This window comes from Strigops habroptila, chromosome 10 (genome assembly GCF_004027225.2).
Source record: "Strigops habroptila isolate Jane chromosome 10, bStrHab1.2.pri, whole genome shotgun sequence".
NCBI classification, from domain to species: Eukaryota; Metazoa; Chordata; class Aves; order Psittaciformes; family Psittacidae; genus Strigops; species Strigops habroptila.
In genome coordinates, this window is record NC_046359.1 from 13,202,551 (window position 1) to 13,254,558 (window position 52,008).

The 52,008-nt window shown below is 43.2% G+C and overlaps 1 protein-coding gene across 4 annotated transcripts; it reads right to left on the bottom strand.

The window, feature by feature from the left end:
* Positions 1 to 1,077: 1,077 nt before the first annotated feature.
* On the bottom strand, positions 1,078 to 40,663 carry TRIM67 (tripartite motif containing 67). 4 transcript variants are annotated; one of them, XM_030499718.1, is made up of 10 exons: positions 39,399 to 40,663; positions 33,147 to 33,242; positions 29,186 to 29,308; positions 27,821 to 27,931; positions 25,759 to 25,912; positions 19,274 to 19,419; positions 16,007 to 16,145; positions 14,645 to 14,948; positions 8,115 to 8,277; positions 1,078 to 6,628 (listed from the first exon to the last, which is right to left on the bottom strand). In XM_030499718.1, the coding sequence occupies exons 1-10, from the start codon at positions 40,311 to 40,313 to the stop codon at positions 6,563 to 6,565; spliced, it is 2,217 nt and encodes a 738-aa protein (XP_030355578.1). In that variant the 5' UTR covers positions 40,314 to 40,663; the 3' UTR covers positions 1,078 to 6,562. The 4 variants fall into 4 exon arrangements, with proteins under 4 accessions (XP_030355578.1, XP_030355576.1, XP_030355577.1 ...); XM_030499716.1 differs by having other exon boundaries at positions 19,274 to 19,431; positions 39,399 to 40,645; XM_030499717.1 differs by having other exon boundaries at positions 25,753 to 25,912; positions 39,399 to 40,645.
* Between the last annotated feature and the right edge of the window lie 11,345 nt (positions 40,664 to 52,008).

Sequence of the window (52,008 nt, forward strand, 5' to 3'; positions counted from 1 at the left end):
TTTGGACTGGTGTGTGTTATTAATTAACAGAGTATGTAAGTGCATGTTAAGACAGCAAGCTGTGTTGCTTTTGGAGCATGTACCCATAGATTAAAGCCAGTGTTGACTGAGTAACTGATTATGGGCAAGGGAGAACAGGGACCATCTTATTTTGCCCTCTCTCTGCAGTTGAATAGAGGAATGTGTATTCCTCTATTCAAGGAAGAATATCTGCTGTCTTTTGCATGCCTTTTCCTGTGACAGTTTTATTCCTGTTTCCCCATATACTAAAATCATTCTCTTTCCTCCCTTTGCCATGAAGGAGTTGACACCAAGTTGCTGTCTCTTGGAGGAAGATAAAAAAAAAAGGCCATGATTGATGGTGTCTCCACATTCTTGTCTATACTTAACTCCTGATTGTTTTGGCCAGGTTTCCATTTCTTACCCTGGTGCTGCTGTTAGTGTGTTGGCATGCTTTATTCTGCCTTATTAACAGACATTTATGAAGGTGTTGTAGCTTTGATGAGTGCCTTTCGCAGGGGTGAGTGTGCTGCCTGTAGCATTGCTCAGTACCTTACAAGGCATCTGCTTGATAGAGGTGTGCAGCTCCAAGATGATATGTCATGTTAAATTATCTCACAAAGTTTGCTCTTTCCTGCCCTGACAAGCTTTCTGCCCAGTCTGACTTTTACATTCACCTGAAGGCCTTTCCAATCAGTCACAGTTATTTCCAGCCTCTGCTTACGCCAGTGTCAGAAATTGCTGGAGACTGGGAAATCACCTAAGGTGTCTAAGATGGGTTGGAGCTAAATAACACATCCCCAAGTACTCTATAACCAATGTGAGCCAGAGCTAACAGAGTGGTCCTGAGGGAGTGAGGTGTTCATGCCACTGAATCCAGAGTTATGACTGAAGCTGAGGTACAAATGGCTGCTCTGAGGGAGGACTCTTGGCTTTCTTCAGCTACCAGATTATTTTTGACTGTGGTAACAAACGAGGTATCAATAGTTATGTGTGCATCCTGCACGAGTGCCTCATCTACATTATGACATTCTTTTACAGTAATTTTGTAATAATAAAGAGGGTACTGATGCTGAATTTGTTGGCAATGTTTTAAGAATTTATTTAGAAACTGTAAAACAGCATAAACTCATATGTCAGGTTTTCCAAAAGGGTAATAATATACACAAAGTTTTAGTTGGACCAAAAGACAAAAAGCAGTTTGTTTCTAATTCAAAAAATACAAACGTTTGCTACAGGTACAAAATTATAAAAAGTTTGTATTTTCCTCTTGATCTGGTGACAGACACATACAGCAGAGATGTATATTTCACCAGCTCCAAATTCATATAAGCAATGGGAAATGATGATAAAGAAAAAAATGTCATGGTTAAGAAGAAAACACAGAAACAACTTCTCATCTTTCGTTTAACCAGAAGTAAACACCATTATCTTATTCCTTTGCACTTTTTTGGTTGCCAACATTTAAATTAGTGTTATTCATGCTTCATATAACAATCAGAAATAACAGCAGGTTTACCTCATGCATTTATTTTTAATATTCATCACATAATTCTTCTCACCATGCTACCTAGAAAAGTTAGTGTTTTTATTGACAACATTTAAGGGAGTTGAAGGATGAAGGAATGCAATCAGGATCCAGGAATATGTCTGTCTACCGCTCCATAGGAAAATGTCAGAAATCTCCAATTAGCATTAAAAATAATTTTGTAATGAATTCTGCTTGGATCTGTATGCAATAACAAATGTAACAAATAGGTCGCTTAACAGAAGGGGAAAATGCTGCTGAGTACCTCTGTCAGTAAAACACACACCTATCCCCTCTTTTGTGCAAAGATGCAGAAGCCCCACACATCTTCTATGTGGCTTGCATATGGGCTTCTGCATGTAAGAAGACCAAGTGCATCTTAGTTATGATGGATTTGTGCTTCAGGCTGTCACTCCAGCCAGTTGTGTGTGCGTGCAGTGTTCAGTAGTGCTGGGCAGAGGAATCACCACAAATGTTGTCAGTAAAAACTAGAAGCAGCTCACTTTTTCATTAAAAACAACAACAACAAAAAAAGACTCTCCATCTTTGCTTGGTAATTCTCCATGACAAGTGACCTTTACATCTGCAATGTGCTTGACTTGTTACCATAACTTGATGGACTTGAAACTGTAATCTCCCCTCCAAAGCTGATCTAGCCAAGATGCTTTGGGTTTTCATCTTATCTTGCCTGGTTCAAAGTTGAATTCCTGACTTTGCTATTTAAGCAGAATGCTGCAAAGCTGGTAAGGCCTGAGATTAGGTCTAATGACTCTTTCCTCATCTTTCTGTTTGTGAGCAAAGGATGTAACTAGATGGCACCAGAAAGCTACCAGGTTGTTGGTACTTTGCATCCCTTCTCACAGGAGTGGGTAATCTGAATTGTGGTCCAGAAACGCATCACCTCTTCTTGGCAGTTGCAATCACAGTGTTTTTCATACCATGGTAGTGGCAGCTTAGCCTTGATGTCATCTCTCTCTTACCTCAAGAAATATTATGTAAGACAGAAACAAAAAGCTGCACCTCGCATTTCTCCTTGCTCTAGAACAACTCAGAAGCCAGAGTACTGGGTGCTCTCTGGCATCTTTACTAACTACACTTTGAGGAAAAAAGAAAAAATATATAAAACACAGCACTATGACAAAAGCCTATCACCAGCCAAGAACAAACTACAGCAATACACTATCATAGCATTATTTACAACATGATGGAACATTATGCATATAATAAATTACATTTAATACTTTTGCTCTTAAACTGATCTAAATAAGCTTATGTTTTTGTTTTGGGGTGGGTTTTTTTTTTTAGTCCAGTATATTTTCCTTTACATATCTTAACTGAATAGGAAAGTATAAGAGGTGACAATGCTATTTGCCTACCTTTTCTATGTTTTTTAGAAGCCAAATTGCTTTCCAAATTCATGATACATCACAGTGTGCTACTGTCCTCACTGACATCTATTTTATAGCGTATACTTTTCCACAGCAGAAGTAGTAAGGGACTGTCAACTAGGCTTCTGCTCATATTTACATCAAGTCTTACTAAGAGATCATCTTGTGAGCTCTTTTTGAGTTGACGAGGGAAAAGGGAGTGGAAGTAGCGTAGGATTGCACACCTTGGGAAATCTGACAGTGTTCCTGATGGCACACATCTTCTGATTGTTCCCACTAAAATTAGCAGGGAAATTTGCAGCAGAAAGAGCCAGGAAGAAGGTTCACAAAGGCTAAGACTGGGGAACATGGGGGTGGATAAAAACTGAGAGTCCTTTGTTGCTTTGCCGGACAGAAAGTTTCCCTGCTGTATTTATTTAGCAGTTCTGCAGGGGTTCCAGACTGGTGTATGCAGAAGTTTTATGTTTATTAGAAAAGGGCTCTTTTGTTTATGGTTTGGGTTGGATTTTTTTTTTTAAACATTAAGTCAATTTACAGCTACCTTGTGTGGGCTTTGTACCATAGCTGATGGGAATCATCGCAGTGCAAAAGGCTCTGCTCTTCGGCTTCTCAGGAGGAGCCTGGCCTTTAGGAGCAAAAGTCCCATAAAAGGCAGCTCTGTGCAGGTCCAGGCGACAGAGGAGCTTGGAGCCCCGAAGAACTGCACAAATATCCCAAGGAATCAAAAGCAAGCAAGAGCATCCAAAGTGTTCCCCCTGAGGATCTATGCCACTCTGCAGGCCCCTGGGTTCTTCCTGGACAGTCAGCAACACCGTTCCTGCAAGGACCATAGTGCTAAAGGCTGAGTCCCTCCTAAAGAAGGGATTTGGAGGAAACAAAAACTGGCATACGAGATGCTGTAGATGAAGAGCACGCAAACTGCTGGATTTATAAGGAGAGAGACCTCTGGGAAGTTACCTGCAGAGAAGCAAACTACCTCCAGCCTGAGCAGAGAGCTGGAAGTGCCCCACTTCTTCCACTAGATGCTGTTCCGCAAAGGGAGAATTCTGCTCTGCCTATGTTCAGATGGCCAACGCCATCTGGATGCTCTGCATAAATATTCATGTATGGAGTCATTAGTTTCCTAGCGTAATTCTAACTACTGAAACATTATTTCCGTTAATCAAACTGTCAAAATGTATCCAGCTGAAGTCATGAGACTACACTCTATTGGGGTAATCAGTTTATTGCTATAAGCCATGTCAAACCCAAGTCCTTGAATGTGTACCCAACTAACACATACAACCACTTCATTTAGTTTTTGACTTGGGCTGAATTATTCTTACTAATGCAGGTTACCTACTTCTAACTGTATTCCTTTTATTTTATTTGCATTTCTGCTAGGTTAAAAGAAGACTAATGGTAGCTAGTCTGCACCCTACTTTTATGAATGCTAGAATGTGTAGAGGATAACAAACAAGCTTCTCCACAGCTCTGAAGCATGTCCCTACCTACTGTCCATACTTCCACTAGAAATTAGTAACCTGTATCACCCACTGTGTTCTCCCCAAGGTGTAACACACCAGGAACCTATCCCAAAGCAACTATGAAAACCAAAACTGAGTACTGCAAACACTTCTAAAACCCATTCAGAATTAATTTTAAACATCTGGCAACAGTTGAGGATTGGAAAGATTCATTTGAGTTTCCTTCACAGAAGTTGGGAGTAAAGACACAGGTTCAGTCCCAAACCAAACAGTGCCTTTTTGTTCTTAATACCAGTGAAAGTGGAGTGCCTTTTGCATTAAAATTATCATGGGATGTTTCCCAATATAAAAATCTATGTGCAAGTTATGTACAGTATTCCCACACGCTGCTCTGACTGACAATACTCAAAGCCAATGCTATGATTACAACTTTTATGTTAATAGAAGAGCACACTCAAGAGGAAATTCGGGGTCTGGTAGCGTTCTAGCTGAGGTAGGTTAAAATAGACCCACTAATTAGAAAATCCTGCACCAGTTCATACGGTACTAAACAAAACTGAACATCATAACACAGTTGAGCTATTCTTCAAGAAACCAAGATGAGCACAGCACAATTATTCCAATGTCTACAAGTTTACTAATACAATCTGTTCTAGACTTTGAAGAAAGTACCGATACTTTCCCACTTAAAAGCTTATATTATTTTTTCCCATCATTGGTTATATTTCCTATTTCAGTCTTGACATTACTGAAGGTACACTGCTTTCTGCAGGAGAGGTGGGCTACAGGATGCTTGGTTAGTTACATGCAGCATGATGACAGACTGCTTTTTGCCTGTGCAATAAGCTGGGACTGTTTTGTTCTGGGCTGCCTCCCTCTTCCTCTGCTTGCATATGTTAACCAGGAAAAGCAGAACACACACAAATGAGTGTGTTATCTGACAACAGCACGCAGGTGACAGTGCCATGGCTGGGGGAAATGTTCCTGTCAATCAGACTCCAGTTTTCATGGGCAGCACCTGAAACGGCTGCTTGTTTTCACGGGAGATCCAGACATAGGCAAGTCTTGCAAAAGATTTATGACCCAGTGCAGAAAAATTCTTAGGGACGCATTTCACAGTAATGCTATGAACCTGTCTCACTCAAGTGCTTCATTAAGCAAGATATTAATTAGCTCACGCTCATCTAATAGAAAATTAAGGCTTGTGATCTCAAAGCTACATTGGAAATACAGTTGCCCAGGGCTTATCAAGGCTGGAAAGTAGCATTTCTCTACATGGGACACTTTGCACACGCCATATTTAAGTAAATATCTTATCGATTCAATTGAAAGGCTCTGCAATGTTTTTCAAGAGTTGTGCTTATAACCACAATCAGATCTTCTGTATGTGATAGTCTCCACTATCACACCTAAATAACAAACACTAAAATGTATCAAGGATATTTTTCTCTCTACTTTTCATATCCGAACTCTGAATGTACCATGGTGTTAGCTAAAATGAGCGCAACTATTACATGGCAGTGTTCGGAAAGCAATCTTATTCTTTTTGAAGATAATGAGATAAGTTCTGCCACTGAATTGTAGGGAGATGTTATCCCATAGCTTACTGCAATGTAGAGCCAGAAGGACTAATTAACGGTCATTTGAGCCCCCGAATGTAATGCACAACCAGGAATTCTTGAGCACACAGCCTCCACTGCAGCTGTCAAGACAAATTCTTTCTTGATTGAAGGACTTCAGGTGACGAGGTAATCCAGTTTACCTACTGGCAAATTGCTCCAACAGCCACTGACCCTCAGTTTAGACTTACACATTTTTTCCAGCATCTCTAATATCTTTTAACACAAATCCAGCCATAGGAGAGAAAATACACTTGTTTAACGTTTTGCTTTATAATGTACGTGTGTGTAAGCACATGTGTGTACATATGTATGCAATCCAGTGTAGATATGTTCAGGTACCCATTTGCAATCGAGTGCCAGTTCAGTGGGTATGCTTGCTATGGCTGTTAAATTAAAAATGGAGTGGGCTAGCTGTAACCAGAGGGTTATTCAGTGAACAACATGCTGTACAATATTTTAAGTCATGGAAGAGAATGCTTTTTTACTGACTTACTGAAAAGTGCCAAATCACACTGAGAAAGCTTCCAGAATCCAGGTCAAGGTCAGGCAGGGATTTCATTAGTTGTTGGGCAACTTGGGCTGTTTTACACACTGTGGTACCTCCAGTCCCGTGTGCAGGGTCACCTGAACAAAGAAGAAACAACATGTACATTCAAAACTGGGACATGCTCAGCACAAAGCATTTGTGAAGGCCAAGAGCAAGTAAATGACAGGGGAAGAAGGGCTGTGGGATTTCAGGTCCAGGTTTAAGTCATCAATAATATTAATGGAGATAATATTGAGCTCCTGAAACAAATAAGACTCCTTCCCCTTTCCCTTCTGAACACCTTGGAGGCTAGAAGCTAGATGTCCATATCTTTTCCCAAATCCTGACACCAGTTGTAGGTCTCCAGAAGTGCTGCTTGCAGGGCACAAGATGGATGGAGTCTTTGTGTGAAGGATCCCGAGTACTTCAGGACAGGCATTACACTGTGGAACCCATGTACTAAATATAAGGAAATCCTTTTGTCTCTGCTGTCTTGGTAGGACAGAGCCCAGGACATTTGAGCACTCCTTCTATATCCTGACATCTCTACAAGATCAGAGATCCCAGACATACCAGAGCACCATTCAAAGGCAAACACAAGCTTAGTTTCAGAGTTCCCCCTGCCCCTTTGTTGGCCACGCTCTGCCTTAACTCTGTTGTGGTAAGAAATGAAAGCCAGATACTTAAAGGATGTAGGTAGCTAAAACTGAAGGTAGGTTCTGAGTAAATATCTGTGTTGAATACACCAGTGAGGTGCTCCAAGAAGTGCCCACATCTTCCACATTGGTGCATCGAATACAATAAAGCTATGAAAACTTCTTGAAAGATGTGGATGCCACCAGTAATGAATACTAAACGTTCATGTATTAATAAGGCAACGTGAGGTTTCTGGTTTCAGTTTGGGTGTTTAAAATGATGAGTGTTCCATCCTGGTCGCATTGGTCCCCCCTGACCTAAGCTGACCTCCCTCAGTCCTCAGGGTTCAGGGTGTTTCCATAGGTTCTCCCTTACACTACATCCTATTTCTAGCCATATGCAGTGGTCTTTAAGTAAAAATGCATTACATTTAAAGAGGACTCCTCCAAGAGGAGATCCTCTTGAGAACAGAAACCAATCTCCAAAATTCAGAATGAGCAGGAATAATGAGCTGACTGGGTCTTCTCTGTTGCACTAATTCTCTGACCTGTCTTGTCTTTGCTCTCCTCACATTTCTGTCTCTTGACAATGTTAATAATCTCCAAATATAAGATTTAAGAGGAATGACTGTACTCATGGTTTTTATCCAAACTAGCAGAGGAAGCCGTAGTTCAAGCAGAGCACTGCAGCCAAGTGTAGGAACTAAGGTGTGCAGGTACTTTGACTTGTTTTTACAGCATTACTCCTCACATCTGCGAGGCAAAGGCAGAAGGTCAAATGCAGTTTTCCAAAAAGCATTAGTGCCTGGGTGTCAGTCTCAGAAGGGAAGAGCCCCCACCCATACTGACTACCTGCAGAGGACGTGATCAGCCCCAGCAGCAACGGCTGGTAGCATACATTCTCCTTTAGTTGAGAAGGGTAAGTGGGACTGAACTGCAGAAGACTTACCTGGACATTTCGATTGAGGCTTAGCGCAGGCATGAAGACACCCTCAATGTTTTCAAATGCTGGAGGCCCTTGCTGCTGCCCATTTATGTAAAAGGTCAGGTTGTGCTTGTTCAGATCCAGGAGAACACCAACGGTGGCACCTTTAGAAACTCCTCCTTCGGTCCTAAGGTAAAAAGGGACCACACTGTTGGTGAGGGCAGAGCGCTACACTGCTGCTGCTCTCTCTAGGACGAGGCAGTCTTACTAAGGAAAGGGAGAGCAGAGCACTGTGGTGAAATGGTTATCCCCCAGGATTTGGCAATGACTGATCCACACCTCATCTGAAACATATGTGCCACATTCATGATAGGTTAATAGGAGGATCCTAAAGAGAAATTAGGTCCACCTCTCCTCCAGCTGCAATCTATAAGCTGAAAATGGGGTCTAGAGCTAACAGGTTCCCTCAGGTGATAAGAGATGGGGAGGTGAGCAGGTCAGTTCTAAGCATGTGGGACAGGAGTCCTAGAGACATGGCTCCTCAGAGCATCCCTACTATAGTGAGTGGTGCACAGCAGAGTATGCATGCACACAAAGCTGGTTTCCTAGGTATTAATTTCTAATCATTATTCCTGATAACAGCTCCAGTTCAAGTGCCCACCTTGCCATTCCCTAAGAGGACCCAGCTTCGCAGACACCAGCGAGCCAGCACAGGAACAACATATAGTGGTTTTGGGGAGAAAAGCAATGTGGAGCTGGTTAAGGATAAGCATAGCTCTCTGAGAAGTTGCTTCAAGTGTGCAGGCACGGTTATTAATACCAGTGATAATTGGTTGTGTCAGGAGCAATTGCTGAGAGCTACTGTGGTATTAGGGCTTGCCAGGACAGACTCAGCCAGCCACTACACGCTTGAGCGACTTGACGTTAATGCACTTTGATTTGAGGGTTAGTCAAACCCTGTATTACTTTAGAGAGCGCTGAGCAAAAAAATCTAGTAGATACGCAGATTGGCCATGGGCACTGCTGCTCTGCTAATACCATGGGGGCTCTGCGATGGACTTACAGCCTGACACAATTTGTTCAGGGTAAATCAGATCTCAAATAATTTGCAGCAGGAAAGGAAGCAGCTGTCTTTTGTCCCATGTGGTCCCCTCAGGCACACAACTTTCACAAGATTAATGCAATTTTAACATAAAATTTATCATAATAGGTAGGCAAAACATAAAAAAACCCCCAACCCCCTAAACCTAAACAAACAAAACCCCCAAACAAAACAAACAAAAAACCCCCCAACAAAAACAACCCAAACAAAATGAAAAAACGAGGTGGGGGGGAGGACCAAAATAGGATTAGGAAGAATACGGTGCAAGGTAAGAAATTCTCATGTTGTCCACTAGGTGTCACAAACTGGTTTCCTTTGGACTAAATGTGGCACATGGCATTTCCTCTGAAGGTAAAGGGAGTTTTATCTGTGGCATAACAGTATAGTATGCTATCCTGACTTCTCCATTTAAAGCTCTTTAAACAATAATAGTATAGCTGAGAATCACGAGGTGTCTCCAACGTGTTAGATTTCAAGCTTTACTGTTCTTAGGTTCCTTTTATCTGCTTTCTGATCCTATAATATTAATTGGTTCCTCTTCCAGCTCTTCTCCAAAACCATAATGTAAATTATTTTCCAACAAAAGTTAAGATGCTTACCTACCCTCAGTATCTCAGTATCTAGACTGTTTTTATTAAGAGCACTTCATCATAAAACTCATGGTGAGTTTGTGGGAAGCAACAGTACTATGATCTAGAGCTATTTACACAGAGATTTATTTTTCTCTGTTTAGGAACAGCTTTGATTGTAGGGCACCATGTGTTATATCCTGCAGTGGTTTAAAATAGATTTTATGACATCCTTTTAAGCGACATCATTGATTCTCTTAGGGAAACAGGAACAGCAACTTTGCCTTTTTGAGATTATTATGCTCTTTCCTATGTGATAAGCTAATTTCCTTCTTGTGGGCTAATTAGCTGTGTGCTGCACAGTGACATTGAATGACTCCTCTGCAGCCTCCGGGGACAGCCCACTGCAGAGGAGATAGATGCTGCCTGCAGAGCCCAGGCGGGGCAAGGGCAGGATCCAGCTGCAGGGGCCACAGGGGCATGGGGGCAGAGCAGAGGAATGGGGACCCTCTCTTTTCCTTGCTGTCACAAGTCTTGCAGGACTTCAGCAGGTAGATTGCCCATTCCTTGGCCACCAACTCCCACACTAAGCAACACGCTCTGTCAGGATGAAGCCAGGGCAAAGACAACCAGGGGCATTTTGCCATGCTGCTGGAGTTTTTCTGAGGCTGAACAGCTGCACTTCCTGAGCATCCCATGGTTTCCTTGGGAACGGTACTTTGAAGACTTCAGTGCTTTTTGGACTACTGTCATGGTCACTTCTTTAGGAGGAGAGGTGGGAGAGTATAAGTTTCTCATGCCTCTTTTCTCACCGTCCTGCACTTTTATTTCTGTGTGCAACTTAAAGTTCTGAGTGTGGAAGTGCTGTGCAGAGCCTGGAAGGTTGGCTGCCACGAAAAATACTATTGCCTGTGGCAGTGGAGGCTGTTATTCTAAGGTGCTTGCAGCATCTTGGACAATATGCAAAATAGGATGGCATGGATTGGCTTGAGGAATTAAGAATAGTAGTAAGTTCCACTATTATTGAAAAATAAACACGTGTTTATGAACATTTTAATAAACTGAACAATTACTTTAACTCTCTGTTGACAGTAGTTTAATCATAAGCTTTACAGTAACTTAACAACTTTACCATGTCTGTTGTCAAGAACAGTATTTTTTAGTCAATTATAATGTTTTCGTGTGATGAAAACCTGGTCTTGGTATCTCTGAAGTCACTGAAGAGAGTTTCCTGATCGCAGGGTGCTTTAAGACTACACTCCAAGTTCTCCAGATTTTTACTTCCCACTGTCTTTCAGTATAAAACATTTCAGTGCAAGTGGAAATTTCATTTCCATCTCTTTCTTTAAATAACCATGTAGTGGCTGGAGTATCGCCTACAGCATCAGGTACTCCTGCTCCCGGCAGCTTTGCCAAGGAAGGGAACTATTGCAATGAATGCCAGTGCCTCTTAGCAACAGGCATACAACATCTCTGGTGTGAACTGATTATTTCATAGAATCATAGAATCGTTTGGGCTGAAGGGACCTTTTACGGTCATCTAGTCCAACTCCCCTGCAGGGAGCAGGGACATCTTCAACTAGACCAGGTTGCTCAGAGCCTCACCCAGCCTGGCCTTGAATATTTCTGGGGATGGGGCATCCACCACCTCTCTGGGCCACCTGTGCCAGTGTTTTCCCACCCTCACTGTAAAAAATGTCTTCCTTATATCTAGTCTAAATGTACTTGTTTCAGTTTAAAACCATTATCCCTTGTCCTATCGCAACAGGATAAGACAGGCCCTGCTAAAAAGTTTGTTGCCAGCTTTCTTATAAGCCCCTTTGAGTACTGTAAGGCTGCAATAAGGTCTCCTCAGAGCTTCTGTTCTCCAGACTGAACAACCCCAAGCCTCTCAGCCTTTCTTCACAGGACAGATGTTCCATCCCTCTGATCATTTTCATGGTCCTCCTCTGGATTTGCTCCAACAGGTCTATGTCTTTCTTATGTTGGAAGCCCCAGAGCTGAATGCAGTACTCCAGGTGAGGTCTCACCAGAGCAGAGTAGAGGGGCAGAATCACATCACCTCCCTTGACCTGCTGGTCATGCTTCTTTTGATGCAGCCCAGGATACAGTTGGCCTTCCAGGCTGCAAGCGCACACTGCCAGCTCATGTCCAGCTCTTCATCCACCAGTACTCCCAAATCCCTCTTGGCAGGGCTGTTTCCAATCCTTTCATCCCCCAGCCTGTATTGATATCAGGGTTGCCCTGACCCAGGTGCAGGACCCTGCACTTGGCCTTGTTGAACTTCAAGAGGTTCACACAGGCCCACTTTTTTAGCTTGTCCAGGTCCCTCTGGATGGCATCCCATCCCTCAGGCATGTCAACTACACCACTCAGCTTGGTGTCATCAGCAAACTTGCTGAGAGTGCACTCAACTGCAGTGTCTATGTCATTGATGAAGATGTTACTGATCTCCATCTGGACATTGAGCTGTTGACTGCTACCCTCTGGATGTGACCATCCAGCCAATTCCTCATCCATCGAACAGTCCATCCATCAAATCCATATCTCTCCAATTGAGAGAGAAGGATGTTGTAGGGGACCATGTCAAAGGCCTTACAGAAGTCCAGATAGGCAACATGCGTAGCTCTTCCCTTGTCCACTAATACAGTCACTCCAATGTAGAAGGCCACTAGGTAGGTCAGGCAAGACTTGCCTTTGGTAAAGCCATGCTGGCTGTCTCAAATCACCTCCCTGTCCTCCATGTGCCTTAGCATAACTTCTAGGAGGGTCTGTTCCATGATCTTCCCAGGCACAGATTTCCAGGAACAATGAGGCTGAAAGGTACCTCACAAAATATCCCTGCCCTAAAGTGTTTTCTTAAACACTTTGCTCAACCTGTTCTCAAAGGTTTTTAATAGCATTAGAGTCTTCTGTTCCTGCATCTTCTTCTAGTATTACAGAAGTCGTGCTAGTTTTTAAGGATGTAGACAGGTCCAATTTTGCACGCTGTGAGTGAAAGGAAAAGTACTCTAAACATGACAGGTCCCATGAATAGGTCTTTCAAGCTCTACCTCATCTTACCCTTGAAGCTGGTCATTTATTTATTCCCCTAATTTATTCTTATGAAGATCAGGAAGCATGAGATGATGACTAAGATGTAACATCTATCACAATAACATCTGAGAGGTTAAAATCTGACAATAGATTTCCTTTGGACTGTGGTACTGTGCTGTCATGCGCTTGTCTCCAGTGGGGAAATACAACTAGGCAGCAATAACTGTTTCACAAGACTATTACATCTAATGAGTTAAAAACCTGACCTAGTTGACTGTCACGGTTAAAAATATAATGCCTAGACCTAATTTATTTGAAGTGCATGTGATTTCATAAGACTACATGTCCTTTACGAGTGTACTTCACTTGAACAGCTATTCCATGGGTCTACCCATGCCCTGAATGTGCATGCAAAGCCTTTGTGTTTTATCTAGTAAAAACTGGGAAACTATCATCAACAGAAAGCATTTTGTTCTCTTGTTTAAGGAGGATGATTGGAAATCCAAAGTGTTTCCATTATTTGTGCTTCCCAGAAAAACAGCTTTTGCTTAGCTTGTGTGTTGCTTGCTGGTAGGAGCATGCTGACGACCAAATCCATAAAATAGGTTTCTGGGACAGTAGTACACAGAATGGTTGCCAGTTTTTTTCCAGAAAACATAAGCTGTTTCACAGAGCATTAAAATTAATACAGCTTAACATTACTTCTGCCCTAAATCAAATCAAGATATTAAAGGTACAGAGAACCTTTTGATATATTTATTATGCTGATGTTATTTTATTCTGTATTGTCTTAGGACATGATCTAAGGTCTTTGGAGCCATGGAAAACATTCCAATTGACTGCAGAGAGCTTTTGATCCTGCTACAAGGTTCTTCCACCTGTCTCTAATGAACTACAAAATCAAACTATGCTTCAAACAAAAAATTCCCAGCAATTGCAGTATAGTTATTTAAAATGCAAGTACCCTTCACAGTATAAATGACCATTCAACAGGAGACATTACAACCAGCTTTAGGATACAGTGCACATGGGCATAAACTTACCTCTTTAAGGAGATAATACCTGCATTTGAGCATTTGAAAAATCACTACAAGCCTTTCTTTTAATTATTTAGTATAACAACCAACACCTGAGCTACTGAGTGTGGAATATTTGCTGGGACAGGCAGTAGGAAACTAAATCAAAATTGATTCCCTCTCTACCACAGACCTGCTGTGTATCCTTGGTCAGTCACTTTATTCATACATCAATCTCCCATCATTGCCCTTAATCAGCTCTCAGGACTGGCAACAAACGCCTGCATTTCTGGAGCACTGGAGATCACCAGTGCTTTGCCTAATTATTCTGAAACTCTGCAGCCAAGATTCCTCCTAAGGAAGAGAATCACAGACTCACAGAATCATAGAATGGTTTGGGTTAGAAAGGACTTTAGAGATCACCTAGTTCCAACCCCCCTGCCATGGTCAGGGATACCTCCCACTAGACCGTTGCTCCAACACCTTTCCTGGAATCCAGCACCTTTCTCCCTGCACTCCTCCAGCAATGAGAGAGAAGTCCTGTATCCCAGCATGCTGTGCCTCATCTGCTGATGCTGTGGGTGGGATTTGCAATAATGGGCTTAAATCACAGCAGGGGGGATTTAAGCTAGATATTGAGAAAAAACCTGCTAACAGTGAGGATAACAAACACCAGCACAGATTGCTAAGGTGCAATTGCTGTCACTAGTGATTTTAAAGAAGGAATAAACCAACTACATTTAGCATGGAGATGACTTACTGAGACCCCTTCGTCTGATGCAAAGCAGAAAAAACGATCAGTAATGAGAAAAGCATGCAAGTGGCACTTACCTATTGGTGTGAGAATTGCAATGCATGAACCAGCTGCGGTTGTTGTCAACATACATGGCCCATGCCTTGTCGTCCTTGCCTAGCATCATGTCCTTGACAACGTTAATCCTGGCAATACCAAAGGCTGGATCCGGATGGTTGTCATATCGATCCACGTGCAGTTCCCAGTAATGCACACCCTTGGAGAAGGCTGCTGTGCCAAGAACAACCCGGTCATCGTAGCTGTTGCAGGTGGCAGTCTGGTTGTCGTTCGACAGCACTATGTCTCTGTGAGCTGAGGAGGGGTCGAAGGTGAACCATGCCACTATGGAATAGGAAAACAAAAGGCTGGATTATGGCAGAATAGGCTGTGTTCAAGTGTTGTCCGCTTCACCTCAATTACAAGGATGAGATTCTGCCTTCCTAAAGACCCCCCTGCACTTTCACGTAATGAAGACAATCTTTCCTCGTTACTGTAGGCAGCTACACAAGATTGCTTTGAGCCTGTACCCTCCTGGTTTTTAGCTCAGAATTGCCTTATGTTATCTGTGCTTGTTCCTCTGAATGAAAGCTGCTAAGGGCAGTGCCTTTCTGTTCTGCCACGGTAACAAGAAAGTCGTTGAGGAGACAAAGGCTTCTTCATGATATGGAAACTGCTCACATAGATGAATTGGTTCAGGATTGCTTTTAATGGAAATGGAATTCCACTGTGTCCATGCTGGTTAGGACTGACTTCACTAGTTTAGCAAAGGGGAAAAAAAAATCCCCAACAAAACAAAACAAACAGATAAAAAAACCAAACCCAACAGAAAATGCTCTTAAAGTATAAATATTTTATACTGGCCTATTTTGGCAACATAGCATAAAAGTGAAAGTGATAATAGCATGCACTTCTTGATTCATTACGGTATCATTAATAAAGATGAACTTCTTGTAATGCCCATATGGATGTCAAGTATAATTACAGAGCAACAAGCATGAATTCCCATCTCTGTGTTATCAAACCCTGCTGTGAAATTGAAGGAGTACTGAAGAAAAAGGCTAATTCCAAAGATGCATGAAGAAGTGGAGATAGAGTGGCACAAAAATATCCCATGTGTTCTGTAACTGTATGCTAAAGCAAATAAGAATCTTAGTTAAATCCCAGACTTCTACAGCCAAATAAATTGCATGATTTGAAATATAAAGTGTTACTGATAATGGAAAATACCCAAAATTGCCAGGAGGAGAGCTCAGTCCCTTTGCACACTCAGTTCCTGGCTTCTCTGCTCAGATAATCCAAAATCTCCATGGCACTAAGTGCCAGTATTACTGGGTTTAAAGGGATGCAAGTGTCCTGTCACTGACACCTTTTCACTTAGAAACTGGCAAAACCCAACTCACCATCTGATGTCTGTAAAATAACCATCTTGCTGTAAGGACCAACTCCTGATGAGTTGAAAGCTTTGACTCTTGCATTATAGGTGCTGTTGAAATGAAGGCCATCGATGGTGCAGAGAGTCTCCTTGCCAACATATACTTCCTAAACATTCCAAAAAAAAAAAAAAAAAAAAATTGGACAGAGAGAAAGAGAGACATAGTTTAACTGCTTCTCTTTAACTGCTTCTCTGTGCCTTGTGATCATATGCTAAGACTTCTAAATATAAGTCATAAGTGAACAGCTTCTCATTGCTTCCCAGGATATAGAAGTTATGCTGTCACAACATGGACAGCCACAGGAGTGGAGACATCAAGGATCATTAGCAGTGGAGACACTAAAGTGAGGATGAAGCTGGAAGGGTACAGCAATAAAAGGAAATGAGGAGGGCCACGAAGATGATCAGAGGGCTGGAGCACCTCTCCTATGAGGACAGGCTGAGAGAGTTGGGCTTGTTCAGGCTAGAGAATAGAAGACTCAGGGGAGACCTTAGAGCAGCCTTCCAGCACCTAAAGGGGGCCTACAAGAAATCTGGAGAGGCACTTTTTACAAGGACATATAGTGATAGGACAAGGAAGAATGGCTTTAAACTGTCAGAGGGGAGATTTAGATTAGACATTAGGAAGAATTTCTTCCCTGTGAGGGTGGTGAGACACTGGCACAGTTTGCCCAAAGAACCTGTGGCTGCCCCATCTCTGGCAGTGTTCAAGGCCAGGGTGGATGGGGCTTTGAGCAACCTGGTCTAGTGGAAGGTGTCCCTGCCCGTGGCGGGGGGTTTGGAACTGGATGAGCTTTAAGGTCCATTCCAATCTGAACCATAATATGAGTCTATGAAACACAAAAAGATCTTAATTTTTATTCTCTTTTCCTAAACATCTACTGCAAAACACTGGTTTGGATACCTGTCCCAGTGTCTGACTCACTGTGGCCATTCTTGTATTTATGTAGCACCCAAAAAGGGGGGCATGGAAGAATAACAAGGACAAGTAAGCACAATTTTATTCTGTTGGAAAGGTTGTCTCATGCCTGTGTTAAAATATAAATTTGAAACCTGCAAACATAGATCAAGAAGAAACTGATCTCCTAAAGATTAGGATCACATGCATCACATGATGAAATAGCAACCAGACAACAGAGACATCATCAAGGTCTGCAAAGATTTATTAAACAGCAAGCACTTGTGTAATATTAAATATTTCAGGAAGAGGAACATTTAAGCAGACTAATGAAGAGGATCAGTCAGATTATATAGTCTATGAGGAAGGGAGAGAGCCCAGAAACCTCATGTTTGTTGGAAGACTGAACAGAAAATGACAGAAAAGGAAAAAAATCCTGTCTTGGCAGCAGGTTGAAGGATACAATTCCTTTCCATCTTCGATTTCTCCGATTCTGTGAAATTCATAGATTTGTGGTAGCAAAGGCCCTAAAGAGTTTACGGCTGTGACTATGCAGACTGCACAGGCTGCAGTTCAGTTAAGACTCTTAAGTATATGCCTAAGAGTAGTCCTTCTGATTCAGACTCTTTAATATGAACCTAAAGTGAATTAAATATGTGATGAATAAGAAAGGGATCACTTAGTTTACAGCAGGCCATGTATTTGTCCACTTTGCTATCATGGCGGCTGCTACAAATAACAGAAACTCTTGGGTCCTGAGTTAGCAGATAATCTTTCATCAAGAAAAGAAGAGTTTTAATAGAATAGCTTAATTTATCTCTTGATGTTATAACATATGCTGTCTGTGCAAAAAGTTGTATTTGTAGGAGAACTCTCACATTTTCTAATCCATTTTGTATTTTTACCACTGTTCACTGCTTTTGTTTATTCAGATCGATGCTGTCTGCTACGATGGAAGATAAAAACCATTCTTTAAATCCACCCATCAAATACTGATAAAGTGCAGCCAGTGTAATTGCTTTCAGATATATAATCCTTCATGAAAAGGGTCAGCAAACTCTTATTGAAATGGCATTGCTGAGAAGCCTGCAGTTTATCTTTCAGCGAGTAAAACTGAGGGTCTTTCTACCACTGCAAGCAAAGCCTTCCCCTGAGAAGCTGTCACCCTAGATTCGCAAAGGTACCTTTTCACACTTAAAGTAGTGAAGACCAGCCTAATAACCTAATACCTAATAACCTAATACCTAATAACCCATGTGAAATGATATTTGGACCAGAGAACTGAGGAGACCTTCCAGAAACACAGTGCACTCTTCAAAATGCCCTGCTAATATCGCTGTCTCTTCTTATTAGGTACCTTTGCTGGCTATGGGTGTAGCGGTTTGGCAGAGGGAGGCAGTTCCTTAGGGGAACCCATGCCAGGCAATTTTCAGCTTGAGAAACCTTTAGGTTTCCAGTTTTCAGCTCCCAAAGAAATGCCATCACATGTTTTTGGCACAATTTCCCATTTGTGAAGAGAGCAGCTGTACTCCACAATAATCTCCAGATGCTTTCAAAGCACTAGCCCCTAGGGAATGCACTGGGCCAACCTGGTCCTGGAGCAACAGGAACATGAAGCCTGCCTGAGAAGGAAGGGGCACAGCTTCTAGCAGGACATGGCTGGCAGAAAGCTCATTGAATTATTTCTGTAGAATGTTTATTGGGCCATGTTGAGGAAGGGATGGGAGCCTGTAAGTACTCTGTACATGCAGCCAGGAGCAAGCAGACCTGAGGGTCTGGAAGAACAGCACTCAGGATGCCATCCCATACTTACCAACACCATCACGGTGTGTCTGTGGAAAGCTTCTACCAGCCTGGTCCCATCCACTCCCAGAGAAAAGATTTAGAAATACCATATTTTTATGCAGGATCTCATTTTTACTCATAAAACCAGGAAAAGCTGAGTTGCATTTCTGAGCCGAGAATCTCAGCTGTTGAAATGGGGTGCTATGGACAGACAAGAGTAGGGGCTTTAAAGAAATCTCTGCTTTGTGGAATGAACCACTTTCAACTCTTGTAGGCTAGTATGGGATTTTCTATTCTGGTATACCCCAGGGGACCCTCAAGGCCCTCTTTGCCAGAGCATTGACAATAACCTCAACCAAACTTCCTACCCAAGCTGGGCATCCTTCTAATAAGCAGCATCTGCACTGCTTTCTACATCCACATGATGGAAGCAGGGATGTTTTGACAACGAATATCTTCCCTACCCCCTCTCCCCACTCTCAGACACAAATCCATATCCTGAGGAAACTCAAATACAAAGAAACACAAATAAATGCTGAATGAAATTCTCACTCGGAATTGGCCACCATCTCCATCATCAAGTTCCAAGATATAACCTTCCACTGGGTTGTGCGTCAAGGGTGGCATCCTCCAGGCCAATGTCACACTGTTGTTTCTGGTGCAACACTTCTCCAGCTGCAGTAATGGGACGGGTGGCACTGTAACAGGAACTGGGCATAGATTAGTGCAACTCTGCCCTTCCCCATCAATCTGTGCTGCAAGCAGTGTGGCAACTGCTCACCTCCCTCCCCTTGCAGGTGAGTCAATATTCGTTAGGAAAAGGGTGCGTTCCTCTCCTTGAAACAAAAGGCAGTAAAAATGATAGAACAAAACATCATTACTTGGTTAGACAAATCATTTGGCTGAAATACATAAACAGAAACATATTTGGACATGCCACTGGTGCCCCATAAGAACTACAATCTGAGGACCTCATGTCTGGTTCCCCTCCCAGGGGTCAGTGGCTGGAAAAGCTTTTTCTCACACTAGAGCACTTTGCTCCCGCTGCTCCCCAAAGAAGAGAGGGAGCAATGATTGCAGGGGGTGTCTTGGGCCATGGGGCGGCATGGGAGGTGCAGTGTTGCCAAGAAGCCCAGCTCATTAATGAAGAATTAGGTTATTAACCAACCTCCAAGCATGGCGGCAACATGGAGCCTGAAATCCACCAACAGCAGGAAAACAATTCTTCACAATAGGGTTTTAGTTTTCAGTTGTTTTTTTTTTTTTTAATCTAATCTAATACCTCTTACTCAGTTTTTAATCAAAACAACCTTGGATGTGATATGTTTATGGCAGCCATACTTAAACAGTTGAAAAATATTAATCCATTTGCAAATTTTATCTAAATCCCTTGATTCAGGTGGAAAAAGGAGACTGCTTGTGGCTCTCTGCTCTCAGAAACTACAGGTGCAAAGTTATCTACCAGCATGCCTTTTTAATGCCTTGCTTAGGAGAAACACCAAGAGACTGTTGACCAGACCAGCGTCTTTAAAATAAAAATAAACAGAGTAAAACATTCATCACACAGTGAAAATCCAGTCTTCTGGAGACATCCGGCATGTATCTTACACACAGTTGAAATTGCACAGGTTAAGTGGGGATGTAAGCGATGCATAGACCCTGCTGCATCTTCTGCCCAAGGCTGAATTTTACCAGTCAGGATCATTTCTGCAGAGCTCAACCATGTCTTACAAGGAGCTGAGTGCTCTGAGCATTCATTGACTTAGCTCTTAACAATGTCAGTTTGCTCTTCTTTTATCTACTCTGCTTTGAGCCTCTAGTTTATTTTCCTCCCTCTGTCTGCGTGAGAGCTAAGCCCTTGAGCTGTTCCTTTCTTCCTATTTTACCTCTCTGGATAAAAGAGGACTGTTCGTGTTTTGTGTAGCAAGCAGTCTCTGGGAAAATGGATGCTACTGTGTGACAGGGCTAAAGCTTCACCCCCACTTTGGCAGCGACACGAAAGTCAACATCATACATGATAAACAGTGCAGAAGCTACCGTGGCTTTCTGCTGGCATTATCCATCACTGCAGTGAACGCGGATGGTTGGTAGCCCAGAAGAATAACGGTGGTCTATTTTATTTATAAATTAGCTCTTGAAGGTTTTTCTGTGAAAAGAGAAAAAAAGCACCTTGTTCCTACGCCTTGATATTTGATGATGATTCAGAAGGTGTCATAAATAAAAACCTGCTTGTTTTTCCACATGGAAAGTTCATGTTTCTCTAGGAGACAGTGTGTCTGGAGAAGTTAACAGAAATGTGACAAGAGTCAAAAACCTGAAAATGAGGAGTTCAGAGGTAATGGGATTTTTTAAGCAAACCATTTTAAGATTAGGGTTTTGTCTGTGTTTGTTAGACTCTGTATTTCCAGTGATTGATGAGCTTGGGAGAAGATAGGGCTGTATCCTCCATCCACACTCCTGCCACTTCATCTAACCGGTTAACGCTCCCAGCAGGCATTCGCTGGGTCCTCCCCATTTTGAGACTTCCCCTGGCAAAACTGGATGAAAACCTAATTCTCAAAGTTTATAAAGTACAAAACACCTCATCACCCCTGAATAAACTACTAACCTCTCCAACGCCCTGCAAGAGTCTCCTAGAAACACCGCCTGGAGGCACTCAGGGACTGTTTACATAAAGCACAATAAAAAATAAAGGAGCAGAATATTTTGGGGAGGGTATGTGTTTTAGGACTCCCTTTTTATGAGACATATTTTAGGACTAGAATATGTTTTCATACAGTAAAGCACTGTTGTTCCCACCTCCCAGGGGCAGTGTGAATTTTGGCCCTGCATGTGAGAGTCACACATACTATGGGGAAGTTCCTGGGCTGCTTTATTGCGTCACTGGACATTTAAATTTTTGTGAATAATCTTTATCAGCCTCGTGCCCCCTTTGGGCCAGCACTGCACAGCCTACAGTAGCTGAAGAAGAGGTAAGAAGCTTCTACCAGTCAGCTGTGCAGCTTTGCTGGATGGTGCTTGCTCTGTCTGCCTTTCTGCCTCCTCTCCTAGATGCAGATGGGCAGAGATTTGCCTTGATCTCAGATTCCCTCTGGGAGGAGAAAAGGTGAATACTTGTTGTAAAAGTCACAGGAAAGTCCAAAATGAGTTGAATAATTGGGGCACTGGCATATACTTCATAGTGAAGGGCAATGGGACAGGACTAAGGAAAGAAAAATACAGGCTAAGTGACAGGAAAAAAAAGAAGATTCAGATGTTAAATTATGGCGCTGTCCCACTTTTGTTTAACTAAAGGTCCTCTAGAGAGTTTTTGAAGGAAAATATTAAAAATATAAAGGGACAAATAATACTGCATTGGCACAGCAAGATCTGTTAATGAGTCTGAATGATATCCTGCTATTTTAAAAGTGCTTCATGCACTTAGCTAAAAAATGTGATACTGATGTCTCATGTCAACTCAGCAGTTTCATAAACACATTGCTCAATGTGTCTCACAGCTGATCTCTCAGGATAGTCGGGCTACCCTAAGATGCTGCCTGTTATTTGTCCTCTTGACAAGCAAGTTGTGCAACGATGCCCTCCACCTTCCCAGATTAATTTTTAAAGGACTAAATGCAGTGAAAGAACAGGACCCTCAGAAACATGAAAACTTCAACCTCCTTCAAAACTGCCATATGACCCTCTAATAGCCTGAGTCACTGCTGTAGGAAGTAGCCTACAAATAGTATTATAGAGAGAGAAGGAAAGACCACAGGCAAAGATCTGTGTCCATGACACAGTGCAGACAGAACCAGGTACAAAGCCTACAATGGAACAGTTACTCTTTTATTAACAGGGCTGTGCAGCTCATGGCTGGAGAGGCAAATATTTGCAACAGATGTGCCATGGACTGGTTTGCAGAAGAAGGGAGTTGCTCCTGACAAGGAGAAGTAGCATATCAGTGAGTATTCAGAGGTGGTACAGAGAAGTAGAGAGAAGCTATATTTTTTCCTACTTTGTACCTAGTCTCTGTTTTGCAACAAAACAAGATTGCAGGACAGTTCCAGCTGTTTGAACAAAACAAACCTGGAACATGCATTTGCCTGTGCCCATAGCTTGAACTGAGGAACTGTGATACACACATTGAGCCAGTCATCAAAGAGGACAGGAATTTTGTGCCAAGGCACTTGGAAAAAACAATAGAGAGGGGAAAACATGGGCAGAGGAAAGGGATCTGGGAAAGCTTAGAATGCCAGCAATTACTAGAGCTGTGTATGTGTTTCAGCATGTCAGCTACCCTGGTGAGCATGGACTCCGGCCAAAGGGCTATCAGTGAGACGCTTTGGTCAACATGACTGCTTAAATGTTATTTTTGCATCTATCATGTTTGTGCACACTTAATTTGTTACCAGATTGCTTTTTCTTTCTGTAAAAAAGATCTTTATTTATTGAAATAAGCTTTAGATAAGGGCTTATAGAGAGTCCACCAGTAAGGTACATGAACAAGTCATCAAAGCAAACGTAATGTAATTTGTTCTCATTTTCATTCTTCTTTGCCTACCACAGTGAATCAATGTTTACTTACAAGCATGCTTTCACTCTAAATGACCCATGCAAGCTCACTGAGGTTGAATGAGGCCAGAGTTTGAAAAAATTATACAAATTCACTCATGCACTAAGCATCAATAACAATAGTACAGACCTTATATTGCACAGCTTTTGGAACAAACCAGCTTGCAGTTGGAAAAGCCACACTGGTCCTATTCTCCTAGGTTTCCCTAAAACTCCCTTTACGCGTTCTCTGATGTCTTTAACGTATCTACTTTTCTCAGATGAACCAGTACAGTGACTAAATAACACTCCCCTTAACACTTGACATTTGGCAAAGACTGATGACATGGTGTGCTGGGGTAGGCAGGATTGGAGAAAGAGGGGCATATGTGAAGGGACACATAGATTTTTCTTTGTGAAATTGGAGGCTTAGAAATATACAATCCTGATGGTGATAAATAGCAAAACATCACCCTGCTTCTCCTCACAGTCAGGAAAGTGATGTTCCCAGTAAGTCTGGTGCTCACTGCTGAAATGTTGAGTACCTGTATTTCTAGATGCAAGACTCACTATGCATGAAAAGATAAGGCAGAGCTAGTTGAGGTCATAGAGGTAAAATTTCAGAAAAAAAAAGTGCCAAAGTTTCAGACTAAATAGTTCAAATGCAAACAGAATCACTGACATAAACTGAAAAAAATATAAATACACCTTTTTAAACTAAACAATCCTCAATACCTATGAACGTATACCTGGGACCAGTGAGTGGCTTGTTCTGCTTGGGCGCACAGAGGTGCAAGAGAAAATAATGCTGTCCCTTATGCATCTTCAGGAATTGTGGCCAGGTTAATGCCATTTCCACCATTCTTCGCATGGTGTGTGCACGGTCACACCAGTTGTGCTGACCAACTGGATGGGACATGCAACAGGTAGTCCCTGGTCAAGGCCAAGACAGATCAAGGAAAAGCCCTTCATGAGGGCTAACTGTTAAGGTGCTTCTGGGGATCAAAGCCCAAGGGAGTTCAAGCAGACCTGTCCTCTCCTCTGCTCCTCAGATTATCTAGCTCAGAGCTTCACTGTGATCACATGATAAATGAGAGTGTAGCAAACAGCACTATCTTTCATAAAGCTCCAGTGAATCTGGCTCAATTAAAGTCTCATAAGTCTTCAAGCTTAAAGACAGATGAATGCCCAAAAGCCAAATACTTAAGCTGCTCTTACCTCAAGTGGCCTCTGGTTAATTAGCAATCTAACTGGATAGTTTAACTGCATTTTTATACATTTGGGAAGGAGAGTGGTGGAAGATTAGTATTAAATATATTGAACAATTAATATGGCCAACATGAAATATAAACTGATTTAAAGACAAGTGCAGACAGTATTCGAAGAAGTTTTATCAGTGATACTCTTTTTCTCTCTGTTTATGCCGAGACGCAAACCATTCTCTGTGAGCAGACTTTGGCCCTTAACTCTTTATCCATTGTTTCTCCACATATTCATCTGCCAAATTATCCACCCTAATTATTTCATCTTGGGTCTCCTAGGTTCAGAATTAGGCCCAGAGAGAACACATAAACTGAACAGAAATCTTTATGCTTGCTTGGAGTCAAAAAAAGCACAAATCTGACATCACAACACGATTATCCTTAACTCATTCATTGACTTCTGGCAGCCTCTACCCTGTCACCCGACGTATAATTAAGGCTTGAATCAGCACTAAGGGAAGCTAATGGCATCATTCCCAGGGACCACAATGGCCCTCAAATCTAGCTGGTCTGTGGATCTATCTAATTCTGATGCAGTTCTCATCCTGCTCCATATAAAACCAAGCTCATTGCAAGTGTATGCTGTTAGTATCTTTTTTCTTTGCCAGTGGCATTTACTGTTCATCAGCTTCTGCTTTTAAATACTTTTAAAAATCTCCTTTCCCTTTAGTGTGTCTCTTGGAATTATTCAGATACCTGGAATCAAGGAGAGGTTTAGCCATGGAGCTACTTTCCCCTTGTGAATCTCTGCCTCATTATTTTTTTTAAGCTGGGCACAGCTGTCCAGATATAAGTCAAAGGGTTGGGGTTTTTTTCCCCTATTCAAGCATGTGTGTGTGTGTGTAATATTCATTTACTACTTCAGCTGTTTCTAAGAAGTTTGGGGTAATTTGGTATTTTAAACTAACCGCATTAAATCAAGGAATGCTGTAAAATGGCATAAAATTTCATGCAGCTAATGTCTTTTTAATCTTCAAAGATGATAAACAGCTCTTCTCTGAAGAATTTATCGATATTCTCAAATCTTGAACTGCACGTGGTATCTTTTCTGAGCTTGTTCAGTGAGGTGAGCACACCTTTCTAGGAAACACCCAGTAATCTGAATTTGCTTGAAAGCCTTTTACTACCATCCAGCAATTTCAAGTCACTCCTTTTTCTTCCCTTGGCATCCCTGTCCCTCCCAGCACTGATTCAACACATGCATGAAAAACAGAAAAAAATAAAATAATAAAAGCTCACCCCTACATTTCATCTGAATAAAATCCAGCTGGTGAATTGACTGCAGTAAAGGTTCACTATCCAGAGTCAAGTCAAACTCAGCAGACACTTTTGGCTCCAAGGCTCCTTTGACCCACTGTTCCTGAGATACCTGAACACGCTTGATTAAAGCATCTGAAATCTGAAAGAGAGTTATCAGGCTTATATATTTATATTATTTATAATGAAATGGCAGATGCACACATTAAAAGTGACAGAATACGAAGCACAAAGAAAGCAGGAATACCACAGAACATCTTAGATGCGATTTGGTTGTTTTGGGGTAAGGTCCATTTATGTTGCATCCTTTCATCTCATCTTTTCAAAACAGATCTCATCTTAGTGCAGGAAAGTAAAAATCACATTTATAAAGCCTGTTAATATTGTGTTATGTTTCATGCCTCTGATTGCCACATATCTTTCTGCATTCTGTTCTCTGATCTGCACAGTCTAGTTTTGCTCTCCTGTTTAAAATGCAGTTGCACAAAGAGAGGCTTAAATGTTAGAGGGTCTCTCCATTCAGTACAGATGATTCAGTGGATGAAAGCTGAAAGGAATTTAAAAAATCACATGGGAAGAAAGGTGTGTATTTCTTACAGTGAGGGTGCTAACTTGTCAAAGAATATGATGGATTTTCTATTAATACATCAAAACTGAATTTCATTTTTAAAGCTTTGCTCTAGCTAAGCCCACAGACAACTAGGCCAAACGTCAGACTAAGATGATTGCAATGGACTCTCCTGGAAGTGAAATCCTGGCTCTGTGAAAATTGTGAGCTCAACTGTCCTTGAATTCAGTGAAGCTGCCATTTGGATATCTGGAGACCTTCCCAGTGAGCTGCCTGTAAGTCACGGGGAGCAGAATTTTCTTCTGGCTAGGTCAGAGACAGTTTTTCTGTATCACAGGATTTCAGATACCTTTTCTCATTACTGTTACTGGAAGACAATTCTGTCTGAGCCCCTGCATCAACAGCTCCTAATCAGTCTGTGCAGTAAGTGGAGGAGCTTCTCATAGCATCCTTATATCCTTGGAGTCACTTATTGGGATGCTGGATCCCTTAGCTGTGTTCAACATACTGGCTGCAAGAGTAGTTGCTCTAAGTAATGCAGTGCCTCAGTGTTTGCTGATTGCCTTGAAAGCACCGTTAGATAAACCAGGAGAAGGTAAAAACAAAAGTATTTTTTTATAAAAGGTGACTGCAAAGGATGAACCCACAAAGGTTACAGGAAAAGTAAGTGCAAATAAAGCATGTATCTAGCCAGCATGTAGATAAGACCTAAAGGTTTCATTTGTCCTGCAGTATCCAACCGACAGCCTGCTAAAATCTGTGTAGTCTTGAGATTAATATACACCACACATTCCCCACTCTTGATTGAGACCAGACGTGACAGTAACAATCAATCTGGAGTGCTAATAAGTTTAAGTTGGCTAATTCTCATCCTGTTTTTTAGGGATGCAGTGATAACCCCCAACACTCATGCATTAATGTGTGCAGTGTGCCCTGTTCAGCTGACAGCCACGTGCAGATCATTTTGTTTGATGTGCCTTTCTTCTGAGGCAATTAATAAGGCAACAAAACTAACAGGGCAAAATAAAATAATTAATAAAAATAAATGCATTAATTAGGCAAAATAGTTTATTGGATAATAAAACTGTTATGTTTTATCTCATCAATAGACAGTTTCACTGCTTGCACCTAAGAAACAATATCCTGCAAACTAAGGCAAGTGTTGGCTAGGCCGTATTTTGCAAAGAGGGGGTACCTGCATCTTCCAGCTGCAAGATAGGTTTTGTTGCCCTGTGAGGTGCAACAACCCCAGTAAAGCAAAGTGGTGTGACCGCTAACTCCACACCTTGGTCAGAGCGCGGCTGTTCAAAACCATCCCTTTGCTGGGACATTCATGCAGCCATCAGGCTATCTGAGCTATTAGACAGTACTAACAGGAGTTAAGGTGAACCTGCCTCAGCAGTGGAAAAGGCGAATTAGCAAAGCCATCCTTTTTTAGATTTAACATCTTTTTCCTCCCCAGAACATCAGAAAGAAAAATACCTGTAAAAACCCAGAGGGATCATTTTCTTTGATAACTTCTAGGCAGTACTCCATAAGCCCCGTTGACTGGCGTAGCTTCAGTGTACAGTGATTTATCTGGTCCCAAACAACCTGGAAAACAAGCATCAGTACAGTTCTGATGATTGCCTCAGCTTACAGTGAGTTGTGTAAGATTATTTCAGAAGAGACAGCAAATGGAAGAGTGTGTTAAAGCTATGCTTAATTTAGCTGCCATATGGCCATTGCCATATCTCCATCAGCTACACTCACTCGCTCTGTATTGTAAATACCAATAATTAGCTTGGCAAAACGTTGTGCACAGGGAATCTTAATTTTCAGAGCAGATTAATTGCTCAAAGATCAGGCTCGCATGGGGCAAAAAGAGCACAGAATATGTTTTTGCATACGCAGTATTCACATTTACAATCGTATTTTCACTAAAATCTGAGCTTTTAAAAAATCCTTTGCTTAAAAGGCAAATATTATAGAGGATAAGTGCACGTGTGGTTTCTTGCAGATTATGCTCTACTGTTCTTTTCACAATTCACCATTGATCCTGCTCTGCTTAAGAATGCATTGCTGGGATTAAGAAATAAAAAAGGCTACATCTCATTTTTCCAGATTTTGAACCTGATTCTGCTGCCACATGACTGTAGACTATGCCTAATAACACTGCATTCAACAGCACAAATCCTGACAGGAATAAACTGCAGAATTAGCTGTGCTATTAGCACTGTGTCCCAAGTGTTGGTTCTTGTTAAGCATGGGTGTTTTTAAATGCTGATCTCAGGTAGATTTTATTCATTGTTTGACATATTAGATATTTCACTTCAATTTCTCCTTCTGTCTTAGATATTATTAATGTTACTGGCACTATAATACCTCAAAATCACATATGCAGTTCAACATTTCAAGAAATGTGTCTATTTAAACATTCCTGGCTGCCACTTTGTTCAACCATTTATAGCTTTCTCCTCCCCACCACTCTTTAATGCGTTCCTTTAATATCTTCTGAGTGGCACATGGATTTCTGGAGGTGCTTGCCTGAATTTCAAAGGTTTGAAGAGACACCAAAATCCCAACATTTACTTGGGCAGAAGGTCCCTGAATCCAAACCACACACAGGTTTCATTCTCAAAAGATAGCCTCAAACCATCAAATGAATAAAGACTGATGGCCTGATTCAACAAACTGCTGAAGAACACACCTCATTTTAAGAGTATAAATTATTAAGTTCCATTAAACTGCTGAACTGGAACCTGCTAAAGGACTTTAGGATTTGGTCACGAGGCATTTTCGTGGTGTAAAGGGCACAGTAACAAGAGCTATGAGCAGCTGTGCTCAGCTGGTGAGAGTTATGTTCACCTTCAGCTTGTGCTCACGTTCTTTGGTCACCTTTGTGAGCAGTTTTGCCTTCTGTCGCGTTAACGCTTCAACCAAGGCATCACACTGAGCGACAAGGCAGGCTTCATAATCCAACCCATTCTCCTAGAAGAAAGTGAGAGTTATGTTTATCAAAGAAAGCATATTTCACATCTTAAGCTCTTGCTCATTCTTACCTGTTTTTCTATTCAGAAAAGATTTCCTTTCAAGATCTCAGCATTTTGTTGCCTTGCTGATTTCATTATAGCTGTACCACTAATAGCTGCATGCTATAAAATGAAACAGGAGGATGCTATGCTACAAATGGGCTCATTTCGAAACTTGATTTACTGGCACTTCCCATACAACAGAAGTAGTACAACATAATGTAAAAGCTAAACGTAACTGTCCTGGGTTTGGCTGTAGCAGTTATTTTTCTCCTTCTTAGTAGCTGGTGCAGTGCTGAAACATACACATACACACTGCATACATACACATAAGAAGATTCTGCCCCATTCTGTTTTAATCATCCCACTGTAGCAACTTTGAAATCACTGCCTCTACACCATGGCAATTAGAATAGAATTATGAATCTGGTCTACAGGTTTATTACAAGGAAATCAATGAGGCACAAAGCCTTGAGATTTGTGTACTGCTTCAAGTACTTTTTTAAAAATAACTAGCACTCGGCAGTGGAGACATGTATTTGATTAGCTTTAAAAAAAAAAGGAAATACATGGCAGTTTTTTATTCATATTGTGGTCAAACTCTTTGCTAGGCAGAGGCCAGCATCTGAGGTATACAATACTGAGCTTTGATTTGCTGAGTATCACTTCTCATTACATAAACCCCTGTCCTATCAATGGGGAACAAACCACGCTACCACAGAATCCCATGCAGCTGTAGGAATATGAGCAGATGGTACTACAAGGTGCTGAGCTGTTCTTCCTCCCAGGGATGCCTTTTTCTGGCCATGGAACTGATGTTGTAGTTCCCATTCAGGGGGAGGCTCTCACTTGCTTCCTCTGCTTATAAGACTGGAAGAAAGAGAAAGCTTTCAAGCTCCTCTTCAGAGGAGATTTTCATTTTCCTATCAGCACTGTATTCGCCTCCCCCATTGCAATCCATGCATGCCATTCTCCAGCTGAGGGATGCAGGGTCACTCTTTCCTGAGAGGCCCCTATCGCAGTCCTAGACCTGCCAGCAAGATGGGTGGGGGCAGAGGCACCAGACAGCTCAGTTACTGTTCACGGGTTTGTCTTAGACTCTTCCTGTTTGCATCTCTCCCTCCTCGGCTTTTATCACACCCAACTCCCCCTTAAGCCCATTTCTATCCAGCTACCCTTGAAGTGCAGGTTTGCGTACAGAGCCCGAATTAGTCGATGGCTGTAGTATATAATTTCTTTCCTCATTTTCTATTCACACATCAAACATTTGGCGATATGCCTCTTCAAGTGAGAAAGGATGAAATTGTTACAGCAGATGGGAAAATGTGAAAATCCGATCATAACAGCAACAAGGAGGAACAAGGAAACAACAGGGGCAACGAGGAACAGGCAGCTTCTGAAAAGAAGAGGCCAAAAGATTTAAAAGTGACCTCAGAAAGGAGAAGGGAAGGAAAAAATAGAGGGAAACAACAGGTCTGCAAACCATGGAAAAGGAAAGTAGATTATGAATTTACAAACTGCCCCCGGCAACATAAAAGCACAGCTCCTTGTAGCTGTGGCAAACTCAAGAGAGGAAATAGAGTGCAGATGGCTGTCTGGTCTGCTGTGCATTGAGACAGGATAATAAAGTGTACAAATTACTCACTCCTTTGTGTAAGCATATAATTTAAAGACATTTTTGCTGAGGGGTAGATGTCTGTACATGTGTTAGGCAACCACCATAAGACTTCTATTAGAAATAAGCTGCTCAGAGATACATGATCCTGGGTATAAATCTATGCATGAAGGATGCACCTATTCCTCCACAAGGAACAGTCCAAGAACTGTTTTTTTGGCCCAGATGCCAAAAGGCACAGATCAGCTCATGGACAGATCTAAACCGTTTCCCCTCAAATAGCATGGTTGTACCAAAACTGCCTACCAGGAGCATTCCCTGGTATGTGCTATCACCAAATGCTGCTTGAACATCACCTGGGAAGACTGCAATTTGCCAGGGGAGAAAACCATGCCAGGGAGCTCATTAAGGGTTAAAGCGTATGGCTGATGGTCTCAAAGCTCTGCCCGAACCTTGCTTTACTTAGGAATACATATGCAGGTGATTAGTCCTGCTGTTTTGGTCTGCTTAAATTCCATGTCCTCACTCAGACTCACAATGGAGTCTGTTTCAACATGTGAGGGCCAGATTCAGCTTTGTGCCCAGACTGCCTAAATGTCAGTGGGTGACAGCTGCCTCCTCTGAGTTCTCTTCTAGCAATCAGAATCTTCAGCAGAATCTTCAGCAGAATCTTCAGCAGACTCTTCGACATTAAAAAAATGGCTTGGTCTTTTGATCTAATTGTAGCAGCTCCCTTATGCAGAACAATTTGGCAGTGATTTTATTGAAACACTTTAAAGGATTTTACAGCATAGTCATAAATAGTCATAATAGACCACCTTTAGGTTTCAGGAGGGAAAAATACATTTTTAATAGAGCTAGATGACTCAAGACAAGATTAGTGATAGACTACTGTTTTGGATGAGTTATTCCATCCTAAATTAGCTGTGCACACCTATAGGAAGAACTGCTTTTTAAAGATGTCTATCTTTCTCCTTGGACAGTGAAAGAAGTCTAAATGACTAGGTTAGATCAGCTACATAACTTTTAAATAGGTAAAGTCAGTTGAGAGAAACCTTACACTGTGTCCAAAACATGGCACGTGACAGGTATCAGTTGATGGCTTCACATTAGTTTCTTTCAGTTAGATGTGCTTTTTTTCCCACCAGTTTCTCAGTCTTGGTTTGTTCCTTTTCCCACGTGGCCACAGAAGACTGTGAGGGTGGGTAGCTATGCTGCCCTGTGGCAACTTGAGAGCTTGGGCAGCATTTGTAATACTAATTCACCATCAGGAGTGTTAAGTGGAATATTTTAATAATTAAATTCTAAACAAAATACAGATTTTTGAACTTCATTTTTTCTGTTACTAGCAGGCACAAGACTTGCCTGTTGGTGGAAGATGAGTGAGCAGCAGAGCGAGCATATCGTAGAGCAGATGATGTATATCCCACAGAAAACCCACCACCACAGAGCACCACTACTGTGGATAATAAGTGTCCTCTCCTGGGCACTGTGCAGCTCAAACTATGGTGGCACATTCCCAGCTATGCTCTGCAGGGTAAGAAGGACCTTGAGGATCATCTGACCTCCAGCAGCGACAAGTCTAAATTTGGTTGAAAATAGGACATGTTTCGTTTTGGGTTTGTGCCTTTAATTACTGCACTCACCATGAGCCCTTTTCTGACTATTAAAGCTGGACAATTACAGGCATGAAAATACCTTTTACTTCAATAAATGACCACATTGATTTAGCAGCATTTGTTTCTTCTATTTTTGACTTCCTACAAATACCCTAATATACAGGTTGACTGGATTTTGTCCAAAAACTAGTACATTTTTAGATAACGCAATGTGGAAAACAAGTAGTAAATTTTGAAACTTATCCTAAATGCCCAATTCAACCAATTTTAGTCAGGAAGAAGTCCAGACACATGACCGATGGATTCAATCAAATACTAATCAACACAGCTTAAATGTCCAGTATTGAGTACCAGCTTCTTGCAATAAACAGCAAACAACTTAGAAGCTAAGAGGGGCTTGCAGGCATTATTTGATGAATAATTTGCCTAGCAAATCCATTCAAGAAAGGTTAGATGATTCCAGGAAATATGAGAATAGCACAGGAGACAAAGTCATCAAATGAATTATTCACTCAGTTCTATTGATTACTGTATTATGAAAACAGCTAATATTCTGCAGTTACCTGGATCTGCTGCAATAAATTTTTCAGCTGAACCAGAAATTCTTTTGCTTCCTTTGCTTTATCTGAAACACCATTTAAAGCCTGAGATAGCTGTGCCTGCAAGGGGAAAAAAAAAAAAAGGGAGGGGGGAAAAAAAGGAAAAATTAGAGATAAAATGCAAATGTGTTTCTTACTAATCCTTGGGTTTGGTGATTAATAATGTGCTAAAAGGCTTACTTGCTGTCGCATGTATTCTTAATGTACAGAGTGTTTGTGCTAGAAAAGAAGAGTTAAGATTTTTATTGTAATAAAATTTAATAAAGGTGAAATTTGCATGTGGGGGCAATCAAGTATTGTGTCTGCACATTCCACTTTATTGCAGTAACTTGGTAAGTCAAAATACCTTTTTATAAGACAGCTACCCACATACATAAGGAGATAATAGTCTTACACTTACACAGTAGCATCTGTCATGCTGAAAAATCCCCAAGTGCTTCCCAAAACGTCACTTTTTTTTTTCATCAGAGCATTAATTCTTTCTAAATGTGGTAGACCTTACCAAATTTGAGATACACTATAGGACTTCAAACACAAATCTGCATTTTCAGACTTCATAGTAATGTCCCTTTGGGGCTCCATTTTCCTATGCTCCAGTCCAAAAAAAGGGTGAATATTTCTGGAGAATTTGGAAAAACACTTCCTCTTAACTTTCTACTGGTAAGATATAGAATATGTCTTTTGTAAGTACACACTGAAGACCTAAGCTCCCCTTTCCTCAGCTGGCACCTGAGATCCCTAAGCCAAATAAGAGGCTTCCCGATGGACTTCCAAGATGGGAAGGAAACAGCAGTTCTGCCCCCTGGCAGACCCAGAACCACCATGGTCTGACCAGAGCAGCCCTGATGCAGCTTCCCTGGAAGCCTGGCTGGGATTACAGAAACCATATTGCTCTGCTTGTCAGCCCACGGCAAGCCCAGATCCAGCATTTCTTCTCTATGCAGGTATAAGTGACCAGATAGGTCCCATCGTGAGTGTCCTGACAGTTAGACACTCTCTTTGTTGGTCTACCCCTCAGGCAGACTTGGCAACTACCAGATTGCCAATGCCCAGTTAATTATCCTCACCAAACAGATACAATAACTGACAGCCAGAAATGGAAGATGGAGTATCTTTGCTATCATCAGGCTCTCAGAAAGTTGCCATCTCTTGTTTCCTTAGGACTAGAGTGTGCCTTGAGACAGAGCCTTGTAAGTAAGAAGGCACAAAGGTTATGAGCCTCTAAGAGGAGACCTGATTGAAATTCAGTAAGTCACCACTCGTTCTCTGCTTCCCTCTTGCTCCTGGAAGGGAGTAAATCACTCTACCCCTGAAAAGGGCACAGCTCACTTCTTCAGGCTGCCAAAGTTTTGAGTTTACTTCCCACCTGAATGTCTGCCACTCATCCCTCCCTTGTGTTCACTCGCTCATGGAGGACAGCAAAGAACAGACCCTGGCAGCTCCTCGTGAGCATTTCACACCCAGCTCTGGGGCAGGCAGCCTTATGCAGGCCGAGGCACTGCCTACCCCCTCATGTCTCTCTGGCAAGTGGGTACAAACCCTGGGTGGGAGCAGGGGCTGAATTAGAGAGAAAGAAGCTGTCCTATGCTTTTTTCCTCATATTTACACAAACTTTGACTTTTAGCCCAGTGGAAGGTATTACATTTGTGCTAAATTTGAAAACAAAATATTTACTACAAAACTTTACTACAACTCATTTGTAACAAATATAATGGGAGGACACATTACTGTGTCTCTTTCTCAGTACTTGTGTATTTTGCATTCTCTTAAACTCTTGTCAGTGCACAAAAATATAAAGCTATGATCTTTGGTAGGAACACTACTGGAGATCACCGAAGCAAACTCCAGGTACTTGAAAGAGTCCCAGTCATGAATGGGGAGGAAGTGAGAAGGAAATCGGTGGCAAAAGCATGATATGGTCTGCCATTGACTGGCCCAGCCAAACTGGAGGCAAGGGCTCCTTTCTTTCAAATCAAAACCAACGTCTGGTCCAGACAAAAGTAAAACTTCCCCTTTTCCCACATCTACCCTAGCTCTCAAGTCATCTCAAAGTGCATTTCACCAGATAAGAAGAGCCAAAAGCAGTATGTGGGCATCACAGCAGCCATAGAAAACTGAATCACCACGGACAAATTGTAACTGGCATATGTACTGATGGCAATTCATGCGGTCATTCCTGGCTCCCAGCACGCTCACAGCTCTCCCAGCACAAAAAGCTGCAATAGAAACTCAACAACGTCATTGTGCAAAGGGCTCGTAAGTGAATTGCTGTGTTCATTAAAACCTGTGGTTGCAGCATGAAGCTGAGGAGAAGACCAGATCTCCATTTGTGAAACCCACTTAGAGATAATTGCCTTGTTTTTCCAAGCATTTGTAACGGATACCTTACAAAGCAGTGGAATTTAGTCACGCCCTTCCCATTATAATCAAATGGAGCTACATGACTAAGCCCTCAGTAAACCAACCAAGCCATACAAAATGCCCTGTATCCACAGAGCAATCTTTAGTACTGCAGAAATATTTACTGGAAGCCAAACTGAAAAGTTACAAGCTCCACTGACTGTGACAATTAATAACTCCTGACAAACAGTATTCTACCTGGCGTTATCTTTACTTGAATACCTGGTCTTGGAACCAATAATGTGGATCCTGGAGATGGATACCAAGTTTCTACTTCTATCAAATACAGGAATGCACAGAGAGATAACAAGGGTAATTAAACTCAGATGGGCATGGAAGACAGATGCTTCCTTTGATTTTAGAAAATGAACCAGATAATGCCCATGTCCTTTTTCAACTGAACGGTTCATGCTCATTTAACTTGTTTTCCTTCCATCTCTCTTTAGCAGCAGATTACCTATTGATTAGGTAAGCTCACACTGCTGCTGAATTCTGAAACAGCCCACATTTTGGGGAGAACACAATTCTTTAGGCCAGTATATAATAGCAAGCATTTGGTCTCCAACACTTGCCTTCAGTTGCCTGCCTGCCTTTCACAGACCTATCCAGCCATGGCTTTTTTTCCGTGTTTCAATAGATACATATATTTTAGCTTTGCCCAATCTAAATGGGCAAAATGTGACCACTGTCTGAAGTGTGTTCACTATCTGAAGCTGAAATGTGTCCACCATCACTTCTTTTATTGGTAGGTCAAAAGGCCTACCAACTTAACTCTGGCAACAGTGTCACTGTTCTCGCTATGAAGACATAAAAGGACTTATCTTTGGAAGAAGACTTACACAGTTTTACTTGATAACCTTAAACTGGTGGTCCAGATGCACTTTTCATGCAAGTGAATGTAATAAAATCCAGCTAAGTTAGTGGATTTTCATAATTTTATGCCATTGGAACCCTGTTATTATTTTACATCATTTTTAATTTCTCTGTAAGAGAAGTTACATACAGGAGCATTGTGGGGAACCTGCACCATTAACAGGAACCAGCCAGCCCAGTTCAGCTTTCATGCCAACACCAAAGCTGAGGGTAAATGACCATTTCATGGTGAGACACTGGAATAGGTTGCCCCAAGAAGCTGTGGCTGCCCCATCCCTGGCAGTATTCAAGGCCAGGCTGGATGAGGCTTTGAGCAACCGTGGCTAGTGGAAGGTGTCCCTACCCATGGCAGAGACTTGGAACTAGATGATCTTTAAGGCCACTTCCAACTCAAACCATTCTATGATCCTATGATTTCATTGCATGGTCTGCAGTACTGTACAGACAAGGCAAATCACTCTGCGATTTGCCACCAGATCACTATGTAATGCCTAGACAAAGGAGAAGTCAAACAGTTTGAACAAAAGGCTAACCCAGAAGTGGAATGTAAACGGATCCTATAGCTGAAGGTGAGCAAGGCTTCTGGAAAAGCAGTTCCACAGTCAGTAGAAAAAAAGTCTGAAGTTTGCAGTTGTGGCATCAAACTGTGTCCTAAGAGGTAAGGAAATGGCTCGGCAGCCCTTCTTAGGTGAAGAATACCAGCCTCTGGCCTCAAAAGGAGATAAGCAGGTGCTTATCAGCTGGTGGGGAACAACTGTCAGTCTGTCAGATCTACTGAGCTAAGAACACTCATGGACAAGCCCTTCCAGCTGTCTCTACCAGCTATGCCTGGGGCATCTGGAGAGAACACATAAAAAGTGAATTACATTTGGCATACCATTCAATGTAAGTAACTTATAGTTTGGCCAAAGTAACTACAGGTAATAAACTTGTAGAAGTTACTGTGCTTGAGTACTATTTCTAAGCATAAGTATGTAATTCTCAGACAATTCATCTGAACGAATGTGAGCTGATGATTTAGGCTGTCTGGCTATACAGTTCCATTATATTTATTTTCTTCTAAGCACATTGCTCTGGGAAAAGTAATATTCACAAGAGCACAATTTTAGAGTTCCCAAATTAGTTAATTTTGAGTAATTTTTTCTTTTACTAGATTTTTCACATTCACTGAGTCTGTAAGTCAAGAGAAAATCACATACTGTGATACCCTAGTCCCAGAAAAAAATACCCACCAGGGTATTGTTCATTCTTTTGACAATATTCGACAGTAGGAAAGAGAGAAAATTACTGACTCTGAATTTTGATTACACCAGAGTTTATCACATTGTTCAAAAAGGCATCGAACAGTTTAACTTAAGGTAGACCATAATACAGCACAAGCTGATCTCTCACACTCTCCAGAACATCAGCCACACTTGAACAGTGAACTCAGTCCCTGCTCACTGAAATAACTCTGCTCCAAAGTGGGTTCTTCCATTGGCATAACCAGCAACAGCTATGACTTTACAACCTGCTCCTTCTGGGCCCAGGAGCTTCTCCTCTGCACGAATACCCATCATGTTAGGCAGGAGATGATTGAGCCCTTGGCAGAGCCCTCTGAAACATGACCTGAAGATGTTTGCTTTCTCAGATGGACAAACTATGCAAATAACCCCATGGGGCATATTTTTAAAATCTTAAAAATCAGAAGTCAACTTTTTGCCTTGCCAAATGTCTTAGCCCAGATGTGCTCAACCACCCCAAGGCTGAGGGATAGTGAGACCACTCTTGATCTCGTCCTCTCCTGTAGCATCTGAAATGATCTCTTGGTGCTTCTTTTACTGCTAACTGCGGCAGGAAGCGGGCAGCAGCACTGACCAAGTGCTCTTTGCCCAGCTGTGGGGGAAGTCCTTTCCTCCCAGTGCAGTGGGATGCTCCAGCGGACTGCTCTCAGCACTCAGGTATTACAGTCCCCTCTGTACATTCACATGTATTAGCTAATCACTTTTCCAGAGGCCACCATTCTTAGCCAGAGAGAGCTAACTTCATCCACTCTTTCAACATCTAAGAGCATGTCCTGCTCTTCATTCAGATGGTTGCAAAGTCTTATTTTTAACAAGGAGAGCATGGCCAAGTGACCCAGCAGCTCTACCAGACCTCGGCAAAGCTCCTGTGTGGCAAAGCAGCTGGCTCTGGTGTCTCCCCAAGGGCTCCAGGGCAGGCTAAGGTGCATCGCTTTCAGGGAAGCATGAATCAGACCATGATATTCTGTGAATCAGAGAAAGCTTTACTTGTTCCCAGACCCCATCCACCCTACAATTCCTTACTCATCTTTGTGTCATGCAGTTCCCTCCACTTACTCCTCCCTGGCCTCTTTGGGAACTGAGTGGGAAGTAAGACCTCTTTGAGGCCCAGGAGACAGTGCGATATGCCACGATCCTCCTTATCACTCTTTCCTACCTAAAATCCTTGGGTGGTTCTGGACCACTCTCCTTCATTGACATGTGGTGGGAAACAGTTGTGGCAGCTTGCACTGAATACTGGGTGAAAGGGAGGTGGTAAAAGGAAGAAATGCCCATCCCATCTCGTCAACAGGCAGCTGCTGCTGCCTGTGAGAGGATGGGATGGCCAAGGACCCTGTGGAAGGCGAAAAAGTTAGTGAAACAGACTCACTAATCCCAGGTGTCTGAGTCCTGGATGAGCCTAAAATTTGCTGGCTAAGGTGAGGCCAACATGGGAGGGAGCCTGTGGGTTTTCTAACCATGAGCAGGGTCTGCAGGGTCAGTGGACAGTCAAGGAGGACCAGAGACCCAAGAGTACCATGCCAAGGAAAGAAAAGTCAGGGAGAGTGATGGATGTGAAGTAGCCTTATGTCCCACAAACCCCAACCTGACATCAGGGCACTGGGACAAACCTCAGCGCCAAGCATCACCCGGATCCTTCTGGCTGGCTGGTGGGTCTCACCTTGTGTTGCTTCCACATGGCGCCCAAGGGTTTGACGTCGTGCTTGCCGTGCTTGCCCTCCTCCAGGCACTGGTAGCATACGGGGCTGCGGCAGCTCACGCAGTACATGCTGTAGTTCTCCAGGTCGTGCTCGGCGCACGTCGGCAGCTTGCGGCCGCCGCCCGCCCCCTTCCCGCCGTCGCCGCCGCCGCCGGGGGCGCCCGGGTGTGCGGGCGGCGGGACCAGGCGGTGCTTGGCGAAGGGCCCGCGGGCCGGGTGGCAGCGGAGCTGGCAGGCAGCACAGTACAGCACCTCGCACTGCTCGCACAGCACCGCGGCCGGCTCGGGCGGGCTGCGGTCGCAGAGCTGGCACTTGGCTGCGGCCGCGGCGGCGGCGCGGCCCTGCTGGTAGCGCTGTACGATGGCCTCCAGCAACCGGTTGCGCTGGAAGCCGCGGAGGCCGCGCTGGTCCAGGGAGGCGCTCCGGTGGCACTGCGGGCAGGTGAGGGACGAGCTGGCGGGGCCGGCGCCCCGCGGAACCCCCGCTCCCGGGGGCGCCGGCACCAGCGGCAGCACCCGCACACCGTTGGGGGACTTCAGGCTGGGGGTGTAGGAGCCGTACCCGCTGTCGGTCTCGCTGTGCAGGCTTAGCTTGTCCGCGTGGTCCCCGCCGCCGCCCGCCGCGCACTCCGAGTCCGGGCAGGCGGTGGAGCCCGCGGCCGCTCCCGGCCCCGGCGCGGCGGCAGCGGCGGCGGCGGCGGCGGCTGCCGGCGTGGGGCCCCGCGGGTGGAGCAGGGCCGGGAGGTGCTGCTCGCTCTCCGGGGTCTGCACGGCGATGGTGCGGGCGCAGGGCAGGCAGACATTGTGCGAGCAGGGCAGGATGATGGGCTCCCGGAAGAGCGACCCGCACACCGGGCACTTCAGCTCCTCTTCCATGGCCGCGGCCAGGCTTTGTGTGCGGGGCGCGGGCGGCCTCAGGCAGGCGGCGCGAGGTCGCCGCCGGCTCCCCCCATCCTCCGCGGCGCCCGCCGCCGCCTACCTCGGCTCCGGGCGCCGGGGCGAGGCCGGGAGGACTCCGGCCACCGCGGTCGCGCCGGGCGGTTCAGCACCCGCCGTGGGTAGACAGCTCCGTGCGGCCGGGCCGGGGCCGCGGCCGGAGCAGCCGCCCGGCGGGTGCGTGCGGCGAGCGCAAGGCTGCCTCGCACCCGAGGCGCGGGCAGGGAGCGCGGTGGGGATGTTTTAACGTTGATGGCATAGAGTAATAATATACGGGGAAGGGAGGCGGGGGGAGGAGGGAGGGCAGGAGTAGGAAGGGGCGGGAGGAGCCCTTTCCAGCGAATAAGTGGTCGCTCTCTCTCTACGGCTGGGGACAGCGAAAACATTTTTTAAAGGATCTCTGTACAGCGATGTCTTTATATGTTTAAATAAAGCCATTGTTTGGGTAGTGGGCTGAATGCAGGCGGGGTTTCTTTATCCCTAGTAGCGCTTTTTCCCTCCCTGGAGAAAGGAGGATGCTTGCCAACAAACTCAGAGTGTGCCTCTCCTTCATACACATCTCACCATGCTGGAGCACAAACGATATGCACAAAATGTCAGGCACTGTCAGAGGGAAGAACGGAACTGGGGTAACAAGAGAAGCGCAAACCTCGGGTACAAACATTGTGGCTGGAAGAGAGGGAAGAGTGGCGAGCTGGGAGACGTGCCTCATCGCCCCAGCTTGCAGCCGGGTAACCCCAGCAGAAATTTGCGGTGAAGATAAATCAGGGATGACAGCTGAGAGTTTATGAACTGAAAATAACCATCCTTAGAAGAAAGGAACCAGCAGTGGGAAATCCTCCATCTGTTTTGTTTACTCTACATATGCTTAGCGTAGATGTAGCAGTGGTTTATTTTCGTAGTGGAGATTATACTTAAGAGTGATTTCACTGCTTTATTTATTTATTTATTCATCTATCTTGTTTAAAAGCCCCTTCTGTATTAACTTTGGTTCCGTAAGCAGATACTAATTTTTTGTTTGTTTTAAAATGCAAGCTCTTTGTTTCAGAGCAGCTATTTTACAAATGCAGAACTAACCTGTGTCAAAAAAAAAAAAGAGAGAACATATTAATGCATTGCCTTTCATCATAATATTTCTCAGTATACGATGAGCATTTTGTGACATTGGGTAGGAAAGGATTTTCCAGTCTCAGGTTTTGCTTTTGTCAGATTATAAAACTGTTGATGCATGGAAAAGGAGAAATGGGGACCTAGAGTAGGAATATATTAAAAAAGAAGAAATGAGGACAGAGAGTAGGAATATATTAAAGCTTCCAGTTTTTTTCAGTCTTTCCTCTCCACAGTTTTCCTTCTTGTCTCTTGTCTAGCCACTTTCATGACAAGCTGAGGGGGGAAAAAAGTCTTGAGGGGTTTACAGCTTTGTGGTTCCCCAGTTCAAGACAGAAAGAGCAGGTTGGGCCCGTGGCACAAAAAGAAACAGCCCTGACCCACATAAACCTGCCTGTCTTCTGTCTAGGAATCTTCTTTTGTGTGACCTCTGTGCTGAGATTAAGAGTTTCTAGACTGTGTGTTTGGGCTACCTCCAGCCAGAAACCTCGGCAGTGCAAGACATGTTCTGAAACACCATTGATTTCACAGCTACCTTATGCTACTACACTGCAAGACAAAGCTGTGGGTGAAATGCTGTTATCTTCATAGTCATCGTTCTCTGCTCTGCCATCTGTCAGCAGCGGGAGTGGATGTCTGCTAACAATTCCTTCAGACCTATAGGTGAATCCAAGTCACAAATTTCAAGTCTATGTTGGAAGTCGTAATCCTAAAGATTATTAGGAAGGCACCGTATCTTTTTCTTGCACTTTAGCACTATGTCTGAAATATTTATGCCCATGATTGCTATGGCTCTGAGAGCATGGAGAGCTGCATGGCCTAGTATGCCTGTTTGCTTATCCCACTGATCCCAGAACAGCTCTTGTTTCCAAGGAATTGTAGAGTTTGAATGCAGAAACCTTCATCCCCATGGTACCAGGCACTGTTGGTGGAACTAGCACCTACTGTAACGATACTTGGTGGTCTGATAGGTTTAGGTTGCAGAGCACAGATTTTGCTCCTTATGACAAATATTTATCTGTGTAACCAACTGCACTGCTGATGACAGTGGAGGTGACCAGCCAGAATACTGCCATCATCCTTCCTGGTCCAGAAGCCAGAACAGAAACTGATTGAAGTGTTGAAAAATGCCACTGAGCTTGAGCAGACTGACTTTGGACACCCTTATTCTTGCTGAGAAATAGATCACACCGAGTCAATCCAACTAATTTTAATGGAGCTATTCATAAAGCACTGCTCAGTCTGAGTCTGAGAGAATCAGGCCTTTACTGTGTTTTGTAATCAAGCCATTTTTATAATGGAGATGATCCCGACGATTTTTCATCCTTTTATGTTCAAATGAGTCTTTAATCTTTTAGAGCTGTAATGGTATATAGATAACCTAGAAACCCTATTCTGGCAGTCCTGGCTTTGATCTTTATTTTACTACTTCAGTATCACTAGTATCATCCCCTTAAACTATTTACCTTCTGTAAGAACTTATTAGCATCTTTTATATCCCCCCTGACAGGAAAAAAGCTAATGAAGTTTATTTATATGTTCATATAAAAAAAGATAAGGCAGTACAACCCCTCAGTAAGGAGAGAGATTTGATTCATCTTTTTGTGTCTGTTGTTTTATTGCATATGCTTATGTTTGTTGTTTGTTTGGTTTTTTTGGGGGAGGTGTGTGTTTTCGTGTTCCATTTAATGAATCTTTTTATATGTTCATATTGCCCTCACACATTAACCCCTTTCCAATCAGTTTTTCCTGTTTCTTTTTTCATTTTTTTCCTCCAATAGCTGTCCACCAAGGTCACTTCACTTTCTTCAGTTTTCTTCTTTTACCACTGCTGTTTCCCCATGGGGAACTTTTTGATTCCAGTGTTCCAGCATTGCTCCTGCTAACAGGCATCACTCCAAGCACACATCCTCTCATTTGAAGGATAACAGAGAGAAAAAAAGGATCTTCTCTCCACAGGTGCTTATTCCATTGCAAAAACGAGAACAGAGAAATAGTTCACAAGAGCAGAGAAGACAAAATGCACCTGGGTTAATGCCATCAGCTTGTGTGGCAGTGTAAGGTGAAGAGCCTTGTTGCCTTGTTATAAATGCATGGTGCTCAATTACCAGCAGAAGATGCCCTCAGCAACCACCGTGGACAATGCAGCCGCAGCTGCTGGTCATCTCTGAATTTTAGGCTGGAGGACTAACCAGTGCCTCTGTGTTTTGATACACACACCTCCTCCAAACCCTTTGGCATTGCTCTTACGCATAAGAAACAACACACCGTGCTGTGAGAGATCACCACACTGTGATCTCTCCTCTCTACTTATTCTTCATCACATTCTTTACCCAGACTCTTCTTCCCAACATTACCAGCTCTGGCTGATGCTGGTGTTGCATGTTCTGTTTGAGGGGTGATGTGGCCAACAGGCATGGGAGGGTAGGCTCCCACCACGGCTTAGAGGAAAAGCAGATGTATATGGACTGTGGGGCAGGGCAGCTTTGGAAAAGGTAGGTATGTGCAACCCCTTTCCCTTCTTTGCTTGGTTTTGTAGATTTGCTTAGGTACATTATGTTGGTGTAGCAGTTTTGAAATTGGTTTGGTTCTGAGGCTTTTTTGGAGCATGCATTCAAGTAGCTATTATGTTATTTGGGGGTTTCAAATGTTTGCACATTGATCTGTTCATGAAAGGAATGAAGACAGAGCTTGGCAGGAGCCCAGAAGAGTGCCACAGAAGCATGGCTGCTGATAAAAAGCTTATCTGTTGGCTAGCAGAAGACTGTATCTGTAATAGAAATGCAGCTACATATTGAATTTTCTCTGTCAGAAGAGTAAATCTTCCATAAAAAATACAATTCATAACAGAGGACGATTCTATACATTGGAATATTATTCAGACTGTCTGCTGAGTATATGCTTGTTATGATGGTTAAATGGCAAAAAATCATGCTTGATCCTAAACATTGCTTGACAAATACTCCCACTTCTAAATCTATTTTAGCCATCTATGAATAAAATTCGATACAGAGGAAAACACTGCCTTAAACGTATATGCCAACAAAACGTGGTAGGTTGGCACAGGCACATTTTAGTAAGAGGTTGGTTTCAACACTTCTTAACAAATTTGTATTGAAAAGAAAGAACAGAAGGCACTAACCTACAATCAGGACACTTGAAAAATAAGATCTCATGTTTCTGTGATGTTGTAAAACTACCTCATCCTGCAAGCCTCTGGAATTACTCCAGGGATATCTTGGCTTTACTCCTGTGCAAGGAGCCCCTCTTTTTGCTGTTCTTGCAGTGGAATGAGATCCTTTCCTTTGCTGCTACAGTTCAACCTGCAGGCTGCATCCTCAAAAGGGTGCTTACTTTTTTGAGAGGATGAGAGCGCTGGACCCTGAGCAGCTGCCTGTAAAGGAAAGCAGGAAATTGTGCCCTGCTTTGGACCTGTTTCAGAACACCACGTGCTCAGCATCTTCACAGTACAATTATTACAGAGAACTCTTGTCAAGTTTGCTGCCCTTTTTTAAAATAAGTGTGTGGATGTCTCACAGAGCTGATTTGGTTTCAATGGTATTATGGCAGAGATTGGGTTATTTTGTTCCCCCTGCCCACTGGAGGAGAGGGTCGTAGGAAGCTGATCTGAGCATGGACTTGCAATTCTGTCTCAACCTTCTGCACCCATACTGCTGCAGTTCCCTGCCCTCCCCAGCTGTCCCCATGGTCATCCCATTCATGCCTATAAGGAAAAGAACTTTATCTGGCTTTTTAAGACAAGGATTATATAAAATCCAAACCAAAAATCCAAAATAATTTCCTTTTGATATGAAGGCTGGAAGAAAGCAGGAAAAAGTCATGGCATCCTAAGCATTGGAGGGTAGGAGGGAAGAGAGAAAAGGGATAAACACCTGCAACAAAAACAAAGGATGAACAAGTAAGCTTAACATGGAAGTGCCAGCATTTCCTAAGAGTACAAGATGGGCTGAAAGAAAGCAGGCGTTTGAAAAAGAAGCTAGACTGGTTTAGGTACTTGAATATACACTTGTAAAGTGGAAGTAAATTGCCACCATGTGGCAATCTCTCCACATGTAAAGAAAAACCTTACATAAAGGGCATAGCAAATTCTTGTCCCTGAAAGGGCAGGAAGTATTCTGTGAGCTGCACTAGGGAGCTGATCCATTTGTGACTCACTGAAAAAGGTCTTTTATCAAGAAGGGAAGCCTAAGTAGCTCTTTTACAGATTACATAAGAAAAGAAAAAAAGTGCTGTCGTTGTTTAGCAAAAGACAACTAGTGAGGAAATTTCCCCGAGCCATGAAAGATCTATAAATACCCTAAGAGGAGGGCTTTGCTTTTCTATTCTGAGATCAGAACCTCCCACAAGGTCTCCAGAAACTGTGCCCTGAATGAATATTTGAAAGAACAGGACACCTGTGAAACCTGTCTTGGCTGTAGCTACCCAGGCAAAATTTACATGGAGTTCTAGTGGGTTTGACCAAAGCCTCCTCTCTTTATTGCAATGTCAAACAGGAGCATCAAAAATCAAGAGACATGGAACCTGCATGGAGAAATAAGGGGTAGGAGCCAAGAAGACGATCATCCTTTCTGCTCACAGTAGCTTTCACACAGCCACAAGAAGTAATCCAGCCCAGGACAGTTAGTTTTCAGCATCAGGATGTTCATTCAGACATTCCGATGCCTACAGAAGTACAGGAATGGGGAGGAGTGGCCCCTTGCAGCACCACTGCAAATTTGTATCAGGACCAAAAAGCAATGTCCATGGCCTGAGACATCAGCATCAGTCAGATAGGGAGGCAAGCCCACAAGATGCCAAGCTTTATATAACTCTTTTCATCAACACAACACCTCACCTACCCGAGATTTATGCGTCCCTGTCTTCAGAGGCTCATTGAGCTGCCCAGTAGGAGGGAGAAAATAGACGTCAGCCAAATCAATCGCAGTCGCACCAGCAATGTATCTTACTGCTTCATTTAGCATTACATTTTCTGATTTGAAAAACAACTTGTTTCTGCCTTTGTCTTCTCTTTCCCTTTGCTACTCTTTCCTCTAATAGCAGAGAAGTAAAACAAAGATAGTATCTTTTAATATTCTTAAGTAAGTACGGAGATTCTGCTTTGCTCTTCCTTATGTTGCTGTCCCTTGCTACTTCTCACTCTCTCACTGTTGCAGAGAAACTCCCTTGCTCCTTCACTCTCTCCTTCTGACGCCCATTGCGGCCTTTCTGCCCTTCTCCCACCACTGGTCTCACAGACTGACACCTCCTCCTTCCTATGCTCCACTTGTTCCCCACCTCACACTGAGCCCAGCCCCAGGTGCACCTTTGTTTCCCCCATGGACAAGACCTGGAGAACATGATTCCTATGCAGAAAGTTGGGGTTTATCCTGTCACTCCTCTGTGCTGGTTATGGCAAGAAACCCTCATTCAAGAGAAGGACTTTCCTGCCTGTCCCTCGGGCACTAAAGGATTGCCTTTTCCTGCCCTCACTGCAGGGGAAGGACCAGCCAGCTGATGGGGTACAATGCTGATCATGAGGTTTTGTTTTGCATGTTGCTGTGATACAAGAGGCAAAGGATCCTCCCTCAGGGCAATCCCTCACATAAGAAATCTCATTCATTAGTGCGCGTTGTCTAATGCCAGCCCCCAAATAGAAGCACAGCAGAGAGGTTTGCATGAAGAATGCAGCATCAGCCAACTTCCGTGCACCTCCACCAATCTAGGGCATCGAGGGACATAGGAAGCTGTCACTATTTAGCCTACTGGGAAGTACTAACCTAGAAAACATGCAAGGCCCTCTCTGGTGCAGAGTCATAAGGTACAAAGACAACTACGAATCCTGCAGACACACCAGACAGTCTGGTCCATCAGATTCAGATTCTTATTTATGTCGATTCTGCACCATTGTAACCACTGATTTCAATAGCTTGAGCTGGTTTTTCACCGCGGCAGGTACATAGCATGAAGTATGCACAGAATCAAGTATAGACACTGGCTAGTTCCTCTTTATGCTTCTACTGTTGCCCTGTAGGAATGGCTAATCCACTCTCAGGCCTCCTATTCATTCCCTGAGCTTCATCATTTCTCAGTATACATCACGTGGGAAACCAGAATTCCATAAATCCCACTTCTCCAAAAAAAAACCCCAACCATTACCAATCTGATTTCAGTTTTCTTCTTATACTTGCTTTGATACACATAAAGATAAATGAAATGGCAATGTTTGTGAAATACCCAATCTACTGCATGTGTATTTAAAACCAAATCCGTCAGCACATTAGCCCATCTGCAGAGAGATTAGTCAGAATCTCTCTCCTCAACTTTTCCCTTCTAAGTCTCTCGCTGGGCTCTTGCCTCCTCTGAGTTGATTCCACTTTTAATTTTATGTTTCCATCAATAGCAGAGAAGTAAAACAGCTGAAGGGGACAGATAAGGGACTTAGCCCACTACAACCACTATCCAACTCCAAATTGGATTGACTGGCTGAGTGCCCCCAAATCCTCCATGGATGTGCAATTTAATAGAAAGAAAAAGCTCCACACACAAAGAAAAATATGCAGAAAATAATAAGGCCACTTCATGAAACACAACAGTTTCAGCAATGTGTATATGATATAACATACATTCTCTTATGTTACCCAAAGAAAAAAAGAACTCCAGCTGATGATCTAATTTGTCCTTTTATGAAATTATTTAATTTTTAGGAAGCCATTACCAGAGGAAGAAAATAAAAAAAGGCAGTATCACATGAGCCTAACAATGAGTCTGGTCCACCTTGTCTTTCACATCAGCCAGTAATGGATACTGAGGAAGACTGCAAAATAGGAGTGCAACAAAACAGATGGGATAAAAATACTAAGGAGAATTTGAGGAAGGGCAAAAATAGGTTAAGGCAGGTGGAGGAACTAAAATAATACCCTTAGTTTTGTAGACAGCTGTGTATGCACCGTATCGGTGACCCAAGGCTTTACTCCCATGGATGAGCACACATGGGTTTCTAGTGAGGCAGTTCCAGTCAGCAGCAAGCTGCTCCCTGCGAGCACCGCTCTTGGCTGTGGATGAGTGCTCCCTTACCTGACGACAGCAATGGAGATGAGCCCTCCTGCCTGCAGGGGCAGAGCAGCGGGGATTTGGCTCATCATTAATTTTTAATATATTACTCAGCTAACGGGAAGATTAAGACTGTAACAGCCCTACCAAACTCCTTTGTCCCAAACCAGGCAGATCTCTGCCCCAGTAGTATACAGCGCTGTCCTCATCTCCCCCTCTCAGTAGCTTTCTTTTAAATTATTCCATTTGGTTTCACAACTTGCCTTTCCTTGATCTCATAATAGGATGATGACCCCCTGATCCCTTTTCAGGAGCTCTGTCTGCAACATAGCCTTTCCATCCCAGACTGCCAAACTTCCGTTTGCTCCTTATTTCCCTCCTGCTGTGCCACTGGTGTCATCAGTCCCTTTCTACATCTCGAGCTTCCCATTTTCTTTCACTGTTTTTCTGCTAGAAAAGCTCAGTTTAGCCTATTCACTGCTGAACCACCGCAGTAGTTACTGAGTAACAAAAAATCAGTGGAATATTACAACATTTGCAGCAGCTCATTTAGCAGCACCACAAATGTTTTGCATGAGGAGAGCACAGTGATTTCTATTTGCTCCTAATAATTGGAATATCTCCAGTTTCAATGCTTCTGGGTTGGGTTGGGGTTTTTTTCTGATTTGGTAAAACTGAGTCTCCATTTGTGACCTGTGCAGAGCACAGGTCTGCAAGCAAGAGGTGGAGGGCGAGATCACTTCACTCTGAGAGCATGGTTCATCCCACCGTGGAATAGGCATCTCTGGCCATGGGGACCAGACGCCCATTGCCCTGACTGTGCCGCTCCAGACAGCTGGTGAGGTTAGACCTGACACCCACCCTTCACGTGGGTCAAGCTGGATAAGGGGGATGCTGTCTCCAGGGTCTTTGCCTGCTAAAGTAACTGCAGCACCCCGGCTAGGAGCTAGAGAGGTACTGCAGAAGCAAACACTAGAGGAGATGGGGAAAGGAGGGAGGGCATAATTTTTTGGGCAAGATTCCAGTTTGTGCAACAGATTCCCACTCTACTCATTGTCTTGCCTGCTTCTGGGCATCAGGTTATTTCTGGCTCTGCTGACAGCCGTTTCTGTTCATACAATAACTGTGGGTAGCAGTGCTAGCTCTGACATTCAGATTTAATTGACCCTCATCCCTCAAGGACATAATGCGGAACAAAGAAAGGCTACACTATAAATACACTGAAATAGGCCACGCACCCTTGTCTGGAGAGCCCTTCATCTCTCCTGTCATCGTCTTGCCTGGGGGCTCACTGAGACAGTAGGTTCTCCGTAGCGCCTCTCCCAGGCACGTGGCCAGGAGCAGCTGCATCACTGTGCATCCTTCCTCCAGCCCATGGAGATGCTCCAGCCCCACGGAGGGCACTGGTCCCTCTATTACCTCTTGCTTGCTAAAGGGCCTTCCTTGTCAACTCAGAAATTGTTACTAGTCCCAGGTGGCCCCTTCGTGGCTTTCGGGCAGGGCAATATGTTCAACCATTTCTTCAGTGGAAGTCAGAATTACCAATATTTTAAGGTGCAACTGCCACCAACAAACATCCCCCACTGGGGAAAAAGGTGGGACATTCTAAGCTAAAACTTGGGTAATACACAGGTTGGTCTGTGCTATTACCCACATGTAGTGGCATCATCAGTGAACACATTATTTGAGACAACAGAGGTCTCAAAACAGTAGTAGGCTGTATTTTTTTTTTAAGCATATAAACCTGTTCTATGTGAGTATATATACACATAAGACATACCTGTTGATCACCTCTGAGTAATTTCAGCTTGCTTTTCTGTAGCTCCATCACAATCCAGAGAAGGTGAATGGGAATCCAGGGTTTGAGGATTGCAGGAATTCTGGAAGAGGCTGCTGGGTGACCCCAGTGCCCCAGAAAGGCACTTGCTTTACACTTGCTTCTTCCTCTTTAATATTTCAGGTTTCAAATATTTTTACTGAGCCATTTGTCAGTCCATTACTAATAATTACAATGATAATCACTGTATTAAAGTGTGGTTTTGTGATGTCTTAGCCACTCATTTGAACAGTATTATATAAGAAATTAAAATTATTTTTCCTGTGCATTATTTTTATTTTACATCTCTGTTTAATCTGTAATATAAAAAAAGCATCTGCCTTCACATTCCAGCACTACAAATACAGCATGACAAACTATGTACATATATACAGACATACACCCCCCAGCCTGCACAGCTGTTAATAAATATGTATTTTACATTTAGCCAGTAACTACTGTTCAAGGTTTCTTTCCAGATGCTCAGGGGTGAGTTAAACATCACTTTGATTACAGGGTGATGCATTCCCCATATCAAAAGCTAGCAAAAGGAGCTCCTTTGATAACAAAAGAGACAGCCAGCGGTGATTAAAACAAGCAGATGTTCTTGGGGAAGTGTTTGAAGCAAACAGCAGACCCTGATCAAAGCACACATAATGTAAGCAACGCAAGGCTAGTAGGAAGAAATCCTGTCTTTTATTAGACCAGCACACACTACTGGAGAAAATTGGCAACTTTTAATACACAGGCCTTTCCTCAGGTCTATCATTTGGTCTAATAAAAAGTGTTGTGTCTCTCCCTACCTATGTTGCTTTGCTGAGCCAGTACTCCTGCTGCTACGGCAGAGGTTAACTTTTGCTGTCACACATGACTGATGCCACACTGCCTAACAGTTTAAGGGAATAATCTCAGATCTTAATTATTCCAGTACAGAAATGCAGCTCCCAAGGATAATTTGTCTGAATTATTGAAAGAGAGCTCTGTCAGAGGAGGAAGAAAGAAGCAGTTGAAAGATGTGTTTGTTAAAGCCCAACACTTCTATTACAACAAATAGAAGCGTAGTACAACAATGGCAACAAACTATTTTCCGATACGGTAAAGGTTTCTGTAGAATGAAGCTGTCTGAAGTCTGTCTCTCACAATCACTCTCTGGCTTTATGCAGCTTTATTCTAGTGACTTCATATATTTATTTGCTTCTTAACCTGTATCTACGTACCCCTCTGTCCTGTCTGACTGTCACCTGCCTGACAGCTTGCCTGCCAAATTGAGACAAAAAAAGCCTTTCTGCCACTTCCTCCCAAGAGCAGCAAGACTGACAAGAAGCACATCTGAGAGCAAGCAGAGATGAGAAGAGCTCTCTCCAGCTCACATTTGCAAGGGGTTCACTGCTTCCCAGCTCTTCCTCATCTCTCAGCAACAGCTTCCTCCACCCTGAGGACTTGGGATCCCCACGGGGAAGGAGGCTGAGCTGATGATAAGAGCCTGAGCCACACGTGGTATGGCAGAGAGAAAAGAGGGGGGCAGGAAGGAGAAGGGAGAGGTCATTAACCAGGGTGAGAATTTCTGCAAAGGCACCATTTAACATAGAGATGGGCAACAACTCAGAGAAGAAAGAGCCTCGAGTTCTTGCTTGGGCTATACGAGGACATAAAACAGATTTT

Coding starts and splice junctions, on each gene's coding strand:
- TRIM67 (XM_030499714.1), bottom strand. CDS start 40,313: ATGGAAGAGGAGCTGAAGTGCCCGGTGTGCGGGTCGCTCTTCCGGGAG. Junction 16,146..19,273: donor GAGATGGTGGCCAATTCCGA/GTGAGAATTTCA, acceptor TGGAATGTTTAG/GAAGTATATGTTGGCAAGGA. Junction 6,629..8,114: donor GCCTCAATCGAAATGTCCAG/GTAAGTCTTCTG, acceptor TTCTTTGTTCAG/GTGACCCTGCACACGGGACT.